The sequence below is a fragment of the Arachis hypogaea genome, chromosome 11 (assembly GCF_003086295.3).
Source record: "Arachis hypogaea cultivar Tifrunner chromosome 11, arahy.Tifrunner.gnm2.J5K5, whole genome shotgun sequence".
Lineage (NCBI taxonomy): Eukaryota > Viridiplantae > Streptophyta > Magnoliopsida > Fabales > Fabaceae > Arachis > Arachis hypogaea.
In genome coordinates, this window is record NC_092046.1 from 6,011,969 (window position 1) to 6,080,686 (window position 68,718).

Below are 68,718 nucleotides of genomic sequence, written 5' to 3' on the forward strand. Positions count from 1 at the left end.
TGAACGCCCAAAATGGCCACCAACCTGGCGCTGAACGCCCAGAGTTGTGTATAAAGGCATTTTTACATGCCTAATGGGTGCAGGGATGTAAATCCTTGAACACCTCAGGATCTGTGGACCCCACAGGATCCACTCAGGATCTGTGGACCCCACAGGATCCCCACCTACCTCCACTCACTTCTTCTCACCACTTTCTTTCACACAACCCCATAAACACTCTTCCCCAAAAACCCTTCACCAATCACCTCAAACTCTCTTCCCCATCACCTCTTCACCACTCACATCCATCCACTCTTCCCCATAAACCTACCTCATAAACTCCACCTACCTTCAAAAATTCAAAACCAATTTCCCACCCAAACCCACCCATATGGCCGAAACCTTTCCCCCCTCCCTTCCCTATATAAAGCCCTCCATTCTTCCTCAAATTCACACAACACACCCCTCTATACCCTTCTTGGCCAAAACACCTTCCCTTCTCCCTCTCCTCCATTTCTTCTTCCTCTTCATTTATTCTTTCTTTTATTGCTCGAGGGCGAGCAAAATTCTAAGTTTGGTGTGGTAAAAGCATAAGCTTTTTGTTTTTCCATTACCATTGATGGCACCTAAGACCGGAGAATCCTCTAGAAAGGGGAAAGGGAACACAAAAGCTTCCACATCCGAGTCATGGGAGATGGAAAGGTTCATCTCCAAAGCCCATCAAGACCACTTCTATGATGTTGTGGCCAAGAAGAAGGTGATCCCTGAGGTCCCTTTCAAACTCAAACGAAATGAGTATCCGGAGATCCGACATGAAATTCAAAGAAGAGGTTGGGAAGTTCTAACAAATCCCATTCAACAAGTCGGCATCCTAATGGTTCAAGAGTTCTATGCTAATGCATGGATCACCAAGAACCATGATCAAAGTAAGAACCCGGATCCAAAGAACTATGTTACAATGGTTCGGGAGAAATACTTAGATTTTAGTCCGGAGAGTGTGAGGTTGGCGTTTAACTTGCCCATGATGCAAGGAGATGAACGCCCCTACACTAGAAGGGTCAACTTTAATCAAAGGTTGGACCAAGTCCTTATGGACATATGCGTGGAAGGAGCTCAATGGAAGATTGACTCCAAAGGCAAGCCGGTTCAACTAAGGAGAGTGGACCTCAAGCCTGTAGCTAGAGGATGGTTGGAGTTCATTCAATGCTCAATCATTCCCACTAGCAACCGGTCTGAAGTTACTATAGACCGGGCCATCATGATCCATAGCATCATGATTGGAGAAGAGGTAGAAGTTCATGAGATTATACCTCAAGAACTCTACAAGGTGGCTGACAAGTCCTCCACTATGGTAAGGTTAGCCTTTCCTCACCTCATTTGCCACCTATGCAATTCAGCTGGGATTGACATAGAGGGAGATATCCTCATTAAAGAGGACAAGCCCATCACTAAGAAAAAGATGGAGCAAGCAAGAGAGCCCATTCATGGAGCTCAAGAGGCGTATGAAGCTCATCACTATGAGATCCCGGAGATGCCTCAAATGCACTTTCCTCCACAAAACTATTGGGAGCAAATCAACACCTCCCTAGGAGAATTGAGTTCCAATATGGGACAACTAAGGATGGAACATCAAGAGCACTCCAGCATGCTTCATGAAATAAGAGAAGATCAAAAAGCAATGAGGGAGGAGCAACAAAGACAAGGAAGAGACATAGAAGAGCTCAAGGACATCATTGGTTCCTCAAGAAGGAAACGCCACCATCACTAAGGTGGATTCATTCCTTTTTCTTATTTCTTCTGTTTTCGTTTTCTATGTTATGTGCTTATCTATGTTTGTGTCTTCATTACATGATCATTAGTAGTTAGTAACTTTGTCTTAAAGTTATAAATGTCCTATGAATCCATCACCTCTCTTAAATGAAAAATGTTTTAATTCAAAAGAACAAGAAGTACATGAGTTTCGAATTTATTCTTGAACTTAGCTTAATTATATTGATGTGGTGACAATGCTTCTTGTTTTCTGAATGTATGCTTGAACAGTGCATGTGTCTTTTGAAGTTGTTGTTTAAGAATGTTAAATATGTTGGCTCTTGAAAGAATGATGACTAGGAGACATGTTATTTGATAATCTGAAAAATCATAAAAATGATTCTTGAAGTAAGAAAAAGCAACAAAGAACAAAGCTTGCAGAAAAAAAAATAGGCGAAAAAAAAATTAATAGAAAGAAAAGCAAGCAGAAAAAGCCAAAAGCTCTTAAAACCAAGAGGCAAGAGCAAAAAGCCAATAACCCTTAAAACCAAAAGGCAAGGGCAATAAAAAGGATCCCAAGGCTTTGAGCATCAGTGGATAGGAGGGCCTAAAGGAATAAAATCCTGGTCTAAGCGGCTAAACCAAGCTGTCCCTAACCATGTGCTTGTGGCGTGTAGGTGTCAAGTGAAAACTTGAGACTGAGCGGTTAAAGTCAAGGTCCAAAGCAAAAAAAAGAGTGTGCTTAAGAACCCTGGACACCTCTAATTGGGGACTTTAGCAAAGCTGAGTCACAATCTGAAAAGGTTCACCCAATTATGTGTCTGTGGCATTTATGTATCCGGTGGTAATACTGGAAAACAAAGTGCTTAGGGCCACGGCCAAGACTCATAAAGAAGCTGTGTTCAAGAATCATCATACTGAACTAGGAGAGTCAATAACACTATTCGAAATCTGAAGTTCCTATAGATGCCAATCATTCTGAACCTCAATGGATAAAGTGAGATGCCAAAACTATTCAAGAGGCAAAAAGCTATAAGTCCCGCTCATATGATTGAAGCTCTATTTCATTGATAGTTTGGAATTTATAGTATATTCTCTTCTTTTTATCCTATTTGATTTTCAGTTGCTTGGGGACAAGCAACAATTTAAGTTTGGTGTTGTGATGAGCGGATAATTTATACGCTTTTTGACATTGTTTTTAGTATGTTTTTAGTAGGATCTAGTTACTTTTAGGGATGTTTTCATTAGTTTTTATGTTAAATTCACATTTCTGGACTTTACTATGAGTTTGTGTATTTTTCTGTGATTTCAGGTATTTTCTGGCTGAAATTGAGGGACTTGAGCAGAAATCAGATTCAGAGGTTGAAGAAGAACTGCTGATGCTGTTGGATTCTGACCTCTCTACACTCAAAGTGGATTTTCTGGAGCTACAGAACTCAAAATGGCGCGCTTCCAATTGCGTTAGAAATTAGACATCCAGGGCTTTCCAGCAATGTATAATAGTCCATACTTTGGCCAAGAATAGACAACGTAAACTGGCGTTCAACACCAGCTCTCTGCCTAAATCTGGCGTCCAGCGCCAGAAAAGGATCCAAAACCAGAGTTGAACGCCAGAAATGGATCAAAACCTGGCGTTCAACTCCACAAATGGCCTCTGCACGTGCAACACTCAAGCTCAGCCCAAACACACACCAAGTGGGCCCCGGAAGTGGATTTATGCATCAATTACTTACTCATGTAAACCCTAGTAGCTAGTTTATTATAAATAGGACCTTTTACTATTGTATTAGTCATCTTTGGATTATCTTTTGATCCTTGGATCATCTTGGAACGCATTGTTCTTAGACCATGGGGGCTGGCCCTCTCGGCCATGCCTGGACCTTTCACTTATGTATTTTCAACGGTAGAGTTTCTACACTCCATAGATTAAGGTGTGGAGCTCTGCTGTTCCTCAAAGATTAATGCAAAGTACTTCTGTTTTCTATTCAATTCATATTATTTCACTTCTAAGATATCCATTCGCAACCAAGAACGTGATGAAGGTGATGATTATGTGTGACGCTCATCACCATTCTTCCCTATGAACACGTGCCTGACAAACACTTCCGTTCTACATGAAATAAGCTAGAATGAATATCTCTTAGATCTCCTAACCAGAATCTTCATGGCGTAAGCTAGAATGATGGCGGCATTCAAGAGAATCCGGAAAGTCTAAACCTTGTCCGTGGTATTCCGAGTAGGATTCAATGATTGAATGACTGTGACGAGCTCCAAACTCGCGATTGCAGGGCGTTAGTGATAGACGCAAAAGGATAGTAAATCCTATTCCAGCATGATCGAGAACCGACAGATGAATAGCCGTGCCGTGACAGGGTGCATGAGCATATTATTCACTGAGAGGATAAGATGAAGCCATTGACAAGGGTGATGCCTCCAGACGATTAGCCGTGCCGTGACAGGACATTGGATCATTTTTCCGAGAGATGACCGAAAGTAGCCGTTGACAATGGTGATGTATCACATAAAGCCAGCCATGGAAAGGAGTAAGACTGACTGGATGAAGATAGCAGGAAAGCAGAGGTTCAGAGGAACGAAAGCATCTCCATTCACTTATCTGAAATTCCTACCAATGATTTACATAAGTATCTCTATCCCTATTCTATTATTTAGTATTCGAAAACATCATTATCAATTTATATCTGCCTGACTGAGATTTGCAAGGTGACCATAGCTTGCTTCATACCAACAATCTCCGTGGGATTCGACCCTTACTCACGTAAGGTATTACTTGGACGACCCAGTGCACTTGCTGGTTAGTTGTATCGAAGTTGTGAACCATGGTATTGGCACCATGCTCTTGGCGCCATTGCCAGGGAAAGAAAGAGCCATAAATTTTACATCATTAAAGTGTAATCACGATTACGCGTACCAAGTTGCTCACGTTGCCAGGGATTGTTCGAGCCTGGACATCACAATTTCGTGCACTAGAAAACTATGGTTGTCGCAGCAGAAGTACTTTGAGAAGATTTTAGAGATGTTTAACATGAGTAATTCCAAACCTGTTAGTACTCCACTTGCTAGTCATTTCAAGCTCAGTTTGCAGCAATGTCCTACAAGTGAGAAAGAGAAAGCAGAAATGAAGAAGATTCTATATGCATCTACAGTTGGCAGTTTGATGTATGCTATGGTTTGCACCAGGCCGGATATTGCTCATGCAGTTGGAGTTGTTAGTCGGTTTCTCTCTAATTCTGGCAAAGAACACTGGCAAGTAGTGAAGTGGATTCTCAGATACCTTAATGGTACTTCCAGAGTTTGTTTATGCTTTGGGAGTGGCCAACCTGTGTTGGATGGTTATACAGATGCGGATATGGCTGGGGATCTTGATTCAAGAAAGTCTACTTCTGGTCATATGATGACTTTTGCAGGGGGAGCTGTGCCGTGGCAATCTCGACTTCAAAAATGTGTTGCTTTGTCTACTACAGAGGCTGAATACATTGCTGTTGTTGAAGCTTCTAAGGAACTCTTATGGATGAAGAAATTTCTACAAGAGTTAGGCATCAATCAAGAGAAGTTTGTGTTATTCTGTGACAGTCAGAGTGCTATCCATCTCAGCAAGAATCCAACGTTTCATTCCAGATCGAAGCACATAGAGGTGAGGTATCATTGGATACGTCAAGCGCTTGAGATGAAGTCATATGCACTTGAGAAGATCCATACTGATGATAATGGTTCAAATATGATGACTAAGAGTTTACCTGCAGTGAAGTTTGATTCCTGCAAAGAAAAGGCGGGCTTAGTGGAACAGCTTATCCCCACTTGTGTTGGTGAGGGGGAGATTTGTTGGTGGGTCCCCAATCAAGTGGGGCCCACAAGCTTTAAAAAAAAAAAAGGAATAAAGTGGCTAATAGCCACGGAGAGAGAATGAGAGGCAAGTCCCTCATTTTGAAACAAAAAGCAAATACAGAGAGGAGAGAGTTTTTTATCGGCGCCGAAGAGGAGAAGAATTTGGGAGAAAAGAGCTTGGCCATCTTGATTACATTGACTTGGTAAACTTGCTCCATTTCTTATGAAATTTTAGTATGTTATTCCTGGTGTAGAGATGAACATTAGGATATAACTTGTTTGTTGTATTGCCTTCTCTTTTGCCTGATTTGAGATACCCACTTTTGTGGAGGATTTATGTTGATTCCATCAGTTTTGATGATGTATTTTGTTGATTGTTGAGATGCTCTAGTGTCACTAGGAAGACTGTTTATGTACCCATTATTCTGATAGTGGAAGATTTTTCTGGATTAGGTCCCGTGGATTTTTTGTTCCTCTTTTGGGGATTTTCCCACGTTAAAATTCTGGTGTCTGATTATTTAATTTCTGCCATTATATTTGCTGCTTGGAGTATCTTTGGTATTGCCTATTTAATCGCACAGATTGTGGAAAAATTATTTCTGATGCTTCCGCTGTTAAACAGGTTCTTATTTTAAACCTTTGTTGAGTTTTTCCCAACACTAACTTATTAGAATAATAACTAATTTAATTACTAACTATTAATTAAATACATGTGAGTCTAATAGTTAGAAGTAATATATTTATATCTATTTTGTATTTATCCTTTGCTTTTAATTCATTACACCTAGGTATTACAGTTTTGTAGATCAACCCCTTCCTCCCTTCTCAATTAAGCATCTTAGCTGTTTCGAATGTTAAAGAAAGAAAAGCCATACATTGTTTTTATTTAACTTACCTTTCGTAAGTATTTTTATATAATAATAGTAGTACTGTCTTTAGTCTCATTTTAATTGTGTGTGGATATATTACTTGTGTGTGAGTTAGTTTTTGGAGTTAAATAGTTAAATGCTATAATAAATGCTATGTTATTTGGTGAGTTAGATTTTAGAATTAATCTATAACTTGGGTACATAATTAACTCTCAAATTAATATGATCCTGTAATTAGAAACTAAACCAATTAGCAAAGAACTCAGGAAACTTCAAAGACAAAATAGAATCCTCTTTTAATCTTTTAATTGTTTATATGAATATGATTAATTGCGATTATCAAAAAATTGACTAATTATGTTTTTTAATCATAATAAATTTCTTACTATTTAGGTCACACAAAATAACAACTCTATCTAAACAAGGTGACATCATTATCACAACTCACAAGACTTTGCAAAAAATTTTCAACCTGAATTACTATGGAAGAATGTGATTTTTTTGAATGTTGTGGAAACATCAAGTTTGCTATAGAGATGGCTTCACACACTCAATGTGGCCTTCAACGTTTGGTGTAACAAGACTAATGTCCATTCTTAGCTGATAGCACTCAATGTTCACACGAACATTGAAAAGTCTCTTTTCTCACATGCATTCTACACTAGTACCTCATCCTCTCTTTTAGATTCTATTATAGAAGTTTTCTATTTTTGTTTACTGAGCATTACAAAAATTTGGGTACTAAATCTCTGATTTTCTCTACGCGTTTACCAGCTCTTTGGCTCTATATTTTAAATCCATGATCACGACTGAGTTATTGGTTAGTATATGGCTTTCATCAGTAATGAGTATACATATTAGGTAAGAAATTATATAATTTTTAACTTTTATGTTTATGTTTGGTTTTAAGATTTAAGAGATTATATAAGATTGGAGAAACATACATTATCCAACCTGACCAAATATTTATTTACCAATTTCTAAGCAGGAAATCATTGATTTAATATGGTTGGACTTGAGTGCTTTCTTTTAATTATGCATGATGAAACTTCTAAAATATTCTGAATCTGAATTTAATTTTGAGTTGTTGAATATGCTCTATGAATGACTTCATGAATATGTTGTATTAGTATTATGCTCAATAATATTTAATTTAGTTAAATGTAGAGACATGTATGAAACTATTTTTATGTTGTTTAATTTCTTGTGTTTTTATTATATGAACTATTTTATCTCATTATTTTATTCGACTTCTTTTTTTTCTCATTTTTTATATTATCTAGGACTTTATTTTGCACGCATTTAATTTACTATGAAATATAAATATAATATTTTCGGACCACCAATCCTTGCAGAGCTAGGAAAACAAAGTGAATATATAAACTTGAGTTTAGAAAATGGTTTGGACTAAATAAGTCTCAATTATGATGGGGATAAATTTTTAAAGACGGAGATGACAAATTAAAGTGGTATTGATCTACTAGAACCTGCTGCGTCTATAAACTGTTTGTGAATGTCAAAGATAGGTATATTCAAACTCTAACTTTTTTTTTTCAAACAACTAGAAAATAATATTAGTATCAAAGTTTGATGTCCAAATACTCTTCTAAAATAAAATATATATGTTACTTTTGAATTTTTTTAATCTCTTTTTAAACAACTTATGATATAGTATTACATGTACTTTAAACCAATTGATATCTTTTATCCACATGATTTGTTTTCATTGATTCTTAATAGCAAGTACTTTGTTCCTTATAAATCTTTACTCCCAATTAATTTCGTTAACACTTAGAACCAATCCACAGTATTTTTATTGTCTAATACTATGTTTAATTTATTACTGATATATGTATGCAATATAGATTAGTTACTAATATATAATTAGTAAGTTCAGGAAGTTAGAAACACCTTAGAACCAATCCACTGTGTTTTTATTGTCTATACTATGCTTCGATTAATCTTATGCATATTTGTTTTCAGTTTGAAATTCTGTATTCAATATGATTTTCACTTCTCTGCTAACTACCTAACTAGGCCTCTACAAAAGTTTCCAATTAATTTTATTATTTTCTAATAAAAATATGTTGAAATATAACTCAATTAACGGTATGTAAAACGCAGATATACTCTCAATAAGATAAAACAAAATAATTTCGCAAATAAGCATATAAAATTTTGTTTGACTATTGACACTTTGTTGCTTGTAATTTTTATACATTTATACATAATTAGGAACAATTTATATCTGAGATAAAATATATGTTACTGGTTGTGGCTGGCATTATGGGCCTTGAATAGGTTCTTGTTGTTATACACAATAATTAATAATATTATTTTTATTGGATTAATCATGCATGGACAGATTAACAAAATATATGTTTAATTTATTGTTAATCTCTTCTAGTTTGATGAAACTATGAACTATATTTTCTAATTTTGAGTTTCATTAAAGTCGCATTTATTTAATTTGTAAGTTTAGGATTTTAGAAACACCTTTGAAATAACCCACCGTACTTTTATTATCTAATACTATGTTTAATCTGGTACTGATATATGTATGTAATTTAGATTAGATTAGTATGCAATTTAGATTACTTACTTATATATATGTGTGCAATCAATTCCATATATATAAGTTTGTCATTTATGTTGTTTTGTTCTTTTTTTTTTAATTTTAGCTTAGTTTGACTTGACGTTTTGCTATGATTTCAGACACTTTTACTAGAGAAATCATCACTCATAAAATGATAGCAATTTAAATTTGGGCTTGAAAAAAAGTGAAAAGTCATTATGGAATTAGATGCAAATAGACAAAATTGAGATAATGGTTTGAACCTATTTGTGAGATTTTTTGGTCAAGTAGCTGGTTGAAATAGATTTTGTTTCATTTCAATCAAAAGATGGGATAAGATGCTAGAAGATAACACAAAAAGACAGTGAAAATTTATTGAAGTAGCTTTACTTTGATGTTTATTTTTATTGATTTGTTGTCATTTAATAATAGATTTTATCTATAAATCATTTCAAGAAAAATTGAGTTTGATTATGCTGGCGTCAACTGTTGAATGGACTGCTTTTGTGGATCATATATGAACCTTAAAATAAAGGTAATTACTTATTTTATACTTTTGTATTTTTTTATTGAATGTTGGCTTTGGTTATTCGTTAACATTTATTTACTGATAAAAGCTTTGAAAATCATAGAAACGATGTTTGCAAAACGCCAAAAATTGTGAGAAGCTTATAATTTCACATGCCGGTGGAAGTAAAAGCAATGCTAGAAGAGCAACTCAGATGGTAAATTTTTTTTTTATCTTTTTTGTGTTACATACTGTTATACTATTATTATAAAATTAGAGTTTATAATTAAATTTGTGATTACCTTTTAAATTTTTATTTATTGTATTAGGAGAAACAATTGGGAAGGCATGTATATCAAAGTGAGGTTATTGGATCAACTTTACTAAAGAAAGATGGAGTTATGTAAGCGGAGAAGGACAACGATTAGTCGTAAATGTCTGACAAATTTTTTATTCGGCTGTACATTTTTCTAAATGAATTCATTAAGTGAATACACTAGTCCAATGCGATGTGCATTTATTTGTAGGAAAAAATATCAGAGCCTTTATCTCAAATAATTTGAAAGAAATACTTAGCCACAAATAAAGCATGTCAAAAGCCAAATATTTTCATTTTTATTTTGCCATAGAAAAAACTGATGTTAAATAACTCGTTAACATTGGTCACGGAAAAAATTGTAGCTAAAAAATCCGGCCTGCCTCAATTTTGCCATAGGTAAAGCGTGACAAAAGCAAAAATTTCATTGTGCATCCTTTTATTTTGCCACGGAAAAGCGCGTGGCCAAACGTGCCAAAGATGTGGCTAACAAAATATTTTCACGGGTGTTAAAATTATGGCTAACGGAGTAAAAAACGTGGCTAATTAAAAACGTGTCGCCCTCCTTAGTCACGGATGCTCATTTGTTGCAAACACTACCATAAAAATGAAACTTAGCAACGGGAAGATACCCACGAACGAGTGGTAAATATCCTTACTGTGGTAACCACTTGCAATGACTTGGATTTCCGTGACCAAATTGTACGAAACTTTCCCACGTTCTTGTTTGCTCGTGGCCAACTTAAGCTGGGCTCTCTCAATTGCCACAGACCCAATGTGGCGAAATTGAACACTCTTTACCTCAAAATTCCATGCTTCTATCAACGAATTTGGTGTTTTTCTCCATCCCTTTCAAAAAAAATTATGTAGTTTCTACTTCTTCTAAATTTAAAATCTAATCTCAGATAAATTCAATCTCTGCAGGCTTATCCAGTTTGCCGATAGTTGGTTTCTTCTTCCTCCTTTATAGTGCTGCCACCTTCAATTGATAAGGGATGCTTATCTGATTTTAGATGCTCTTGATGATTTACGATTTTTATATTTCGTATGATTCTTAAACTCTGCTATATCTCTGAATCTTGTTTTCTTCTTCGGTAGCAGTTATGCTTTCTAACTAGTTAATTTTTCCTTTCTGATGTAGCAATAGTTTCTTAGTGTGATTGTGTTGTTGATCACCTATATAAACATCAGAGTGTAACCTAAGAGACCAAATAATATACATACAATTTCACTCATTATTTCCTTTCTTATTATGCACATTTTTTGCCCTGTTTTTTCCCTGTACCTTGCAGTTACAGTGCTTAATTCCATAATATGCATTAGTTCAGAGACTTTGATGATGAAAAAAGAATGATTCAATTGAGAATGAATATTAAAAATACGAAAAGAGTAAAAAAAGTACATACTTATATATAATAGAATAGCTCTAACTAATTCTAGAAACTACTAACTATGATTGTAACTAACTAATTGGAATAGTAACTAATTTAATTATTAACTATTAATTAAATACATGTGAGTCTAATAGTTAGAAGTAATATATTTATATTTATTTTGCATTTGTGCTTTGTTTTTAATCCATTACACCTAAGTGTTACAGCTTTGTAGATCAACCCTTCCTCTCTTTTCAAGCAAGCATCTTAGTTGTTTCCAATGTTAAAGAAAGAAAAGTCATACATTGTTCTTATTTAACTTACCTTTCATAAGAACTTTTATATAATAATAATAGCAGTGTCTTTAGTATCATTTTAATTGTGTATATATTACTTGTGTGTGAGAGTTAGCTTTTGGAGTTAAATAGCTAAATGCTATAGTAGACGCTATGTTATTTGGTAAGTTAGCTTTTGGAGTTAGATCTATAACTTGGTTACATAATTAACCCCCAAATTAATATGATCCTGTAATTAGAAACTAAACCAACTAACAAAGAACTTAGGAACTTCAAAGGCAAAATAGCATCTTCTTTTGATCTTTTATTAGTTTATATTAATCTAATTAATTGGCTTAATTATCAAAAAATTGACTAATTATACTTTTTAATCATAATGAATTTCTTACTATTTAGGTAAAAAAAAATGACAATTCTATCTGAGCAAGGTAACATATTATTCTTGAATGCTGTGGAAGCATCAAGTTTGCTATGGAGATGGCTTCATGCACTTAATGGTGGGTTTCGAACCCCTATCCTCAATGAAAAAGGTGCCATTCAGGCTATCATACTTCTTATTAATTTATTTGCAAATTATAATATATATATAGATATCTTTCATCAAATAATTTACTTCTATTTAATTTATTTTAATTTTAGTTATAAACTCACTTATTTTTAAATTAATTATATTTTTATTTAATAATAATTATAAACTCACTTATTTTTTTTATAATTATATAATATCTATTAATATTATTTTTTAATAAATATTTGTAGTATATAATAGTATAATAGATATAAATTAATTAATAAATTATTAAAATTTGAAAATAATAGTTATTTTAATATAAAAATAAAATAAAATATTTATGATAGAGTAAAATTAGCAAAATACTTATTGTTCCTGTTCCATATTATTTTAGAATAGCTAGATATTCTTAAAATGAATTTTAAATTTTTTACTATTTTTTATTTACATAGGACTGGGTTAACCGGTTCAACTGTGACCCACCAGTTGAACCAGTGACCCAGTAACCCAGTAGCCTGATCGGTTCGATCACCGGTTTAGTTCTGACAACTATGATCATGATTGAGCTATTGGTTAGTATATGGCTTTCATCGGCAATGAGTATACACATTAAGTAGGAAATATATAATTATACGATTTTTAGTTGAATCTAATCACTTTTTAATTGTTCACTATTTAGTTATTTTAGCATTTTTTTCTAGTTTATAGTCATGGATGCACTTAGGACAAATTACTATTATATATATTGTCTTTTGCATATATATTTTTGTTCTGCTTTTTTTAGTTTGATTGGTTGTTCTTTATTTTATTAAATTAAAGCAACACACTTGATGACAATGTAAAAGGAACTAAAGAATTGATGATGTATTAAAAATTTTGGCTTAAAAAAAACTGCAATGCGTCATTTGGCGGTGGTTACGAACCGCTGTTATAATAGAAATGTATTAGCTTGGCCATTGAGATTTTGTGACGGTTAATAACCACCACAAACAACAAGTAGGTCTGGTTTCGTTTTTGGCAGCGGTTAAAACTGACGTAAAATCAATTCGCGGCAAAATATTAATTAGCAATGGTTATTTCAGCGGTTACTAAAAACCGTCACTAATAGTTTTGCCGCTTCCTATTTTAAAGCGAATTGAAAACCGCTGCTATCCATTTTACGACGGTTAAAAACCATCGCTATCCAATTCTAAAACCGCTACTACCTGCTAGAAGTGGTGTAGTGGCATGGTTATATATGAAATCAATCAAGTTTGAATATCATAAATAATATAGGTGTTTATTTACTTGACACCAATAAAATTCAAGAACAAATAAGAAAATATTTCTATATATTTCCATGTCTGTGGATATATCTATTATGTATATATGTCGAAAACAATGTGCTACTATAGTCTATATATGTTAAAAGTCAACGATGTATCTCTTCACAAATACTTATTTTATTTCTTTATTTTGTAGATCCTTTAATATATTTTCATTTTCTTAATTTTGAAATTTATATATTTAAAATTTGTATTAATTGATTATTGAGTAATTTTATTCTTTCCCCTGATTTACCATTTCTCAAAAATCAAATTTGTGCAAGAACTAACGTGCTTCCAACAACTATCAATATTGACTTGATGAAATTCCTTGATTTCCTTAATTAGTATAGGAGTGTAAGGCGGAACAACATTTTTTCTCATTGTTTTATTATCTTTTATAGATTTCGTAAGTATAATATCAAAGAGAAATATTAAGTGATCAATATTTTAATTTTCTCTTGATTTGACTTGCATTTGAATGAGTACTTACCCATCCAACTCTCCAATTTTCATTCTAACTAGGGAATTGACTTTTGGTTGTGAGTTGTGAAGACGTTATTATTGAAGAATGAAGTTTTGAAAGAGGTCATGTTTATGAAGGGGCAGATAGGTAGGAAGAAAGGTGGAGGAAAAACAATAAGAGAGTGTAATATTGATTGAAAGAGAGGTGGTTGAGGAGGTTTTTTTTTTTTTAATTTATATAAAATCAACTTTTATACGGGCTATTTAGTCCATTTTTTAATTATAAAATGATTTTTTTAACCCTCACTCTTTGTAGGGTTTAAAGTTTAGTATGTGAGATTTAGGTTGACAATGAGAGGTGAAGTTGTGGTGTTGAGAGAAAAAAAATAAAAAGAAAAAGTGTGAACATAAAAATAAAAAGATACATTTAAAAAAAAATTGACAGAAATTAACAAAGTTAAATCTTTATACTACAGGAAATGTAATTAATACTGTTGAATTTATCGTTGGATTTAGCGATGGATATTACCGCCAATTTTTCTAACGGTTACGAGCTAAAATTTGTCCCTCAATTAAGTTATCGTCGGATTTAAAATTCCATAGCTAAATCCAACGGTAATAGAAGCATGAAAATTAATTTTATTAGCGTCAGATTTTTTGTCGAAATTTTTTAACGGTAACACGATTTAGTGAAATGCGACGTTTAGGCAACAATAGATACCTTACCGTCAGATTTTTCCACTTGTAAATCCAACGGTAAATTTGGAGTAAATTTCAAATGAAAAACCCTTCTCACGTCGTCGTCACTGCTGTTGGAGTCTTCGTTGAAAGCCTCTGCCGTCACTGTTGGTGTCCCCGTCGGAAGTCGTCATCGTGTCGCCGTCACTGCAACTGAGGTCCACCACGCCAAATGTAAGGTTGTTGTCTATTTTTCTTTTTAGTTGTTTATTATATTACTAAATCCTAACTCCACCACCATAAGTTTTATTGCAGCCTTCAATCACCACCACGCTTCCACCATTCTGCAGCTATCATTAAAGGTAATTTTTCTATAATTTTTGTATTTTTATAGATTTTTTTATTTGTTTAGGATTTTATTAAATTCTTGATTAAATTTTTTAATGAAGTGTGTGATTAGGGTTTATTTGTTGCATTAATTTAGTGTAATTAAAAATTAAATAATGTTAGGTTAGGTAAGGTGTAATTTAGGATTAGTTCTCGGTTGATGATTTTTTGGTTGATTGTTAATTTTTTGAGTTTATTGTTGTGTGAGTTAATTAGTGTTGATTGTTGTTAATTTTTTGAATTAATTTTAACTTGTTAATTTTTTGAAATAATTATTGACTTATTATTGATTGTTTTTAATTTTGTTATTTTATTGTTATTTGAGTTAATTATTTTCTGAGTTAATTAGTGTTGATTGTTGTTAATTCTTTAAGTTAATCTTAGTTTGTTAATTTTCTAAATTAATTATTGACTTATTGTTGATTGTTGTTAGTTTTCTAAGTTTATTATTTTCTAAGTTAATTAGTGTTGATTGTTATTAATTCCTTAAGTTAATCTTAGCTTATTAACTTTTTGAATAAATATCAACTTATTGTTGTTAATTTTTTAAGTTTATTGTTGTCTGAGTTAATTATTTTTAAAATTAATTTTTAAGTTAATTAGTGTTTATTGTTATTAATTTTTTGAGTTAAGTAGTGTTAATTGTTGTTAACTCTCTCGATTAATCTTAACTTGTTAATTTTCTAAATTAATTATTGAGTATTAATTTTCTAAGTTATTATTATCTGAGTTATATTTTTAGTTAATTAATGTTGATTATTGTTAATTTTTTGAATTAATCTTAGTTTATTAATTTTTTTGAGTTAATTATTGACTTATTATTAATTGTTGTTAATTATTAAATTTTGATTTTTTTTACACGAGTGATTTTTTTTTTCTTTGGTCATCATAAACTTTAATATTTGAATTTGATTGTGAACTTTTAACGAAAAATTATAAAAAAATTATTATAAAAAATTGTAAAATTTTAGTTTTTTTAGTTTAAAAATTATTAAATTTAAATATTTAAAATTATATATTAAATTTTTAAAATATTATTTTTAAAAAATTTATTATTAGATTTATTGTCGGCTAAATTTGTCAATAATTATTAAATTAATTATTAATAAATAATATATTATTGTCAGATTTATCGAAAAATGAATTCGATAATAATAAATTCTAAAATTTTGCTAACTAAAATTTTATATCTAACGCTAAATTTAACGACAAATAGATTATTATCAGCAGATTTTTTAGTAAATCTACTAATAAATTCGATGATTTTTTTTATAGTGTTCGTTAGAGTCTTTTGACAAAATTTTGTCTTAATTTTATGGTATTAGTTATACATATAAATACAGAAAAAAAAAAGAGATTATACATATAAATTCGCGCGTGAGGAAAAAATAGACTGCCGATAGTTATTATTATCTTTTATATATATATATATATATATATATATATAATGTTTTGTTTAGAATGGAAAAAAGAGAGGAACTCAAGTCAATTAATTTTCTCAACATTAAAATAAATAAAGAGATAGGATAGAATAGAATGGCTCATGAATCTATCATGATCGTATGAGTTCAATAAACTCACATAGGAATAGGATCATAGGAAAAGAAAAAATTAAGAAATAAATAAGGACTGAGAGTTTAGAGAGAAAAAGAAAAGATGGAAAAGAAATTAGGTGAATTGTATAAGAATTTTTTGTCTAAAATAAATTCTTAGCTTGTCCACTTATCTTTCAATTGTTTGCAGAAAAATAAATGAATAACAAAAAAGTAGTGCAAGAAAAATCCAAATAACATAAATATTTTAATTATTAAATCATTGATGTGAGGGTATAGTACAGCACGATCTTTATGTAGGAAAAAAAATCTAAACAAATAAAAAAAGAGATAAAAAGAATAGAGCTTTTTGGATGATTTGTCCTAGTTGGTAGAGTTAATATTAAAGAAAGGTTGAGTAGACTAGGAATTATTTTTAATAGTGATAATATATGTGTACTGTGTAAAAAGGAGGTAGAATTTGTACAACATTTATTTCTGGTTTGTGAGTATACATGGCAGGTCTGGTGTGCTTGGTTGAGGGCTTTGAATAGAGTTTGGACTATTCCTAGAACCATTAAAGAACTATTTGAGAGTTGGACTGGTATGCACAATCGAAAAGAAGAGCAGAAGACATGGCTGACAGGATTCTTTGCAGTGATTTGGAACATTTGGTTAGAACACAATGCCAGAATTTTCAATAATAAAGAAACAGGTGTTGATAACATATAGGGAAGGACGTTTTTGAGTTACAAAGAATGGACTGGTAGTGATCCTTTTGGTTGTTGATAGCAATGTCGGAGATGACAGAGGTTCATAACTTTTGTATGCAGGTTTAGTTCATGTCTGTGTGTATACGCTCCACTCTAATGTGTTGAGTTTTCTTTGCTTCAAAAAAAAAAAAAAAGGGTTAAATTCAAAGTCAAAATATTAGCCACCGGAATGAGTAGTCGAAGATTTATTTGAGAGTCCATTGTGTTGAGGCAAACATGATCCATTTAAATTACATGTGCCAGTTTCTTGAAAATTTGTTTCCTTAATATTGTTATTCATCTTATTTGCCAGATTCAGCTTCATGCATGGCGACACCTAAATTCAGCACAGACTTTGTTTTATGTTTATTCTTGTTATGTGTTCATGCAACATTAGTCTTTGCTTCAACCTCAAATGTATTATACTTTTCCCTATCTCTCTCCCATACTCTTTTTTCTTTTTTTTTTTTTAATAAACTATTTTTATAACCCATTTTCTCTTTCAAGTTTAGTTTTATTTTAAAAGTTGTTGAAATAGAGTTTTTATTTTACAAATTGAAAAAGTATAGGAACCAATTTTTAAGTAGTTAATAATAGTAATTTTTTTAATTATTTTTTTAATTTTTATTTTTGGAGAATTTGTAGTTTAGTATTAGAATTTAGAGTATATAATTTAAGATTTAGGATTTAAAGGTTTAAAATTAAAAAAATAATTGGTATTGGTCGAAAAATATTGACTTCTTGACTCTTACAAATTAGAAAATAAAATTTCACATTAATTTTTCTTGATTTCAGTGGCAAAATTCACAAGATTGGTTGAACCATGGTGGAGATTTGTTCAACAGAAGATATGGCTACAAAGAGTTTAAGATCAGTCCCAAAACAGCACCAAAGCTAAGTTTGAAGTGGAAATTCTATGCAGGCAAAGACATAACTGCAACACCAGCAATATATGAGGATACCCTTTATTTTCCAAGTTGGAATGGTAACATATATGCAGTGAATGAAACAAATGGATCCCTTATTTGGAAGCAGAACTTGCAAGAATTAACAGGTCTAAATGCACCTAGATTAACAACCAATGTGAATTGGACAGTGTCAAGATCAACTCCTACAATAGTTGGTGATCACGATTCATTGATGGTTGGAATTTATGGCCCTGCTGTAGTTATTGCTCTAAACAGAACAAATGGTAAGCTTTTGTGGTTAACCTATTTGGATCATCATCCTCTAGCACTTATCACCATGTCTGGAACATACTACAAAGGGTTAGTACATGAATAATATATGTTTGCTGCTATTGTATTTTTGGATTCCATCAATGATATTGTTTTAATAAGATTTTGTTTAATTATTCTTGAAGTTTTATAATTTTCCCCAATTTTCAATCAAGACCTTTATAATTTAAACATCTCTAATTTAATTCTTATACTGAATAAAGAGTTCTCAATAAGGTCCTTTTTATTGTGATTAAGTCCCCATCTTTGTACAATTTATTGTCTAATATAGAAATTTAATTACAAAAATTTTAAATTAAAAGTCTTGTTGAAATAAAATTGTTTATATCCTATAAGAATTATATTAGAAATATTTTAATTACAATAACCTAATTAAAAAAATTCTATTATAACATAAAAACCTAATCATAAAGTAAAGAGACATTAGAAATTGAACAAAACTACAAAGACATCAATAATAATTTGGCCTAAATTTTTTCTCCAAAGCCAACTTGTTCAGTTGTTGATAATATATATTGCATCAAGAGGTATACTCTATGATTGTTCAAAGAATATGATGAGCTACAAGCTTGGTCTAAGTTTAAAACTCAACATTATGCAAGTTCTTACCCAATCTAAGTTGCAAACCAGAATTGAACAAATGTGGCAATATTTTTATCTTACACTTTCAATTGAATTCTGAATTACTTATGGTGCATTGGTATCCATTAGAGGTTACTATGTTGGAACATCATCACTAGAAGAAGCTGAAACCATTGAACGATGCTGCATATTTCGAGGCAGCATGGCGAAACTTGATGCCTTATCCGGCGCCATCATATGGCAAACCTACACGTTACCGGATAACAATGGCACGGTTGGAGGGTATGCAGGAGCAGCCATATGGGGTAGCAGCCCCTCCATTGATGCTCAAAGAAACCATGTCTACATTGCCACTGGGAACCTCTACTCTGCGCCGCGACGAATACTTGAGTGTCAAGAAAGGCAGAGCAACAGAACAGTGCCTACTGAACCTGATGACTGTGTTGAGCCTGAAAACCACTCCAATTCAATCTTGGCCCTTGATTTGGACACCGGAAAGATTGAATGGTACCGGCAACTAGGAGGGTATGATGTTTGGTTTTATCAATGCAACAATGCTTCAATTCCCGGTTGTCCTCCTTCTGGTCCTACCCCTGATGCTGATTTTGGTGAGGCACCAATGATGTTGAGTGTATATGTCAATGGAACTAAGAAAGATATTGTTGCTGCTGTTCAGAAAAGTGGCTATGCATGGGCTTTGGATCGCAACAATGGCAACATTACTTGGTTCACGGTAAGACCTGAAAACGTTTTGAATCAAAGACTGGCTGAAGCTGAACTCAAGTGCGAGTCACACTAAAATGTTTTATGTCATAGATAAAGCAATTAGAATCATAAATGAAATCAATTATAACAGTAACTCATTACCTAATGAAGTCATAAATGAAAACCTCAATCACATTTCAAGATTACACAAAGTCAAATCCTATCATAAAAAATTTATTTATCATGTATCAATAACTGTGTTGTATCATAACAAATTCATGCTTTTCATAATTCTAACCGTAGATAAAAAATGTTAGGAAAAGTCTAGGGGACCAGCAATTTTTGTGTTTTCTGGCCAGCACTTAACCATCAAAACAAAAGTGAGTGATCTCCTACCATTAGATGTAATCTCAGACCATTAAAAACACTATTGATGGCCAATTGATGGTTACAAAACACCAAAATTACTGACCCCCTAGCATTCCTCAAAATGTTATATGCACACAAAAAATCAGTCACTGAATCAATCATTATATATTTGTATATAAAATATATTTAACTTGTTTTCAATATACACTGATGTGATGACTGATTTTTTGTTAGGTGGTATGGTTGAAGCTTACATGTAGAGCAGTAACTAATCAATGAATAAAACATTCACACTTTTGAGCTTTGCCCCTTTTGCAGGAAGCTGGACCAGGCGGAATAGTAGGAGGAGGAACATGGGGTGCGGCGACGGACGAAAGGAGAGTTTACACAAACATTGTAAATTCCGGGGCCAAAAACTTCACTCTTGCACCATCAAACAGAACCACAACTAGTGGTGGTTGGGTGGCAATGGATGCAAGTAATGGGAAAATTGTATGGTCCACTGCTAATCCTAGTAACAGCACTTCTAATGGACCTGTTAGTGTTGCAAATGATGTTGTCTTTGCTGGATCAATAGACCTATTGGGGTCAATATATGCAATGAATGCAAAAAATGGGAAGATTTTGTGGTCCTACAAAACTGGAGCAAGTGTCTATGGAGGCATGTCAATTAGCAACGGTTGCATATATGTTGGCAGTGGTTATAATGTTAGTTTGGGGTTTCCTGACTTGTCGGGTGGAACCTCGTTATCTGCATTTTGTGTCTAAGAACTTTACATCATATATTGTTAAGTACTCCACTCACTGTGAGTAATGTAAACTTTTTTCAATAAAATTATCAAGAAAAGTAAATTATACCATAGAATGTGAAGCTATATTGAATGATATTATCTTTAGAAATTTGTTCTATCAATTTTAATGGTGTTGGTTTTATCTAGCCGATGTCATCACTGTTAGAATTTGATGCATGGATTCAATAGTTTCTGGCTAAACAGTAAACACTTAATCCAAGAAATTGGATATTATCCATATCGGTTGAAACTCTGAATGCTTAAACAACTTGGGCTGATCTAATGATTAGTTCACTAGTTCGCTTAAGCAAGTATCAGAGTTCAAATCCCACATTGTAGATGTAGTAACCTATTTTCGATTTGCGACAGATTAGTCCTAGGCTTGCCGGACGGAGGGATATCGTGAATGCTTAACTTGGATCTATTCTTGTTATTGATCCTATTTTTCCCCCATTCACTCTGTTGTTGGTCTGCTGTTGCTTACTAATTGAACAACCTGCATTATTCTATGAGTAAGCATCTTTATGAATGTTTGTTGTATGTTGAAAGGAACTACTCATTGAAATTTTATGTTCACTTTATAGTATGCTGCATTTGATCATTTGTTATATGATAATAAATTAAAAGGAATATAGCTGAAGTTATTGACCTTCTGTTATATGTCACTTTCTGATAATAGATTACTTAAACAAGCCCCTGCATCTAGTTTGGCAACTCTATGTTTCCAGTACTATTTATAGGAGCCAGGAATTGAAGTCTTCTTTGTAGGCGTCTATTCTTTTTCCTTTGTTTATCTGTAATTATATAGAAGAAAATTAGAATACATTATTTCCTAATAAGTTTGTAGGCGAGCTTCCACTTTGAGGAGGATAGTGAAGGCATGATCAAGCAGATGATTCTAAAGAGAATAGGCAAAATTTGGAAGGATACAAGAGGAAAGTTGTTTCACCAATTTTATGATGGAACAAAGACTTTGGAACAGAATATTGCCCAATGCCCAGAAGGAATAGATCCAAGTAATTGGAAATGGTCCCTTGAATACCGCATGAGGGCTGATACACAGGTAAAAGTTATTGAATTGGTATCTAAGTAGATTTATCTATGGCATATTGAGTTGGATTAAATTGTTTTCTTAGTATACTTATATATGATGGCACAATTGGAGAAGTGCAGAAAAAATGCACTCACACAGGCGGTTCAAAAAGCTTAGCAAGGTGAAGAGAAGAAGAAGAGATAATCAGTCTCAAAGTTGTTTTAGGCTATTTCATTGTTTTCTTATTTTTCATTTGTTGGGTTTATAATTGTCTCAATGTCAATATACAGGAACGATTACAGGGGAGACGCATTAGTCGAGGAGAGATTTGGAATAAGGTGCATAAGAGAAAGGATGTCTCTTATATCCATAATAATGTGCAAACCACGCGTGTAAGTATTTTGTTAAAGCTATGTTTTCCTTTAGAATTTAAAATTTGCTACTGCTATATATTCTGCTTCTGCTGTAGAGAGAGTAACTACTAGTTGTTTCTTTAAAGACCAAGAAATTGCACCAGAACCAAGATGAAATACAAATTCTGAAGTACTTTTTTTTGTTTCTATATCTCCAGCCCAATCACTGTCAGTGTAACCGATAAGGTTTACTTCATTAGTATTTTCATAATAAATACCATCATTTAAAGTATCTTTGATATATCGAAGAATCCTTTTTGCCGCTTGCAAATGGTTGGTACAAGGTTCCTCCATGAATCTGCTAAACAAACCAACTCCAAACACAATATCTGGTCTAGTCACAGTCAAGTACCTTAGACTTCCAATCAAGCTTTTGTAATATGTAGGATTTACTGCTCTTCCTTTATCTTTTAGTAACTTGAACTTCTCTTCGACTAGAGTAGGAACTGGCTTTGAATGTTTCATTTGAAATTTCTTCAAAATATCATTTGCATATTTCTTTTGAGAAATGAAAATACCATCATCTCTTTAAACCACTTCAATGCCAAGAAAGTAAGACATCAAGCACATATATGTCATTTCAAAGTGCTTTATCATAGCCTCCCCGAATTCTGCAATTATCTTCAAATTGTTCCCAGTAAAGATCAAATTATCAACATAAAAACACACGATCAAGATATCTCTAGGTTCAACGAACTTGATATAAAGCTGATGAGCGGATATTTTATACGCTTTTTGGGGATAATTTCATATAGTTTTGAGTATGTTTTAGTTAGTTTTTAGTCTATTTCTATTAGTTTTTAGGAAAAATTCATATTTCTAGACTTTACTATGAGTTGTGTGTTTTTCTATAATTTCAGGTATTTTTCTGGCTGAAATTGAAGGAGCTGAACAAAAATCTGATTCAGGCTGAAAAAGGACTGCTGATGTTGTTGGATTCTGACCTCCCTGCACTCAAAGTGGATTTTCGGGAGCTACAGAACTCGAAATGGCGTGCTTCCAATTGAGTTGGAAAGTAGACATCCAGGGATTTCCAGCAATATATAATAGTCCATACTTTGCACAAGAATAGATGACGTAAACTGGCGTTCAACGCCAGTCCTCTGCCCAATTCTGGCGTCCAGCGCCAGAAAAGGATCAAAAACTGGAGTTGAACGCCCAAACTGGCACAAAAACTGGCGTTCAACTCCACAAATGGCCTCTGCACGTGGATTGCTTAAGTCTCAGCCCCAGCACACACCAAGTGGGCCCCAGCACACAGAAGTGGGCCCCAGAAGTGAATTTCTGCATCATCCATCATAGTTTATCCAATTTCTGTAAACTTAGGCTACTAGTTTAGTATTTAAACAACTTTTAGAGACTTATTTTGTATCTCATGACATTTCAGATCTAAACTTTGTATTCTCTGACGGCATGAGTCTCTAAACCCCATTGTTGGGGGTGAGGAGCTCTGCTGTGTCTCGATGAATTAATGCAAGTATTTCTGTTTTCCATTCAAACACGCTTGTTCCTATCTAAGATGTTCATTCGCGCTTAACTGTGATGAAGGTGATGATCCGTGACATTCATCACCTTCCTCAAACCATGAACGTGTGCCTGACAACCACCTCTGTTCTATATTCGATTGAATGAGTATCTCCGAGATCTCTTAATCAGAATCTCTGTGGTATAAGCTAGAACTGATGGCGGCATTCATGAGAATCCGGAAAGCCTAAACCTTGTCTATGGTATTCCGAGTAGGATTCAAGGATTGAATGACTGTGACGAGCTTCAAACTCCTGAAGGCTGGGCGTTAGTGACAGATGCAAAAGGATAGTAAATCCTATTCCAACCGGATCGAGAACCAACCGGTGATTAGCCGTGCTGTGACAGAGCGCGTGAGCGTAGTTTTCACTGGAAGGATGGATGGTAGCCATTGACAACGGTGATCCACCAACACACAGCTTGCCATAGGAGGACGTGCGTGCGTGAACAAGAAGACAGAGGAAAGCAGAGATTCAGAAGACAAAGCATCTCCAAAACTCCAACATATTCTCCATTACTGCACAACAAGTAACCTTTAATTTATGCTCTCTTGGTTATTCACAATTCAACTGATAAACATAATTGATTTCCTGACTAAGATTTACAAGATAACCATAGATTGCTTCAAACCAACAATCTCCGTGGGATTCGACCCTTACTCACGTGAGGTATTACTTGGACGACCCAGTGCACTTGCTGGTCAGTAGTACGAGTTGTGAGAAGTGTGATTCACAATTCGTGCACCAAAAGCGTATATTCAAATGGACATCTTTTGAAACCATTCTGAGTAAAATAAGAATCAATCTTCTTGTACCATGCTCTTGGTGCTTGTTTTAACCCGTACAAGGCTTTCTTCAACTTGTAAACTTTATCTTCTTTTCCAAGAACTTCATATCTTGCAGGTTGCTCAACACACACTTCTTCTAAAGTGCCATTTAGAAATACAGACTTAACATCCATTTAATGTATCTTCCACTTATTTTGAGCCGAGAGTGAAATAATCATACGAATAGTGTCTAATCTTGCAACAGGAGAAAATACTTCAAAATAATCGATACCTGGCTTTTGTTTGTATCCCTTAGCAACTAATCTTGCTTTGAAACGATCAACTTCACCACTGGGTTTGTACTTAGTCTTGTAAACCCACTTTACTCCAATCGGCTTCTTATCTGCTGGTAAATCTGTCAGCTCCCATGTGTCATTCTTTTCAATGGCATGAATCTCCTCGTCCATTGCTTTCTTACAATTGTTGTTTTTAGAGGCTTCTTTAAAGTTCAATAGCTCACAATCTGAAAATAGAGCAAAGTTTATGATTTCTTCATCGGACGGATCGTTGTCATTGCCAATTTCATAATCTGCTAATCTAGCAGGTAGTCTCCGCTCTCTTTGTGATCTTCTAGATGATTCTGATTGTTTGGTTGTGTCTGGTTGCCTTTCTTCTACCTCATCACATGTATTTGGAATTATAGTCAGCTGCTTTTCTGTCTTTGTGTTCCAGTCCCACATGTCTTTCTAGTCGAACGTCACGTCTCTGCTGATGATTACTTTCTTTGTTTCTGGATTGTACAACTTGTATTCTTTTGAGTCTGTGCTATAGCCAATAAAGATACACTTCTCACCTTTGTCATCTAACTTCTTCCTTAATTGATCTAGTACGTGGGCATAAGCAATACACCCAAAGACTCTGAAATGATGGATGGAAGCCACTTTCCACTCCAAGCTTCCCCTGGAATTTTATCACGAACACTCTTTGTTGGACACCTATTTAAAATATGAACTGCTGTTGCGACTCCTTCTGCCCAAAACTCTTTAGGCATTTGTTTTTACTTGAGCATGCATCTGACCATATCCATGATGGTTCTGTTCTTTCTTTCAGCAACTCCATTTTGTTGAGGAGTATATCTAGTTGTTAGTTGGTGTTGAATTTCGTGTTGCTTCAAGTATTCTGAACACGCAAGATATTCTGTTCCTCTGTCTGTTCTGAGAATTTTGATTTTATAGCCACTTTGTTTTTCGACAAACGCCTTGAATGTCTTAAAGACATCACATGCTTCTGATTTATGCTTCAGAAAGTATACCCATATATATCTACTAAAATCATCAATAAAAGTGATAAAGTAACTGCTACCACCATTACTTGGAACTTCTACAGAACAGAGATCTGAATGCACAATTTCAAGTAATCTTCTAGCTCTCCATGACTTTCCTATAGGGAATGGATCTCTGTGTTTCTTTCCCAGTTGACAAATCTCACAAACACAATTGGGAATATGAATACATGGTAGACCAGAAACAAGTCCTTTTCTTGACAGGTAGTTTAGGCCAGAAAAATGAAAATGCCCAAACCGCATGTGCCACAACCAGTTATCATCAAGTATCACAGAACTCATGCAAGAGGGATTAACATGTTGAATTTTAACGGAAACATTATGTTTGAAGTCATCTTTGCTTTATCTATGAACCTTCCGTTGTTGTTAAACACAGTACAATATCTACGATAAGTTATCATCTTATATTCCTTCTCATATAATTGCCCCATACTCAGTAAATTGTAATCAAGTTCAGGAGCATAGAAAACATCAGAAATATAACTCAGAGAACCATCCTTCAATCTAATTGGTATGTGTCCTTTTCCTTCAATAGGGATCTTTGTATTATTACCAAACTTCAATAATAATTTAACTGAATCATCTAGAGAAGAAAATAACTCCTTTCTACCAGACATATGATTATTACAGGCATTATCCAAGTACCATATATTTTCATCTTCAGCACATGAATTACTTGTAAAAAATAAAGTTTGAGTACCCGAATTATCATCAATATTTTGATGCTGATTTTCTGCAATGTGTGCTTGGTTGTTATTCATAATTTTGAATCTGTAATCTGCTACTTTGTGGCCATACTTTTCACAATGAAAGCAGTTGAAATTGGTTCTTTCTTGATGAAAATTGCCTCGACCTCTTCCTCGGTTGACAGGCCTAAAATTCGTTCCACCTCTTCCTTGGTTCGGTGGTGTAAAGTTATTGTAACTTCCTTGGTTGTAATTGCCACGACCTCTTCCTCTAAAACTTTCTCTACCTCTACTTTGAAAATTAAAACCACGACCTCGTCCTTCTTGTGTACGGCTTGATTATGCAATATTGTTTAAATTCACTCGGCTTTTTAGAGCTTCCTCGGTTGATTTTTCTGACTTTTCTAGTATTCTACTGATGTGGCTTTCCATGGTTCCTTGCAACTCTGCAATCGTCATAGTATTCATATCGTGGGAGTCTAGTATCGTAGTCACCACATGGTCATACTTCATTGGCATGGTGCGAAGAATTTTCTCCACCACTTTGCTATCGGGCATATCTTCTCCATAGATTCTCATCTTATTGACAAGATCTGTAACACGAGTAAAATATTGCTCAACAGTTTCTGAGCTAGACATCTCGTATCTTTCATATTCTCTTCTCAAAGACTGTAGCTTTGCTTTCTAAGCTTTATCTACGCCTTTGTATGATAGCTTCAACGTGTTTCATGCTTCTTTTGTACTTTTGGCATTTGCTATTTTGCCAAACACAGTATAATCTACATCTTGATGAATTTGAGATAGCGCTAATTGATCTCTCCTCTGTTGAGCAGCATCTGCTCCTCCTTGCAAACCCGATTCAATGAAATTCCATAGGTTCTGCACCTTCAAATAGGTAGACATGAAAGTCTCCCAATAACTATAATCGAGTTTTCCATCTAACTTGGGACCGGACCACACAATATTAAAAGTGTTTGCCATACTAACTCTATGAATAAACAACTATGTGAGAACTCTCTCACACCTCACAAACTCTCAAACACCAGGCGCTGGATTAACCAGCTCTGATACCAAATATAAGTATAATACCCACACTTAATTGGCCCTAGGATCACTCACTCATATAAATGACGCTATCATATTTTTCATCTCTCAAACTCACTAACATTCATAATAATAAGGAGAAAATTTTTTGAAACAAACACTAAGTATTTTGGTTCATGGAGAGATGGATAACAACATACATATGAAGCCTTTATATAGGAAAACCTTCATAATAAAATAATTCTTATAACTAAGCACTAGTTGTAATAATTCATGAAACATGTAGAAATTTTGACTAATCAATTCCTTATTCAATTTTGCTTCAAATTCTTAATCATCAATCTTGCAACTTCCAATTCATGATTCTTCATTCTTCTAATATGATGATGTATTCAATTTCAATTCAATTTGATTTTGAACTTCTTCAATATTTTAGTATATTGTAGTTGTACTACTTTCTTGAATATTTTTTATTTAATTTTTTAACAAAAAGTGCTACAATTGAACTCTTATATGTGACAGGAAACGATTATGAATATTGCGTGTTTAGATGATTCTTCTAGGGAACTACCACAAAATGATCCAATTATTCAAGCTCTTAAAAAAAAGAACACCCAGGTCAAGTTCATGGTGTGGGTTTCGAGCCATGTTCTACTCAACGCTCTGCTGGTCAAACTGCACAACAGTTGAGTCATGGAGCTCAAATAGAGCTGAATTAGAGTGTACTTGTTGAACTACAGGCAACGATGGCAGCAGAGAAGTTGAAACGGCAGGCCATGGAAAATATTTTGATAGCTGAGAGCTGTTAAATGATTTGAATGATTTGACTAAATTTTTATCTAACTACTCTCAGATATCAACTTCACGTAAAATTGACTATACCTAAGTTTTCACCGTTTTGAGATACCTTATTCAAGCAAGGAGATGAATTACCATTTGTTGTTGCCGCATGGTTGAAGTCCTTGGTATGCATCCTGAGTTTAAGAAATGTGCTTAGATTTCGTCTACAATTAATTTATTAATGTGTTGAATCAAATAGATATATGATTTATCATCAAAGCATGAATATATCTGTATCTATTTTTCAGACATCGGACAAGCGGAATGCACCGATTTCGTCACCTGTAAAGCCATCTTCTTCTGGTAGTTAAAGGAGTAGCGACAATTTTAGAATTGCTGCAATGAAACAAGACATACAATTCAAATTTGCAGCGGCTAAAGGAAAGTCACAAGTATGTGGCTATTGAAAGCGCCACTAAAGATATGCGTTGCAAGTGCCAATAAAGTGACCCTTGCTAATTGTTTGTCAAGTTAATTTACACGTAATTTTAATTTAACTTAATTTAGGCACATGCCCACAAAACGTGGTTGAAATTAGTTTCTGAAACTCTATATTTTTACATATTTTATTACTTATTTAATTGTATAATTTATTAATTTTATAGAATTGATCTTTATTTTTATGGGTTAATACTCAAAATCGTCCCTGAAAGATCACGCATTCTTCATTTTCGTCCCCGAATAATTTTTTTAATCAAATTAATCCTTGAAAGATTTAAAATCAATCGCGTTTGTCCTTCCGTCAATTAGTTAACGGTTTCCGTTAACGTTTTCCACATGTATCGTTAAATGACAAATCAACAATGATAAAACGACGTTGTCTTTTGGTATTAGAGCATATTGTGTCAAAACGGCGCCGTTTCTCTTTTCCTCTCTCTCAAAACGCATGAAACATCACAATAGTTAGAGAGAATGCAATGGAGCTCGGATCATTGGAAGGGATGAGGAAGCCATAATCGGTGATGCTATGCAGAATGTGACTGGGCTCATTCTTCGCAGTTTAGGATACCAATGCTAAGCCATAGTTGGAGTTGTGACCACTAAGGCACTAACCAATGACATTAACGACATGGCAAAATGGAGCAACAGTGACGCCAATTAGACAGAGAGACACAGAGACTCACTCAGTGATGCGACACAGAAACCCGACAGCCCAACCACATCACCAATCCATCAGCGACACCCACAAACAGCATGCCACACAAACAAACGGCAGTAATTTTGGTCGAATTTCAGAGTTCAGAGGTAGAGAAAAGTGAGATTAAGAGAAGTGAAAATGGAGTCATGGAGCTTGGAGATGGAGGTAACGTTGTGGATTGTAAATCGTAAAAGTGAGAAAGATTGAGAGGTTGGTGATTTATTGCTAGGGTTTTCATATATTCAACTCAAATTGGGCTTTGATTAGATCAAAATGCATTCTAGGTTAAGAAGATAACTTTTAAATTGGGTTCTTTCTAAAATGCAACCTCGCACCACAGACGCCATTTCGGCAATTTAGCGACTTTCTCCGGCAATTCTACTCAAAGCAGCTTCCTCCAACTCGAAGTGTAGAACCGCAACAGAAAGGAGAGGTAGAATTGTAAAATCATACCTTTTGATTAAAGCACTGTGTTCTTCTCTTTGATTAGCACTCTGTCGTCTTTTCTCTCTCTGTGTGTTTGATATTTTGTGTTTTGTGTGAAGAAGGAAGGAAGAGCGTCTGGATAATGACTGGAGAAAGCTTCAAATGGGGAGAGATGAGAGAAACGGTGTCGTTTTGATATGTGCTGTGTCACTTAACAATTTATGCAGAAAACGTTAACGGAAACTGTTAACTAATTGACGGAAGGACAAACGCGATTAATTTTAAATCTTTTAAGGACTAATTTGATTAAAAAAATCATTCGGGACGAAAATGAAGAATGCGTGATCTTTCAGGGACGATTTTGAGTATTAACCCTTATTTTTATATTGTATATACTTGTGTCCGTAAACTTCATTCATATAACAAAATGTTTTCGTCTTGTCTTATAAAAAAAAGCAGCTTAATGTGCAAGGCTCCCTTTGGTTGGGTCTGGGAAATGTACATATCTTGGGAAGTTCTGTGGTGCTTACACAAAAAGAATGCATGCGATGCTGTGCTTGGGTGTCGTAATGAGATGAAGACGCGTGTATGGGCCGAAGTAGTGGATTTGAACTCAACCAAAAAAGGGAGGGAGGAAATTGCATCGGACAAAATGAAAGCTAACCCAAAAGAAAAAAGAAAAGTGGTTCAAAAAATTGAGAGGAATAACAAGGACTTAAATCTCAATTTGGCCCTGAAATTTAGCCCGATACTTAGAATGACCCCCACAATTTCGTTGGCTCCAATTAGAATTTCTAAATTTGTAATTGTGGTTCTAACTTGCCTCTGCGATCATCTCCGTCACCAGAATGTTGATTTGATGCAATTGCATGACACGATGGACATTACTTAAACGACGGCGCATTAGTTTCGCGCCCAAACCCTTTGGAAACCACGTCGTTTCAGTTTTTTGTGGGTTAAAACTCTCTTTCTTTTTACTACGATAATCATAAATTGCCAAACAACAAGAAAACCCTTACACTATGTGGTTTCCAAATGGTTTGCGCGCGAAACCAATTCATCGTCATTTAAGTAGTGTCCATCATGTCATGCAATTGCGCTAGATCAGCATTTCGGTGACGGAAATGATAGGGGCAAATTGGAGCCACAATTATAAATTTAGGGATTCTAATTGGGGCCAACAAAATTGTGAGGGTCATTTTAAGTATCAGGTCAAATTTCAGGAGCCAAATTGAGATTTAACTCGAATAAAAGTTACAAGCTCCATCTCCTCTCTCAAAAAATCTTGAATATTCATGTTTGTGTTTTATTTCAAACAATTTTTAAAATAATATCCATTACCAAACTAGTTCAAAATTAGGGTCTAAAATCAATACATGTTTCGCCCTCAGATATCAAAATATAGATATAGAGAAAGATTTTTGAATTTACTTTAGAATATATATGTTCCGTACCAAAAATTCACTACTATAATTCGAACCACATGAGTACATGAATGTTTTAATTGAATAGTTTTAAAATATTTTATTTTCGTATAAAATTTGTTGTTGATTTTAAATTTAAATTATATCTTCTTATTTTAAATTATTTTTTACTTTTTGTTAAATATTTTTAATGATTGTATTATTATAATCTTAATGTTAACAAAAAATATAATAATATTTTATTTAAATTAATATAATTATTTTGTTAATTAAATTAAAATAATAATTAAATAATTCTTTAAAAAAATTAGAATTTAGAACATTCATTAGTATGTGTTTATAAATGCTACTCAAAATTATTCATAAATTACAACACAATTTAATCCCACCTATGATAATAAATTAAGGTATAAATGGAACTCAAATTGTTCATAATCTACACAATCATTCTTTGTTTTTTATCGGGACAATCATTCTATTTTAGTATTTTTTGTTGATCCAAGATAGATGTATCATAACGTGAAACTCATGCCAACAACAGCTCCATGCCTGTCAAAAATTTTTATTGACGGACTCAGCACCATAAACTTGATTCTTTGCGTATCTTATTCGCCCAAAAACAAGTCCAACCTCTCTTGCCCCACTTGAATACTATTCTTATCAGTCCAACCACCTCCAATAGGGGTGGCAAGCGGGGAAGCCCGCCCCGCCCCGCCCCGCCCCGCCAGAAGCCCGCCATTTGGCGGGCTGGCCCGCCATTTGGCGGGCTGGCCCGCCATTTGGCGGGCTGGCCCGCCCCGCCCCGCCTAGTGAGGCGGTCCCAGAATCCTAGCCCGCCCCGCCTAACGGCGGGCTGGCGGGCTAAGCCCGCCAAATATCCTCTTTTTTTTTTTTTACTTTTAACTATTAAATAATATATATAAAGATATAAAAAAATCTCTTTTGTTTTTTACTTTTAACTATTATAATTTCTAAAAGTATAAACAAATTATAATTTTTGTATTCACAAACATTAAAGTCTTTGTAATTATAAATATTGTTTCCAAAGCAAAATAAACATAATCCAAAACATAATTAACAATATTGTCTCTAAAACAAAACAAACATAATTTAAAACACCCAATTTTCATCTTCATTCTCTTGTAAGTTGGGTTGGGGATGTTGGGTTTTGGTAAAAAAATTATAAAAATAACCCTTGCTAAAAAAAGACTAAGCCCGGCGGGGAAGCCCGCCCCGCCCCGCCAAAGCCCGCCAAAACCAGCGGTTTAAGCGGTGCGGGTTAAGCGGGCTTTTGCTATTTGGCGGTCCCAATTTTCCAGCCCGGCCCGCCTTTTTTGGCGGGTTACGCGGGCCGGTCCGGCGGGTTTAGGCCCGTTTGCCACCCCTAACCTCCAAACATGCCCCATAAAGTTATTCTTAATAGTTAATAGAAATGTGAGAAATGTTGATCCAATAAAATATTACAAAATAGAACAAAATAATACATGCCTCTTTTAAATTAAACTCTTTTTCCACAAATTTTTTTTGGGTTAGTGGATTGGACAACCTTCAATTTTAAGTACTCCAATAGATTGGACAACTCTCAATTTTAGGTACACAACACACTCATACAGTGAATTGGATAACCCCCAATCTTAGGTACTCCAATAGATTGAACAACCCCCAATCTTAGGTACACAACACACCTACACACTCTTCACACATTTATCATATTTTTTCCCTCAAATGCATCCTCTAGAGTTTGAACTCTAGACCTTAGTGGTGGGGAGAGGGTGCCACATTAGCTAAGGCTCTTTTTCCACAACTTTAAATGAACATTGAATTTGCATGGGACAAACAACAACCACCACAACAATAATAATAAGGAGAATGCTAGGTAAATAATGACCATTTTGAACAATATGAACAACCACCAATTAAATAAAAATACACTATATTTCCAAATTAACTATCTAAATCTTAATATTAAAATAACTATCTGTACTGGATGCCTCCGGTACGGGTTGAGAGATGAATCGGAAACTTGCGGGTCGGGCGGATGTCGAATTGTTTGACTGGAGCAATGGGGACGCTCAAGTCAGAATGGATCTGAGATGTATAAGGTGTGAGGAGTGAATGACATACCTGAGGGGGCCAGGGGCTCCCCTTTATATATGTGATGGTGATTATCTTATCTTATCTTATTCGGTTAAGATAAGGGAAGTATTTGAATTTGATTGTCGGTTAGAAGTTCTAGTGGGCCGGTTGTGGACTTTCCAAAAGGGTGAAGCAGGTCGGACCTGGGTAACCGAGTTCGGAGACCGTTTCATGTGTGAGATCCGTGGGCCGGATCCGTAACACCATCCGTACACCTAGTGAAATGAATATCTGATATATTTATTGTTCACATTATTTAATATTTTCATTGTCTACCTATATTTTTTCTAATAATAAACTTGGAAACCGATAATAATTCTTTTATAATTTGCTTTAATGGCGTAGGAGAAGCCAGAAGGTCAAATTAAAATATATAAAATACTAAATGCCCCAATTCACTAATTAATATAATTTATTAAACAAAATTACTCTATTTTGAGTATTTTCACTCACCAATTAATTTACCCCACTAATTTCACTAATTAATCGAAAATAAGATAAAATTATATTAATAATATTGTTAGTACTTTCAATTAATAAATTATTTCAAAACCTAAAAATATACCTATTATAAAGAGAATTGTGTGGGTTAAAAAATTATTATTTGGCCATTCTAAAAAATGACTTTAGGAATTAGATTTTAATATAATTTTTTGCAAGTATTATTGGTAAAATAAGATCCTTTTGTCTTTAAAATTTAGTAATTTTATATCAATTGATTTATTTTAAAAAAAAAATTATTAAATGACTAATTTTTTAAAAACAAAAACAAAAAAAAATCTAGATATCAAATTTTGTTTCAATTTTTTTATATTTTTTAAATATTTATTTAAATATAATTACAAAATTCAAATTAAATAAATAATTTATGTGCTAAATATAAATTTTTTTGTTATATTTTCAAACCATTCTAAAACTATTTTGTCGAGTACTAAATTGACATTTAATTCTTTATCAAATTTTTTAATGCTTCTAACCCTATATTCATGTCACTTTGCATCACAATAGAAAAAAAAAGCAATCATGGATCCAAATCCACTATAATCAAAGGGTATTTTAGTCTTTTAAATATTAAATTAAAATTTTATTTTTTAATATATTTAAACAACATTAATCACAAAATTAGTATTGTCCATGAGCTGTAACTCATGGTATTTGTCTTTCTTCTTGGTATAGAGGCCTTAAATTTAAACTTCTTCTAGTATAACAAAAAGAAAAAGTGACAAAAGGATATTTTTGTTTTTTTAATTAATATTTAAATGAATATTATAGAATTTAGAAGTAGCCTTCTAAAAAGGTAATTTTTTGTATTTTTTAAAATTAAATTCAAAATTTTTAATATTTAAAACAATTAAATAGCTCTAATTTTAAAAGGATATTTTTATCTTTTAAAATTAGTTGAAAAAATATTTTAGTTCTTTTAAAATTAAACTAAATTTTTAATTCAAACTAAATACCCTTAATCTTAAAAGGTATTTTAGTCTTTTATTTATATGATTACTTCTAATTTTAAAAGAGTTATCTAATGAGATATTTCATATTATTTTTAGTAAATAATTACACAAGTATAAAAGTATGTATTGAAATTTCTTAAATAAATATTTATTTTAGATCAAATTAAATTTAAAAGGGACATTAATTTTTTTTAAAACTATATTTCACTTTATAAGTTTATTTTTATCAAAAGTGGGAATGACCCAATTATAATTTGTCTTTTAAATTTGGTCTATATTATCTCTTCACATTTAATATTTTATAGAATTTATATACAAACTAATTATTTTACTAAAAAATTATTGGAATATCAAATGCTCCAAACTAGTCATAGAACATTTTAGATGTGTCCATAAAATAATTCATCCCTTAGGTTAATTTGAATAGTTTAAACATACAATTTTCAATTAGAATACCAATTCCATATTTTCTAACAACAGTGAACACGTGCAGTAGTTATTTGCAACATGCCCCAAGAAACTAAAAAGTACAAACCCTATTTAATTAACTTGTGTTCCAAGCAACTATACAAAACATAAACCCTTCGCTTCAGTTCATAGGGTTTTTCCCTTCTTAATCAACAATCCTCCGCTATGATTGCATTCTATTAACTACCATATTTTTTGTTCCAAAGTCTTTAACTTTTGTTCCTGCGAATTCTTATTCTACAATGCCCACTAAATCTTCAGATACTGCCAGCAAAAGGGTACCCCAAAAAAGAGTTTTTTCCTCTTCAACATTATTCAGCCATGTTCATCTATTCAACAACAACAGCAACAACGGTAACAGCAATGTTCTTGTTTCTCGTGCCAACAAGAGAGCTAAGGTAGAAAAGAGTGAAGAAGGTTCAAGGATGAAGAAGGCTGCAAAAATAATTGATTTTGAGGAGAAGAAACGAAGTTCTTCTGGTATGGATCGATTCAAGAAGATGCAATGTTCAGTAACGCTGAGAAGGTTATTGGTTCATCCAGATGGAGTGTATTTCAAGAAAGGAAAGGCTTCGCGGATTTGTGATGATTCAAAGCCTTCGATGGATTTGGAGAGTATTCAATCGAAGCTACGGAACGATTTGTACAAGAAAACTGATCAATTTGCTTCTGATATCAGAACGGTGTTTCGCAATGCCATGTCCTGGTACCCTTCGAGGCATGAAGTTCATCGAACCGCCGCGAAGTTAAGCGATCTTTTCGAGACAAAGTGGAAGGATTTGAAGGGAAGATGGCTAGCTGAGAAGGAAAACAAGTTAGAGAATGAAGAAAAAAAGCCAAATTCAAAGCCTTTAAAATTGAATGCAGGGGAGAAAAGGAAACAACTTTCTGATTCAGATTTGTCAACTGCTGTTGCCGAAGCTAAATTAATATTGGAGAAGAAGAAAACCGATGAAGCTACACAACAAAACAGAGTTTTTTTGCAAAGGAAGAAACAGAGGGAGATGATGCAGAAAATGGAGAGAACAGTTTTCTTTGATGATGCTTTCAAGTCCTTTCAGGATTTGGAAAACTTGTGTGGCCATTCACTGACACATTATTGCACAAAGGAAAATCCACTGTTGAAGAACCTCACAGGTTTGGTTCTTAAGGAAAAAGATCTTTAAGAGAACAACTTTCTTAGTGAGGATTTGGAAGAAAGACAAGTTTTTTGATATTGTTCAATTTCGAGTAGAATTTGATTGTAGTTAATTTTGAAGTAACTTGAAACAATTGTAAGTATTATGTTAGCATCAATGACATTGTTTATATGTTTATATTCATTAATGTTTTTTTGGTATTGTTATATTCATTAATCTTACTCTTATCAGTGCTGATTTCATAGGTCAAAAATTTGTTCATTTATGTCCAATTCTATATGCTAGTTGGGCATGTTCAATATTTTTGCATGTGTTGGACTCACCAAAAATAAAACCTGTCACATATAATCATTATAGAGCAGGTCCATAAAAAGAAAAAGAAAAAGAAATCATTATATTATAGAGATAATATTTACATGAATCAACATTTCAGTTGTGCAGAGTCTATTACAGGATTGCTATATTGTAGTATTGCATGATATTTAGGGTGTTGTTACCATTAGTATTAAGTTACATTAACTTATGGTTCTGTCAAAATTATATAGCATGTACTCCACATAAAAAAAAAAAACCATATTGCTTGTTAATTAGATGTTTTGATTCTGTTTTATTAGGTAAATTAGTTATAGTTTTGTTACTATCAGAAAAAACGCATCTTAGTAATGGAAAGATACCCACAGTCTCAGGTGATAAGAATCGGATTGGACCAGTCAATTCAACCAAAAAATCAGTGAATTGGACCCTCAATCGGTCCGGTCCAATAATATGACCGTTTAAGGATTAGAACTGTTGAGAACTGGTCAAAACCAGTAGAAAACCGATTCAATTATTTGGAAGCAGAACTTGCAAGAATTAACAGGTCTAAATGCACCTAGATTAGCAACCAATGTGAATTGGACAGTGTCAAGATCAACTCCTACAATAGTTGGTGATCACGATTCATTGATGGTTGGAATTTATGGCCCTGCTGTAGTTATTGGTCTAAACAGAACAAATGGTAAGCTTTTGTGGTTAACCTATTTGGATCATCATCCTCTAGCACTTATCACCATGTCTGGAACATACTACAAAGGGTTAGTACATGAATAATATATGTTTGCTGCTATCGTATTTTTGGATTCCATCAATGATATTGTTTTAATAAGATTTTGTTTAATTATTCTTGAAGTTTTATAATTTTCCCCAATTTTCAATCAAGACCTTTATAATTTAAACATCTCTGGTTTAATTTTTATACTGAATAAAGAGTTTTCAACAAGGTCCTTTTTATTGTGATTAAGTCCCCATCTTTGTACAATTTATTGTCTAATATAGGAATTTAATTACAAAAATTTTAAATTAAAAGTCTAGTTGAAATAAAATTTTTATATCCTATAAGAATTAGATTAAAAATATTTTAATTACAATAACCTAATTAAAAAAATTTTATTATAACATAAAAACCTAATCATAACATTTTAAAGTAAAGAGACATTAGAAATTGAACAAAACTACAGAGACATCTATAATAATTTAGCCTAAACTTTTTCTCCAAAGCCAACTTGTTCAGTTGTTGATAATATATATTGCATCAAGAGTTATACTCCATGATTGTTCAAAGAATTAGATGAACTACAAGTTTGGTCTAAGTTTAAAACTCAATATTATGCAAGTTCTTAATCTAAGTTGGAAATCAGAAATGAACAAATGTGAGAACTATTTTTATCTTACACTTTCAAATGAATTCTGAATTACTTATGGTGCGTTCATATCCATTAGAGGTTACTATGTTGGAACAGCATCAGAAGAAGAACGTGAAACCATTGAAAGATGCTGCATATTTCGAGGTAGCATGGCGAAACTTGATGCTGTATCCGGCGCCATCATATGGCAAACCTACATGTTACCAGATAACAACGGCATGGTAGGAGGGTATGCAGGAGCAGCCATATGGGGTAGCAGCCCCTCCATTGATGCTCAAAGAAAACATGTCTACATTGCCACCGGGAACCTCTACTCTGCGCCGCGACGAATACTTGAGTGTCAAGAAAGGCAGAGCAACAGAACAGTGCCTACTGAACCTGATGAGTGTGTTGAGCCTGAAAACCACTCCGATTCAATCTTGGCCCTTGATTTGGACACTGGAAAGATCGAATGGTACCGGCAACTAGGAGGGGAGGGTATGATGTGTGGTTTTATCAATGCAACAATGCTTCAATTCCTGGTTGTCCTCCTTCTGGTCCTACTCCTGATGCTGATTTTGGTGAAGCACCAATGATGTTGAGTGTATGTGTCAATGGAACTAAGAAAGATCTTGTTGCTGCTGTTCAGAAAAGTGGCTATGCATGGGCTTTGGATCGCAACAATGGCAACATTACTTGGTTTACGGTAAGACCTGAAAACGTTTTGAATCAAACACTGGCTGAAACTAAAATGTTTATGACATAGATAAAGCAATTAGAATCATAAATGAAATCAATTATAACAGTAACTCATTACCTAAAATGTTCATGCTTTTCATAATTCTAACCGTAGATAAAAAATGTTATATAAACAAAATAATCAGTCACTAAATCAATCATTATATATTTGTGTATAAAATACATTTAACTTGTTTTCAATGTACATTTTATATTTCAAACTTATATTTTATACAGACACTGATGTGATGACTGATCTTTTGTTTATACGCAGTATAGTTGAAGCTTACGTATAGAACAGTAACTAATCAATGCATAAAACATTCACACTTTTGAGTTTTGAGCTTTGCCCCTTTTGCAGGAAGCTGGACCAGGGGGAGTAGCAGGAGGAGGAACATGGGGTGCGGCGACGGACGAAAGGAGAGTTTACACAAACATTGCAAATTCCGGGGCCAAAAACTTCACTCTTGCACCATCAAACAGAACCACAACTAGTGGTGGTTGGGTGGCAATGGATGCAAGTAATGGGAAAATTGTATGGTCCACTGCTAATCCTAGCAACAGCACTTCTAATGGACCTGTTAGTGTTGCAAATGATGTTGTCTTTGCTGGATCAGTAGACCTATTGGGATCAATATATGCAATGAATGCAAAAAATGGGAAGATTTTGTGGTCCTACGAAACTGGAGCAAGTGTCTATGGAGGCATGTCAATTAGCAACGGTTGCATATATGTTGGCAGTGGTTATAATGTTAGTTTGTACTTGCCTAGCCTCTCGGGTGGAACCTCGCTATTTGCATTCTGCGTCTAAGAACTTTGCATCATATATTATTAGATAGATATTAAAGACTAAAAAGTCATCAGATTAGTAATTAATATTTAGAAGTGTAGACTAAATATATTATTGAATTACTAGAATAAAAGCCTAAGTTGGTAGTTAAAATTGTTGGCCAAAAATAATAAATTCTGTTTGTTCTTAAACTTTTTTTCATATTATTATGTAATTCATTCACCGTGAGTAATGTAAAGCTCTATTAATAAATTTATCAAGAAAAATAAATTATACCATAGAATGTGAAGCTATATTGAATAATATTATCTTTTGAAATTTGTTCTATCAATTTTAATTGTGTTGGTTTTATTTGGACAATGTCACTTAATCCAAGAAGTTGGATATTATTCATATCAATAGAACTTCTGAATCCTTAACTTGGCAGGGCTAGAACCTTTATCAGAAGTAGGGGAGAATGGATCCTCTTAATTGTTGAAAAAAATTGAAGAAGTAAAGTGTGGGATTTTTTATTTCATTATTGATGGAGAGAGTGAGATTTACGAGAATATTAGAGAAAATGGTGTTTAACAAGGGTCTGGGGGCGCGTTATTTGGGAAACACAATACGCAAAGTGCGTATTCCCCTACAATACGCAAAACCCGTATTGCGTGTATGGTCGACACGCGTCAAAGAACTGCAAGCCCGTGAATAAGGTGATGTTTGACTGTCTCTCTCTCGTCAATGTACACAAGCTTCCCCAATTCGCAAACATTTTAAGAGACAACCACAGTTTCAAACGTTCCTTTCCTTCTACTCTTTAATACTTCTTCAGCTCTATCTGTCCATGCTTCCTCCTGCAGAGATTTGGTCTTCATTTGCCAAATTTATTGTTTCTTCAAGTTTTAACAAGTAAGTTATTTAAATATTATTAATATAATTAGTAGATTAACTGTGTGTTTTTTTTATTTGAAATAGAGATAATGTGATAATAATATATATAGTTATTATTTAAATTAAATAGTATTTATTTATTAGTAGTTAAAAAAATATATAAATAAAAATTATACCTTTATTATATATTTAGATGAATGATGATGATGTTAATTAGTAATTAATACTAATTAAATATATTTTAAATTTAAATATAATATTTTAGTTAGTCTATTTAAATCAAAAAATAAAATATAATTGTGAATTTAATTTATATGTTAGAAAGTTTAAATTTAAATAAATATTTAAATATGTTTCAGTTTTAATTTTATATTAATATTTGAATTTAAATATATTTTGAATTTATGTATATAAGTAAATCTGACGTTACTATATTTTAGCTTTGTTTATAAAATTAAATTTAAATTTAAACATATGTAAATATATATTTATAATTTAAATTTAAATATATTTTAAATTTAAATATGTATTTAAATTTGACTTTAAGTTTACGTTGGTTTTGATTATAAATTTAAATTTGAATTTGAATATATTTAAAATTTAAATCTATATTTAAATCTACCTTAAAATCTGACTTTAAATATATTTTGGTTTTAATTAAATATTTAAATTTAAATTTGAATAAAATTTAAAAGTATGAAAATACATATTTATAATTTAAAATTATATATTTTTTGAAATAAAATACAGTCCAAAAAATGTCGTTAATTACATTTTGGTTGGTTTTCGGCATTTATTTAAAATTGAGTAAATATATATTAATAATTTAAATTTAGATATAAATTAAACATGTTTCGAATTTAACTATATATCTAACTTTGAATTTGAATATATTTATAGTCATAATATATATTTAAAATTAAAAATATTTTTAATTGTTAATTTAATATGTATTTAAATATATATTTAAGTTTGATTTAAAATATTTTTTAATTTAAATATATTTTAAATATGTTACAGATATTTGATATTTTTTATAAGAGGTAACTACCAAATCGGTACCCGAAAGATTCTGACGCTGACAAAATGGTACCTGACTTTTACTATTGACAAAATAGTCCCTAAAAAATTTTAAAATTTGACAAGCGTGTCCTCGAACTCGCCGGAGCAAATCTCCGGCAAGCACAATGCTAATGTGGCCGCCGTGACTTGGCAAACCACCCCAAACCCTAATCCCTCCTCCCCATTGCAGCCCCCTTCCGTCTCCCTCCTCAATGCACACTTCCCCCTCCCTCTCCATCGCAACCCCTTACCCAATGCATACTCCCTCCCCATCGCAGCCCCCTTCCCTCTCCCTCCCATTACAGCTCCCCTCTCCAACGCACACTACCTTCTTCCCTCTCCCTCCCCAATTGCAGCAGCAGAAGCCTCAATAACAGCAGAAACACACCATCAGAACCCAAAACAGAACCAATAGAAGAACCTGCACATTCAAAACCTAACCTTGCTTGTTCCTCCTTCTCTCTTTTCCCTCATTCCTTCCTTCTCTTATCGGAGAACCATAACAATAACAATATCCATTCACACACACAGACATTTACACAAACACATAACCTACATATATAAATATAAAGAGAGAAAGAGAGAAAGAGAGAAAGGCTGAGGGGTTGAGGAGATGCAGCTATTCCAGGCCTTGTTGTCGCTCCGATGGTGGTGGCAATGGTCCTTGATAGTGCTCTTGCCGTTGAAGTTGTTATTGCTATTGAGGTTGTTGCTGCGATAGGAAGGAGAGAAAAGTGTGCGTTGGGGTTGCTGCTGTTGTTGTTGCTTGTTGTTGTTGTTGCTGTTGATGTTGAGGTGGTTGTTGCTGCGAGTGGTAGTGGAGGGAGGGAGGGGGGAATGTGCATTGGGGAGGGGGTGCGATGGGGAGGGAGAGGGAAGGGGGCTGCGATGGGAAGGAGTGTGCATTGGGTAGGGGGAGGGTTGCGATGGAGAGGGAGAGGGAGGGGGAGTGTGCGTTGGGGAGGGAGAGGGGAGGGGGGTTGCGATGGGGAGGGAGAGGGAGGAATTAGAGTTTGGGGGTGGTTTGCCAGGTTACGGTGGCCACTTTAGCATTGTGCTTGACGGAGATTTGTTCCGGCGAGCTCGTGGACATGCTTGTCAAATTTTAAAATTTTTTAGATACTATTTTGTCAATAGTAAAAATTAGGTACCATTTTGTCAGCGTCAGAATCTTTCGGGTACTGATTTGGTAGTTAAATAAGAGTTAATTTTTTAAATTCAAATTTAATTTAAATATGAATATTTAAATTCAGACTAATAAAGTTTATATAATATATTTTTTTCAGGAAAAAATAAACATAGAATATGGTTCGTGACATTACGCGTCCTGAAGATCATATTGTTGAATATCTGGATCGTCCACCATATGTAATTATTTTTTATCTTTGTTCATTTATTATTATTATTGTTATTATTATTGTTCTTATTGTTGTTGTTGTTGTTTTTGTTTTTGATACTCATTATATTTCTTATTTTGTTTCGGAATTCAAGAGATTTGGGATCAAGATATCTCCACCAAGATGTGTATGATCCCCGAGTTGAAATCGAGTTACGGGATAGTGAATTTTATCACATATCTCATATACTAGGAAAACTGACTTTGCACAATGCACTTATCAATGCCTTGATTGAAAGATGGCGCCCGGAAACTCACACATTCCACCTTCCATACGGTGAATGCACGATTACCTTGGAAGATGTTGCAATGATTTTTGGACTCCCCACGGATGGTTTACCAGTGTCAGGATTCACAGATAGCAGTAGTAGTAGCCTCGAAAATGAATTCATGATACAATTTGCGACAGTACCTACTGCAGCTGATCACAAAGGAAGCGGTGTCAAACTTGCATGGCTCCGCACCCTAAAGCGGCGCATGCAGTTGGATACCGCCTTGGGCAGGCAAATGTACGTTAAGATTCATATATTATTGTTGTTCGGCACAAATTTATTTTGTGACAAGTCCGGAATGACAATCCACTGGAAGTTCTTGCCTCTGCTCCGTAATTTTGCTGAGATTAGGGACTTTAGTTGGGGTTCAGCTTGCCTGGCACATTTATATAGGACACTATGTCGGGCATCACGTTATAATTGTAAAGATGTGGATGGTCCATTGGCGCTGCTTTGTGTATGGGCTTGGGAACGGTTACCGTTCCTAGCACCTGTGAGATCGCAACCAAGCTTTCCGCTTGCGTGCAGGTAAGGTTACTAATGTTAATATAACATGTTACTATGAATTATTTAGTATGCATTGTTCAAATATATGATTTAAATGTATGGGTTTAGTATAATATAGTTTCATTTTATTTTAGCTGGATTGCTTGGAGCTCGCAATTTCATGGCTATAAAAAGTGGACCATCTCGCATATTAGGCAGTTAATAGATGATATTCCTGCAGATGGGGTAAGTTTTTTTTATTACATTTGTTAGTTTTATTATTATTGTGCATTGTTTTGTAGTTATGTTTATACGTTTGTTTTGTTATGCGATTGCAGTTTGTGTGGAACCCGTACAGCCATGAACGTATGGGAAACATTGTAGTTCCTAATGAAATCTTGCAACATCGCTTAATGTGGAGTGCAACTGTGCCACTGATATCATTTGAGTGCATTGAATGGCATGCATCAGATAGGGTCAAAAGACAATTTGGTTTACAGCAGGAAGTTCCTAGTCAACCGATGATGCTTGCAGAAGCTCACAACATGGTCCTGACTGGACCAAAGAACAAAGATTGGAGAGATGAGCATTATGCATACATTATGATGTGGACAAACCGTTTGACCTCTGTTCTGGTTGGTGATCCCGTAGTGCACTATGAAGCATCTGAAGCGTATATGCAATGGTATAATGACGAATATGGAGCTCACCTGCGTTTAACTGGTTATGTTCCACAGCCACAGCCACACCCACAGCCACAGCCAGAGCCACAGCCTCAGCCACAGCCAGAGCCACAACCACAGCCACAGCCACAACCTATGATGCACCCATACCAGTACCCGTACACACAACCGTACACTGAGCCTGGAGTCTCATTCTTTAGTCAGTTATTCGAAGACTCACATTCATTACAGATGCCGCCATATCAAGCATATTATCGACCCGCCATGTCACAGCAGAGGGACACAGCTGAGCAATCTTCAAATCGTCAATTGTATCGGTGGGCACCTAAAACAGACACGTCGCAATGGGTAAATGAGTTGTTGGACCCTCAACTGCAAGTGCAACAATTTCAGCCGCAACCTCCTGAAATTAACGAGCAGGCTCCGCAGTGTAGTAGACAATCGCCTCAAATTGTTTGTGGTCGGTCATCTGTTGATTCGCAAGTACGACGTCGTAGCCCCTCTCCACGCTCTGGAGCTAGAAGGTCTATTGACTCGATTCAGAGTGATTCGATCCAGAGTGTCGCCAGAGGGATTGGGTTTAGTAATGCTGTTGATTTTCCTCAGGTGCAGGCACCCATGGCTGAGGATGATAATGTTGGCGAGGATGATAGTGATAGTGACAGCGATGGTGATGACGATGCAGGTAATAATATACTATTGTATTCATTACTATGGACTAAATGCTCCTAAATGCAGCTGTACGATTGGCTTGCAGCTCCTAAATGCTCTGATGCAAGGATAAAAGCTCCAAAATACCCGCGTCAGTATCCTTACATCATGGACTACCTCATCCCCTTGGTATGCTGGTGCAGTTTCAATCTCGACTGCTGCTGATGGATCTTTTTGTACCATTGCTTCAAACCACGACGGCAAAGCTTCATAAGAAGCTTCCCAACCACCAAAAAGGTTTGCAATTGCCTTTTGCTTCGCGAGCCATGCTTTGCGGTAACTCGTCGTATAATTGAATTTTGACTGCACTTCAGCAATTATTGATTTCACTTTCAAAGATGGATCAGCTTCAACCAATGGCTTTATCACCTCTGCAATCATGTCTGAATTTAGCTTGGCATGATCTTGAGAAATTCTAGTTCTAGTGCATGTGTGACTACCATTGTATCGCCTTATAACCCAACAAAACTTTCTCTTAATAAGACTAGCTCTAATAAGCCAATCGCAACTTGTTCCGTATTGTACACACTTAGCATAAAAAGTCGTTGGCTCAGATTCACACACCCGGTAATCCACTCCCCTGCGAATGGTATAATCTTTAATTGCTGCAATAACAGTCTCTCTAGAGCTGAATTCCATGCCAACAACAAATTCACCGTCCGAAACAACAACAGGATCTACAGCAATAACAACAACAAATAATTCTAACTATTGCTTTACAATTCAATAATAATAATAATAATAATAATAATAATAATAATAATAATAATAATAATAATAATAATAATAATAATAACTGCTTACTTGAATTGATATATTCAGGAAATTCTGGTGCATTCATAGCGTCTACATCCAAGGCATGCATGAAAGAAGGCTCTCTAGATGGATATTGGCTCGCCAGTGCATTTGCCACATCTGCTACGTTAGACTCAACTATTATATCATCTTCACCCACTTCTTCAGTTGGACCAACAATTTGGTAAGTGCCCTCAAATTCCTCTTCGCTTTCACTGTTATAAACAGTCCAGTCGATGTTAGCCTCCGGTAAATCAACCTCAACTAATTCTTCAAACTCAACATACAATTCGAGAATAGACACTTGTGCCCGTGTTTGTTGGTAGATCGAAAACATTCCTTGCATACTTCCTTCGTCAACCACATTCATCATTTGAAACTGAACGAAACCACCGAACACTAAAACAGGCTGTCTATAAAAAATATTAACGACTCTCTTTAATACTTGATTATCACCACATTGACAAAGTATACTCTTAAATTCCTCGTATGTTATTGCAAAAGGAATAACAATATCACGTGGATTCTCACAAACAAAACTCACACCCTCATATGTTTGGGGAAAGATTTGACCATTATAATACATTTTCAAACTAATACCTCTCTCCATTTTTATACTCTTACATTCTCAAAAAATAAAACACTCTCACACTCAATCAACCTAATACCGTTCCTCCTTTTATAGTACTTCAATTATAATTTTTTATTTACGAAAATACAATACGCAATTTGCGGATTAACAATACGCAATTTGTGTTTTTGCAATTCGCAGTCTGTGGATTGACAATACGCAGACTGTGTATTGTCCCTTTAATATTAAAAAACACAATACACAGACTGTGTATTGTCCCTTAAATATTATAAAATTACAATCCGCTCTTTGCGTATTGTCCTCATGGCTGTGGCAGGCAGATTCTGCTCCTGACAATTCGCAGAGTGCGAATTGTCCCGCCGCCAATAATTTTGCAAAACACCCTCACTTCCAATATTGAGGCATTACACCAGGTTTTTTACAATAACTAAAAAAATGAGCCTAAAGTGTGATCTATAATTTTTCAATATACTCTTTCATATTTTTTTTTGGTCCCACTTATAACAATTAATGGTGGGAGATCACACTTTATTCCCTCAATTGTTAAAAAAATTGAGAGGATCCATTTCCGAAGTAGGGGTGGCAATATGTACCCTACCCGCGGGTACCCAATCCGATCCCATCCGATCGGGTAGGCTTGCCAACCCGATCCGCAGTGGGTAGGGTAGGGTAGGGTGCGGGTAGGGTTCTCGTGCGGGACGGGTAGGGTGCGAGTTGAGCCTCAACCCTACCCGACCAACCTGCACTCTATATATGTTTATGTTATATACTTATATAAAAATATGTTTTAAGTAGATGTTGAATCAAAGACCTCTCACTAAATGTAAAAGATCTTTAACCACTAAAAAAATCATTAATTGATAATTTAATTTTTTTTTACATAAAAATAAGTTCTATTTAAATTATCATCAAGTTATATAATAATATTGTATATTTTTTGTAACCCGCGGATAAGATCGGGTATCCGCGGGTTAAGAGCGGATATGGTTAGGATTGGAATATTCTCAACCCGCGGGTAAGGTTAAGGTTGGATCCAAACCCTACTCTACCCTAGCCATTGTCACCCCTAATCATAAGCCTAAATTTTATATTAAAACCATGTTTTCACTAAAATTATTTGTGAAATAAAAAATATTACATAAGTAAATAATTTTGAATAACTATATACGTACAAACTATACAGGAGCCAGGAATTGAAGTCTTCTTTGTATACTTTTTTTTTTTTTGGTGACTCTTCTTTGTATACTGCTATTATATTCTTTCTCCTTTGTTTATCCGCAATTATCTAGCAAAAAATCAGAATGCATTATTTTCTAATAAGCTCGGCCTCTGATGAGTGGCACTGTTCTTAATTTTATCTTTCAGTTATGAATTAATATTCTAATTGTTTATATAATTTAAAAAAGGGTAAAGTATATTTTTGTTCCTGAAATTTGACAAAAGTTTTAAAAATAACCCTAAGTTTTATTTTGTTTCAATTTTGTCCCTAAAATTTTCGATTTGCATCAAATATATTTTTTATGGCTAAATTTTTAAAAAATTTAAAACCAATCTAACAATAATACATGAAAATTATGCTTAATTTGCTTGTGGTGAGGGTTATTCCTATAAAATTGTTATTGAATCGGTCTTAAATTTTTTAAAAAATTGACCGTTAGGAATGTATTTGATACAAATTGAAAACTTTTAGAATAAAATTAAAATAAATTAAAATTTAAGAATATTTTTAAAATTTTTGTCAAATTTTAGAACAAAAAGTATACTTTATCTTTAAAAAAATTATTTGTTTTGATTCTCAGTTATGATCATGGCTGAGTATTCTATGTACAATACATCCTAAGTGTACGAAATGTGCTTATGTTTCTTCTACAATTTATTAGTGTGTTGACTCAAGTAAGTATATGATTTATCATCAAAGCATGAATGTATCTATCCATATATTTATAATATATTAAAGGTGAATGTTATGGTGTCTAAAATATTGTGCCTAATTTACTAAAAAAGATAAAAAAATAATATTTAATAAACTTTAAATATTTTATTTTATTTTATACATTTTATTTTTTACTTATAAAAGTAAGTTAGGCAATTTAAGCACCATAATAAAAGACACCATAGAATCTACATGTTTTAAAATAGAGTTTGAAAAAAGTGTTCCAATATATTTTTAGTCTTCTAATTTTTTAATATTATGTCATGTCACTATAAATGGCTAATTGATACAATTTATTTATTAGTTATCTAATTAATTTATTTTTTAATTTTTTGTGTGTGTCTAATTAAATTATTTTGAAATTTTTTATTTCTAGTTCTCATGTGCTTCATTAATTATTATTAGGTTTAATTACTCTATTGGTCCCTATAGTTTCACGAAATTTTCAATTAGGTCCCTATACTTTTTTTCCTTTTAATTTGGTCCCTATACGTTAATTTTTTTTCAATTTAGTCCCTATTAACGTTAAACGTCAAAAAAATGTTAATGAATTGTGAAATTACTTTTATACCCTTAGGGACCTAATTGAAAAGAAAAAATATATAGGGACTTAATTAAAAATTTCGGTGAAACTATAAATATTCAATGAAAGATATTCCTATAATCCCTATTCAATGATTCTAAGACATGAAAAATATTCTTATAATCTATTTTATTTTGTCACTATCATTCTTTTGCTTATTTATATATAAATTGTACCAAAAATACTTTCTCTTTTTTTTTATGACTTTAAAAATACCTTATCTTAAGAACCTAAAAAAAAGAATGGATAAAATAAAACAGAAATAGTAGTAATAAGTATATATAAAATTCAGTTTCCATCATTCAAGTATTCATTATGATCATGTAACATTTTATATTTGTGTGGATTCATAGAATATAGCTTGTGTCTTTATCATATCATGGTACACTATAGAACACACTCTAGCTCTCTTTTCTTTCCTTTCCTTTCCAAAAGCAGTAAAAGAATACTCATTCTGATCCAAAAGATCAATGAGAATACATCAACATCTAGAGTCATAATGAATTAACAAATACAGAAAGACAATTTAGTAAACTATATCGTAGAATTCGACAACCATAAAGAATTGTTGTGAAAAAAGGAGTGAGGGATCAGCAACTATGATTTGATGTTATTGGCTATCTACTAAGAAACTAAGCTTTGACATGAGCTGTAACATATATTTTAGCACTATACAATGTTCTTTTTCCTCTTCTTGGAAGAGCAAAATGACATTTCAAGAGGATCAACAATCATCTTTGGCATTGAAAATAGGTTCAGTTCTTTGGTCCACTTGGATCATAGAAAGAATGATGACCCGTAGATTAAGGTCTCTTCTATACTATACGATGACAACAATGCTGTTTAGAGTTAATGATTAATGATGGAAAAGGATGACCAACATAAACATATCTGCAAGAGAGAAAACATTTGGAAAAAATAATTCAGGTATAACTGAATATCAAATAAACTATAGATAGAGCTTCTGAAAAAGATGGTGTGACACAAACTGACAAACGTGAAAGAAGTGTCATACAACATACTAATACAAAGAAGAGACAACATGTATATTCTAATTTTAATTCAACAAACATAGAAACAGATTCTTATTGAATACTAAGAGTTGCCTGAAGGAAAAGGAATAGGGACCTAACTTTTCTATCTTGTCACCATATTTCCTGTCATGATACACTTGCCAAACACAAACTTAATGTTCTTTGAGTTCAAAATTAACCAAGAAAACAGGGAGTTGTTTCTTCCAATTGGAAAGTATATCGACTTGGGGTCCTCTAAAGATATGCACAAGGTCACATTGCACCATCAATCAAAGCAGAAAACATCAAACCAAAACAAAACCAAATTACATATATACGAATAAATAAAGTGATAGAATCATTACAGCAGGTCCATGAACAGAATCCAAAGCAATGAACTGATCAACATCAGAATCAGTCCAAGGATGGAGTGGCTTATCACGTTGGATAGCATTGGAATAGTTGCTAAGGAAGGAGAACCTCTCCGACCAAAATTCCTTGTAGCTATCCCAGAAAGATGTCATATAACACCATCAGCGCTGAGCAGAGCAGACGGACGATCAGCGCATAGCAGTGCAGCGTAGACCAAGGACGATGGACAATGACGACGACCGACACTCACGCCACCAAGGACGACGACGACAACACCAACAAAGGGAGGAAAAACGCCACTGACTTCAGAGAACAATCGCCACTAGGGTTTTTACTTTTGGGACAAAATGTCAAGGGTGATTTTGGTATTTTAAAAAAATGGATGTGGTTTAATTAGCTGTTCTAATTTAATTAAGAGAATATTCTATTTTTGAACATAATATTCCGTTGTATCAAACGATTTTGTCACGGCAGAGATTAAATTAAAAAAAAAATTAACGTATAGGGACCCAATTAAAAGGAAAAAAAGTATACGGACCTAATTGAAAATTTTGTGAAACTATAGAGACCAACAGAGTAATTAAACCTTATTATTATAGCTTAAGATTTTTTTTTTCACTCTCATGATATTTATTTTTTTTAGGTTATTCTATAATTTTAATATTTTCTTACTCTTTACTCTATATAAAATAATATATACCTTTAATATTAATATTATTTCTCTTTATCAATAAACTATAATTCAAATGGCATAATCTCCCCTCCTCACCTAAAAATTTCGAATCTGAGTCTCACTTCTAACTTTGAAAAAAAAATTTATTTCTCTTTATTAGTTATAAACATAATTCATTTTCTTTTATACTCACTCTTTCTTATAATTACATAGAATTGCAACATATAATTCATTCTCTTTTATACTCACTCTTTCATATGATTATTATATAGAATTGTAACTTAGGATTCTTCTTCATTTTCTTTCTCACTCTTATGTCATTTATTTTTCTTTAAGTTACTCTATATTTTTTATATTCTCTTACTCTTTATTTTTATATAAGATACTATATAATTTTAATGTTAATATTATTTTTCTTTAATAGGTATAATAAATTGAGTAATAAAACATAATTTATCCTTTTTTTTTTCATACTTACCCTTTCTTATATTTTTTATATAAACCAACATTCGCTTCACACTTTTTCTTTATCTCCTCTTTTCACATAATATCATACCTCTTATTATTTTTCTTCCATTCTTACTAATATTTTGTACAAATATTTAAAGAATTTAGTTAATGCCCACAACTCTTTCTTTAGTTTGCTAAACATATGTATCACATAATAAAATTCTAACACTAGACCTTTATAATATTTTAACTTTTTTTTTTAATTTTTGATAGAATTTTATTCATTTGTTATATCATCTACTATATATCATTTTTTTTCAACAATTTATATTTTTTAATATCATTTAGTTGTAATATGTTAAAAATGTATGGTACTAACTATTATCCTAAGTCATAAAAAATAAAATTAAAAAATTAAATATTAATTTCAATTAATATCATATCCTTTACAATATTTTTTTTGTTTTTTTAGTCTAATTATATTCATTAATTATATTATTCAACTTTTTTTTCTTTCAACTATTTATATTTTTTAATATTATTTAGTTGTAATATTATTAAAAATACATAGTATTATCATGAGTCATGAAGAATAAAATTAAAAAATTGAATGTTAATTTCGATTATTAAAACATTATCTTTAAAATTGTATTTCATCTAATAGTTTTATATTTGTACTATAATATTTAAATATATTCTAAAAAAATAAATAAATAAAAATGACTACTTAAAAGAATAAAAATAAAAATAAAAATACAAAATCAAACAAATAAATTTGAATTGAGTATTTTCATAATTTTACTTAAAATTAAATTTATATATAAAATTTTAATTATAAAATTATTAAATTTTAAATTAATTTATATATTTTATACAATATATATCTATTTTATTTTCGCACAATGTACAACTCTAAATCTAGCGTATATTATTCTTTTAAACACACTTTAACGGCACTCAAGTATTAGAGGTCAAACATAAAATCTGAAACAATTATACCACGGAAAAGTCTAGGGGCCAGCAGTTTTATTGAATTTTAGCCAGCATGTAACCAGCAGAGAAAGGTGAGTCATTGGATGAAATCTCACACTAATCTCACACCATTAGATCATCATTGATAGCTATTTGATGGCTACCAATCACAAAAGTTGCTGGCCCCTAGCATTGCTCTTATACCACCCGTTTGTATATCTAATTACTAATACATTTCAAAGAGTCACAAATCTTGGATCATAATAGAAACAGGAGAGCAGAACAAGGGCGAAACACCCTCTAATCACTAGTAGGTAGTAATATCTTTGTCTCACGTGAGACTACTAACATCAGTTCGCAAGAGGATTGAGCACCTGCCCAATAAAGAGGACAGTTCCACTCAGATCTTCTCTGATGAGGAACAAGAATGGGTGATCAGCTACAAAGTCTATCTTGGTTGTAAATCGGACACTACCAGTCAATTTCATGGTCACGGCACTGGCTGCTGCAGCTTCAGTTCCTTCCTCATTTACTTCAACAAATGACTTGTGATATATGCTGGAAACATACAGATCCTGACTCACAAAAGAATCCACCATTTCTGTCAAATCTCCACCTTTGAAAGGCAACACCACTCCTAGCTCCTTCAATACATTCGAAGCTTCTAACCCAAAAGAAATCTTGAATTTTGGGATCCTGAAGTCACCTACTGAAACTTGTTGATAAGGAAGCTTGTGTTCCAAGAAACCGCGTTCAGAACTCACCTTCTCAAGCAAAGCCGACACCCCATCTATTGCATCAGGAAGGACCACGTACATGGAGAAAAGGCGCTTATCTTCTCCCTTCTTGTAAGGAAGGCGAAGCACTTTGAAACCATCAAAAGCACTAATTACCTGTTTCTTCTTGCTGACCATGAAGGGGGCTTTAACCGAGCTTCCATCAAGAAGGTGAAAGTCGTGGTCCTTTGACATTTGTGCATCAAACTTCTCAGCCCATGCACCTTTGAAGTATATTGCATTTGCAAAGATGAGCCTGGTTGAGCCGTCAACTGAGTCAGCTGGAAGGACCTCCTTAATGAGGCCATTTGTCTCCTTTTCAGCCCAAGAATTAACTTCCTTGCTCACTTCAACAGCCTTTAAACCCACAATCAAACTTGAGATCAATTCATCAAATGCCAACAGAGCAAGTTAAAGCTTTTCGCTAATCTTAATATGTTTAGGAAAAGTCTAGGGGGATAGCAACTCTGTTAAATTCTGGCCGACAAAGAAAAGTGAGTCATTGGATGAAATCTCACACCATTAAAACCATCGTTGATGGCGTTAATGGCTATTTGATGGCTACAAATTACAAAAGTTGATGCCCCTTAGCATTCCTCGTATGTTTATATAGAGAATGATCAAATATGTTTATACTAGACAATAATTGATCCTCTTGCTGCTCAAAAAGCAAGATTTAAACCTTGAGTCAATTCCTAATGTCCTATGTTCAAAAGCTATAAATTTCAGAATAACAGTACAAAATAGTGAGTTAGAGATTACCGATTAACTTAGTCAGTTATGTATATTATATTATTCGGGTGGAAAAACATTTGTGCTAAATTAGGTCATGAACTCGTTCGGGGGAAAAATGCGCAAGTCTGTGAAGCTAAAATGCTAAATTAAAGCAGTAATTATTACAGTGAAGTATGAAAGATGGAGATTTGAACCTTTGTCTGGAAATCAACGGAAGCCAAAACAGCCTTATAATGGTTGTTGACGAGTTGTTTGAAGGAAGGGTTGAGAGAAAGGGAGTGATCAACCCAAGCACCATTGGCGAATGAGAGGCGAGGGCCGCCGGCGGGAGTGGCGTCGGCGAGGACGATGGTGACAAGCTGAGAGCAGGAGGAGTTGAGATTGTCAGTGGACTTCGATCGGAGAAAGGAGAGAATCTGATCGCGTGTGGGACCCTTGGAACCAGCAGCGATGATGCTGAGCACGACGTGGAGCGATAAGGGCGAAAACACTATGTTGTTGTTGCCGGAGTGGTTGGATAGTAAGTGGTTGGCGATGCTAAACGCGACGTCGTTTTGGTTGGTGATGGATTCGCGAAGGTCCATTGTTGTGTTGTCGAGACTGTGAGAGTGAGATGTGGGAAGAAGATGAAAAAGAATGTTCTTGTATGCTAACCGCCCCCAAATAAAGAATCGAGCTTGTCTCTTTATTTCTAGGGGAGGTATATTTCGACAAAGAAAAAGGATTAGAAAGGTGAATCTGCAAAACGTATTCTAACGTTTAAATAGAGAAAGTTTAGGCATCACTTTTATTACAATTTATTTAGCATTTAGAATTTATTTAGATACCATTTTTAAAAAGATTTTTTTTTTAATAATTTTTTAAAAGATCTTTTATAAAAATAAAGATGATTTTATATTTGAATATTTTATATAAAAAAATATTTTTATTTATAGACTTGTTTGAGCACTATTTTTTTTAAAAAAAAATTTTTTAAAAAAAAATTTTTTTAAATAATATATTTTTAAAAGATCTTCTACAAAAATAAAAGTGATTTTATGTTTAAATATTTCATATAAAAAAATTTTTTATTTATCAATTATGTTTGGGTAAAATAAAATAAAAGTATTTTTTATTTATTTATTATGTGAAAAATATCTTTTAAAAAATGTAAATTGTAACTTTTTAAAAAAAAAATTTTTTTTAGTGTTTTTATTTTTACTATTAGAATTTTGCTAAACATACTAAAAAATAAAAAAAAATATTTTTTCGTTGAAAAATATTTTTTTATCGATTTAATGGCACCTAAACAAGCACTATATTTGAGTAAAATAAGATAAATTTTTTTTCATTTATTATATAAAAAAATATCTTTTTTTAAGAAAAAAAAGAATCTTTTAAAAAATTATAAATTGTAGCTTCTAAAAAAAATATGTTTTTGATATTTCTAGTGATTTTATTTTTATTATTAGAAATTTATTAAATATACTAAAAAAATATCTTTTTTTATTAATTTAGTGGCGCCCAAACAAGCACTTAATCAACAAAAAAAATGAATAATCTCATACTATTAAATATAATCTCACACAATTAAAAATATTAATAATAATTAATTAATTATTATAAATCACAAAACATACTAACTCCATAGCACTTCTTGTTTAAATAAGTACAAAAAGTATATCAGTACAATAAATTAAAACTTTTTTGTTTAAAAATAAAGGATAATTTATATAAAATTAAATTATAAATTATATTGATGTTACGACGATTTGATAATTAAGTTGATTATGATAATTATTAAATTTGTCAGTTATAAATTTAGAATTAGAGTAAATAAAATTAAATTATTATTCATTATGTACATAAAGACTAAATTATTTTTAAGATGCAAGATCAAGCTGAGTTATAGTTTAAGACTTTAAGTAATGGATCATGAAAAATGATATTCCTTTAGAGAATTAGAAATGACTTTGACATTTTATAACTATTTACGGTCTTTCTATCTACTTACTTGGCTACAGGAATACATCTTTTCAATTTTTTTTTAATTCTATCTACTTACTTGGCTACAGGAATATATTTTTAGAGAATAAAATGTAATTTTTAATTCTTTAATGTTTATATTTTTACCTATAAAATATATGATAAAAAATCATACTTTATTTCCTTAAGTAAAATTAAAAATGAAGAAGATTCATTTTCACGTAGCTGCCTGTTATGGAAATGTAGTTGTACAATGCTTAAGAATTAAGCAAAATTACAAAAGCTAAACCTGTCAATGAATCCGTTAAATGACTAATTCAACAGTTTAATTATTCAACTAAAGTTAAATTATAGTTGAATCGGTTTGATTAAAAATAAAATAAAATTATGAGCTAATAGTCAAATTAATTTTTAAAAGATGAATCAATTGTCATTTTTATCTCTGAATAATTTTTTTAATCAAATTAGTCCAAAAAAATTTAAAATCAATCACATTTATCCCTTGCTCAATGAGTTAACAATCTCCGTCAATAATTATATACGTGAAGTGAAACGTTACATGACAAATCATTGGATCAAAACGATGTCGTTTGACTCATCTCCTTGACTCCTTCCATTTACGTTTGTTCTTCTTTTACACTCTCTTTCACACTCAAGACGACGCCTTACACAAAACCAGAAGCCAGAACTCATTCAACATTATACCATAAACATATGCTAAATAAACAATACAAGATCAACAAAAAGACGAAGAGAAAATATGTTCTATACTTCTATAGGAGAAACATTTTAAAGAATCAATCAATCAGAATTAACAAGTCATCTATCTATTCTTTGTATGAACAAAAATATGTCATGAGCATAGTTATCACAATAATAGCAAGCAAGTTAAACAAAATGAATCAAAAGAAATTACTCAACAGTGCAGAAAAATATTTCTCAATAAAAAAGCAAAATAGTCAAAAGCAATATTATTGATTACAAAAAAGGAATATGACTACATGCAAAATTGAAATCCACCCCCGTCATTCTCAAAAATAGGTATAATGGTCAAACAACAAAGAGTTCAAAAAACATATCATACTCATTTTTATCAACTTGTAACAAATTAACCCAACAACAAAGAGAATCAATTAAAACTCTAACATTAGCACCGATACAAAAACCCTTTCCCGAATCCACCATGATTCAATATTGAAACTGAGGATACCAACTAATGTCATAAATTTTTTTTTTTGGAAGAAAATGGTGATTATCTCTTGTGTGTGTGTCGGTGACAATACGTTCCCATGGGGGTGCAATGGTGACCTCTCAGGCTCTCACTCTCACTCACAAAAAATGCAATCGCACTACTCACAATGTCGTTGATGATAGCACCATTTTCTTTCTTTTTTTTTTTTACCAGAGCTCTGTCGCTTTCTTCGTGCTTTAAGAGGCATCATTTTGACTGAAAGAAGAATAAATGAAAGTTGCAAATCAATGAAGATGATCCAAAAGATGTCATTTTGAGCCAATACCTCCTAACAATTAAAGTGGGAGTAAATAGCCAAAATCGTTCTTGAAAGATACTCCGATCTCTATTTTGGTCCTCAAAAGATAAAGTTAATCGAAATCGTTCCTGAAAGATACACAATTAGTCACTTTAGTCCTTCCGTCAGTTGGATGATGACGTGGAGACTAGTGCCACGTGTCACAAGATGATTGGTTGACGTATCAGCTCAATGACACCTGGCATCCCACGTGTCAGGTCAATGACACGTGTAAGACCCATAATTTTCAAAAAAATATTATCATAAGTTAATTTCAATTTATTTATTCATTAAAGACTTTATTTTCAGAAAATATTTTATTAAAAGTAATTAAATCAAATTTTGACAATTAAATTAAAAATTTTACTTAATATTATAATTATTGAATAATTTTCTATATTTAAATTAGGCAGCTTAATAGTTGTAAAAGAATAAGGATTTTATACCATTTAGTTAAATAATAGAGATTCTATAATTTAATACTTTAATTTTATAAACAAAGAAAATTAATTATATTAAATTTAATTTTAAATTAAAATATTTAATTAAAAATTAATTAATAAATTAATAATTAAATAACATTTTCAAATAATTTTAAAGGATTAAATTAGATTTTTAATTAATATTCTATACCCCTAATTTTATTAAAATTACCTAAACTACCCTAATCCTAACTTTAATTAAATCAAATCCAAATCCTCCTAACTTAACCCTACCGTCATTCACTTTCTTATTTTTTAACCTAACCTACGGAAGAAAGGGAAATAAGGAAAGAAAGGGAAAATAAGGAAAACGGAAGGAGGGGAAAGAAAGGGGAAATAAGGAAAGAAAGGGAAAATAAGGAAGGTAGGGGGGAGCTTGAGAAGTGGGGAACTGAGAAAGGAAGAAAGGGAAAGCGAGTGACGAGAGAAAGAGAAGCGGAGAGGGAGAAGAAGAAGAAGAAAAGTGAGTTGAGAGGAAGAAGCCGCCGCCACTGTGGTCCGCGTTCACGTCGTCGTCGTAGCGCCGCCATCCTTGCGCCAGTCGTTGCCGCTGTCGATGATGAAGCCCGTCGCCGCCATTCGCGCCTCTATCGCCGCCAGAACTACACGCCATCGCTGGAGCCTGAACGCCGCTGCAACCACCGCGTGTTATCATCTTCAGATCCGCCGCCGTTTGAGTCCCGAACAGGGGAACACGCGCGAAGGAAACTGTCGCGGAGCTGTTGTTGCCGCCGCGTTGATGGGCTCGCCATCGTTCTGCTCGCGTGGTTGCTGCGTTGCCGGAGCTCCTCGTCGCTGCTGCTAGCGCCAGAAACCGCCTTTCAAGCCTGTATCTGTTGGTAAGCCCTAACCCTGCTTTAGCTTCTTCATCCGTTAAGTTTACCTTTATCGTGAGAGTTGTTGCTGCTGTTGGGTTCGCCGCAGGGAGGAGTCCGAGCAAGAAAAGGAAGAAGGTGGCGATGGATACCTCCGATGCTGCTGCTGTTACTATCGGTGTTCCGGAGCTTGCAGTTACTGTCATTTTTGGGTGATGAACCTGGTTGTGTCCTGGCTGCTGATTGATTGTAGTGAGAGACGTTGTAGCCACTACTTTTCATCTTGGTAAGTTCATGGGTAAGATCGCTTTGATTCTTCTTTGTGCCATTTTATTTACACAGCTAGTTCTGATCTGTTTAATTTACCAGAGTCACTATTGTCATATCTCAGCGCTGTCGTCCTTGTTTGGAACTACTGAATGTTGTTGTCTCCGGTAGCACTATTCTTCCCATTTTAATTTCAACTCCTTTAATTCTAAAATTTATAATGTTTCTGCCTTTATCCTACTGCTATTTGGTTTCCTTGTCCCACCCTTACTCTAATTACAGAAATATGTTTCCATTCTAGCCACTGTCGATTTATCTATTATAAAGTCATAATTGATAATGGAGCTGCTAAGATCGCTGCTGCTGCCATGAACTGGGGATAAATGGGTTTATTGAGTTAAATTGTGCGATTGAGACATCGAGGTAGGGATTTTCTTAAAATTTATTTTATCTTACAGAGTTGTTATAAATAGATATTAATGTGAGAAACATATGTCTGTGATTATGATTGTCTTATAAATGTGGTTGTTTACTGAACTGAATGGCTGATTGCTTGATTGCTTGGGTAGTTTGTGATTGCTGAAAGAAAATTAGTTTAAAAGGTTATTTATTTGATTATTATGAAAAGTGGCTTTCTTGGTTTTGAAGCTGTGTTTGAGAATATAAACGAATCGGCTTTGGAAATGATTTGAAATGAAAATGAATTAATTTTGGAAATGGTTTAATTTTGAGTTAGTCTGAATTTATAAATGATTTAGTATTTGAGCTAGTTTGATTTTAAAAAGAGATTCATTATTGCCATTGATTCGCTTTGAAAATAATTTGATATTGGAATTGGTTGAATTTTGGAAGATGATTGAGATTTGGAAATGGTTGAGAAAAGGTTTGAGAAATATTTGGATGAGACCCGAAAAGGTGGCAGAATCTAAGTTTTAGAGGAGATGCTGCCGAAATTTTATAAAATTAGAAGTTTCATTTGAAGTAGTTATTTTAAAAGGTTTAATTTTAAGCATTATATGATTTAAGATTACTTCAATTATCAAAGGAGGAGTTATGTTTTGGATTGGGAATTGTTAGTGAACTGAATGGAAAGAAGGACGATGAGGATTTTCTTTAAAACATGATTTTGAATGAATTTGGAAATGAGATATGGATTGATGAATGATGATGATGTTGAGAATGACTTAAACATTGATGAATGTTGAATGAATTATTTATATGGCTTATGAAATTGAATTATCTGAGATACGAGGTTCCCTGGATAAAGTACCATGGCTTGCCACCACGTGTACCAGGTTGAAAACTCGATGCTCTGTTGACCCTACGACGTAAGTGTGACCGGGCACTATATCAATTCCCGGGAATGTTACCCCCATTGAGCAATATTGATTATTTGAGAAAAAGCTATGCATAGACTCTTGAGGATGCACGTCGGGGGACAGTTTAAGGACAATTCAGACTTGTCGGGTTGGCTGGATAACCGACAGATGAGCCTCATCAACCATAGGACAGACATGCATCATATGCATTTGTATGCTTTGCTTGGGTTTGAACTTGTTTTAGTTTGCTTAATTTCTAAACTGTCCTTAACTGCTATTTGAACTATTTGCTGTAACTACTACCTACTTGTGTTTTTCTTGTCTGTCTTGCCTGTGTTTGTCCTGGCGTGCTAGATTTGAGAATGAATTTTGGTACTAAATTAATGATTGTGTTGTTTGATTGCGTGGTTGGTTTTTGATTGAGATTTTCTTATAAGAAAGGAAAGGTTTCGAATTTATGAAAGATTAAACATTGTTTCTTAAAGTTTTGAATGATCACCTATTGGCTTTTTAAAATATTCATAAAGCAATGATAATCACTGAGCTTGAAAACAGTTTTCTTATTAAATATCTTCTTGTGACAACTTTGAAACTCTGTGGTGAGACCATGTGGTTAAGTTCTCACCCCCTACAGCTGTACCTTTTCAGGAACCGGATGAAGCATTATGAAGAGTTATACTGCGTTTGGTTTATATGTTGTATTAATTAGATTATTTTCTTTTCTCGTCTTTGTTATTACATGTTTGTAAGAGGGATAGGTGTTGTATGTTTTATATGTATATTATATTATGAATTGTTATGTAAGGAGTCTTGTATATGATTCTATGCCTGCTTGTATTTTTCTTAAGATAAAGTATTTATTTCCGGTTTTCAAAGAAATCAGCGATACAGTGTCGAGTCACAGGCTCCTATTTTAGTATTTAGTATGTAAAGTAGTCGTAATACTTCTTGCTATTAGAGTAGTGTAGCCGGAAGCGTGACTTCTGATAGTGAGGGTGTTACAACACGTGACATGCCACGTGGCACTTGACATGTAAAAAAGTTATTTATAATCAAAATAGTCCTTAAAAGTTCAGACGTAAGTCATTTTCATCCCTGAAATTTTAAAAATTAATCAAATTAGTCCTTATATAATTTTTTTTATTTTTTCTTGATAATATTAAATTTAAAATATTTTTTGATACTACTAATTTTAATAAAAGTATAATTGACAATAAAAAATTAGTAATTGTATCTTTTTACTGAGCTGACACGGCAACCAATCATCTTGTGACGTGTGGCATTAGCCCTTACGTCATCATATGCCACGTGGCACTTAACGTGACACATCATCATCCAACTGACGGAAGGACTAACGTGACCAATCGTGTATCTTTCGGGGACGATTTCGATTAACTTTATCTTTCAAGGACTAAAATGGAGATCGGCGTCGTTTTAAGGTGTGATGATTCGTCACTTAACATTCTATGTTGTTAAACGTTAACGAAAACTGTTAGTATATCTACAGAAAGACAAACATGATTGATTTTAAAATTTTTAAGGACTAATTTGATTAAAAAAATCATTCGGAGATGAATTTGAGGAACGACCCATCTTTCAGGGACTCAACTCCGAAACTTAACAACAAAATAATAATTAACTCAACAAAAACAACATCAACAATTCTCCCTTGTTAACAACAATCAACAGTAAAAAAAGGAGATGCTCCCGTAAAGACGCATAAAATGTCTTTTTATAAAGACGCTTCTGTGTCGCATTATTATTGAACGTATTAATGAACTGATTATTTTTGAATTTCTTAACAAATTAGAATAAAACCGATTTTTTTTATAATAATAACAACAAATCTAATTTTTTTTAGGAATTTAATTGTATTTTTAAATTTTTAGAGATTTAAATGTTCGCAAAATAAAAAGTTATGGATATATTTGTCTTTTTATAAAAAAATTTAAAGATATTCGGTTTAGATTGTGTAATTCGATCAGATCAAATTGGATCTAATAATTATAATGCAGACAATTAGATTTATTATTGTTGCTATAATAAACCGATTTTGTTCTGGTTTATTAAAAAATAAATTATTAACCGATTTAATAAAAAATGTCTAATAATAACATGACACATGTAAATGTCTTTAAAAAAAATATTTTTAGTATCTTTATTAAAGTGGTCTCCTTAAAAAATTAATTCAAAAAATAACAATTAACTTAAAAAACAAAAATAACTAAAAATACGTTCTAGAGTATATAGCGCATAGGTGAGGTTGAGAGAGCACGACGGACACGCGAGACAAAGCACGGTAGAATAAGAGCAGAGGAGACACTACAACAATTCCTTAAGATAGCGACGGTTAGAGGTAGGGGCTGCAATCAGGCCGACATTTAGCGGCGGTTTGAAATTTTTTTCAAACCGCCGCTATATGTCCGCCGGGTGATTTATTGTTTTACATTTTACGGCTGTTTTGTTTAAATCGCCGCAAAATGTGTATTACTACATATTGCATTGTTCTCTTTAGAATAACCATCTGGGTATAATCTAGTTGAGTAAAGACTACTATCTGAAGCCACATATGTTTAAATCATTGTTACTTAAACTCAACACTTTTTCTACATTCATTTTACGTAAAAAAATTCACAAGTTATTTGTAAGCTATATATGTTAACTTATGTGAACAAAGTTACCAATAAGATTTTCTTGATTACGTTATTGGTATTTAAAATTGCATTCAATCATGGATGTAAAAGAAGAAAATATAATCAAACTCTGAATTTATAAAGTTAAAATAAAGTTCTACAGAGCATAAATCAAAGTAGTTACTCCTCTTTGAAGTTAATGACACACTAAACCTAAATCAAGAAACTCTAAAAGTAACTAAACATGTACAACTGCGACCCAAATCATTAAACTAAGGAAATCAGCGTAACTGTTATAATAAAAGATCAAAATTTCTCTCCAACGTCGTATTGACCTGGCAAAAAATACTCTGCTATGAATCTATGGGCTTCACATTTTAGAGGATCTGATATTTCATCTCCATACCATGGCATTTTATTCAGATCAAAGCACCTTTTCTTAACATGTATATCATCTTGTTTATCTTTTCGGTCATCTACAGTTTCATCCTCTTCATCCAGAACCTTATTCAGATCAAACTGCATGGATCTATCGATTGCGACAGAGGATACATCATCTAAATTGTCTTCTAAATAAGACTCTTCTCCATCTAGACTGTCAGGAACTATTTCTCCAGAATATTCAGGTAAGACTGAAAATATCAACATGCACACAACAGAATGAGTATATATAGAAGAAATTGAAAACTTTGGAGTCTTTAAATACTGACTTAGAAAAAAAACCAATCTACAAGATGCTAAGACAATTTTAAAACTAAACACAAATTTTCGACACTTACCATCACCCTTGTTAGTAGTTTGGAGAATTTTCTTATACAGAAGCTCTGTAGCAATTGTTGTGCTTGCAGAGGATGACGAAAAGTCCTCATTTTTCATCGATCATGTTCCACTGTCATGTTATTTTCACTATTGTTTTCAAAACGTAACACTAGTGAAATTATATTGCGTAATACATAGCAAGATTATAAAAAATGCATCCCTAAGAAAAACAACAACTGTAGAAGGAATAAATATTTAACGTAGACTAACTTTTCCGTATTAAAATCATTGAAAGAACAAAAAAGTCTGCTTTTACTCATGAGAATTCCCAATAACATAAATATTTAACTGCAAAAAAAAACTACACAAGTAAAAGGTAACCAAAGAAAACAACGTACAACGCTGAGTTTATTTAACTTAGTTTATGACAAAAAGATCACATTTAAATTACATTAAAATGCTTCATACAATGCATTACGCGACATCATCGAAATTCTCTGAGGCGTTTTCTATGAGGTCTTCTATATCTTCCTCCCTTGTCAACAGTAAATCTCTAATGTCACCTTCCGCTGACATGTTCAACCCTGGCTGTGGAGAAAAACCAACTTCAGCTTCTTCATTCTCTTCTCCCATGTCATACAAATCCCTTGGTTTCACATGAACCACAACACTCCATTCTTTAGCTACTTCATCATCCACATAGTATACAAGCTGAGCTTCTGATTCCAATATGTACGGTTCATCTTCTTCACGATTTCCAGTGTGTATTGGATGAGAGAAATTAACGCTGGTTAGCCCCAAATGGTCTTGTTTGATGCCTCTACTGGTAGTGGTATCAGTCCAAACACATTTGAATAATACCACTGTGAAGGAACAACTGTAATTCAATTCAATTATGTCTACAATTTTTCCGTAATACGGAACACCACCAACAACCACTCTATTATCACGCATGCTTGCATAACTTCTTGTATTAGATGATACATATACTCCACTATTTTGTGTTTTCATCCCGTTTTCCTTTGTGATAGTTCGAAACTTGTACCCGTTAACATTGTGCGCCCCAAAATGTCTGGCCTGAATCATGGGACCGCACGCAAGCAACTTCAGGTCTTTCGATTGAAGCGTACTTTCCATAAGAACCTGGAACCACATAACATTCATGCTTTATATTAAAATCGGTTTTCATATAGTACTAATTCCAGGCTAAAAAAATATTGGTCAGGTTAGTATTCTGTCAACCTCATGCTTAAACTACCGAGAAAATTCTGCATGGACGACACTATCTATCTTAGCTTGCGACCTTGTCTGATGATGCAACCTTCGCTTTGTCTTTTCCCTAAATGTACTTTATTGGAGAGAAGAAAATTAGTCCAACTAGTCACTAGGAGAAAATAGTTATATTGGTGTTTTAGAAATAAATGCGTATACTTACTCAAAGAACGGAACCACGGCATCGCAGTTAACTAGCACATGACGATGAGCTTGATGTTTTTCCATTGGAGTGAGTTCGAAATACGAAACTGCCCCTAATGCCTTGCCAATAGCTGGGAACATACTCTCCCCTAAATTATGAAGAACGTCAACATGCTCATCATCAACTCGCCCTGGTCGGTTGATTCTAGTCTCAATATTATCCAAATACCTAGAACAAAAAGTCAGGATTTCCTCAGATAAATAGCCTTCTGCAATTGAGCCTTCTGGTTGTGCCCTATTACGAACATATTGCTTCAGACGTCCTAAATACCTTTTATATAAATACAATAAAACGCTCAGTATATACATAATTAATTGAACTGAATGTACTAAAGGGGTTTATCAGCAAGCTAACCTTTCTATTGGATACATCCACCTATAATGTACTGGTCCACCAAGAGTAACCTCATCTACGAGATGCACGGTGAGATGAACCATGACGGTGAAGAAGGATGGAGGAAAAATCATTTCCATCTGACACAAGATTTGCACAACATGATTCTCCCTAAATTTTCAATCACATTGGACACCGGACTCGGAAGTGCATTCTTCACTAAAATTGGGAGTAATTATTCCATCAGAATATGACAGTCATGACTTTTCAACCCAAATAACTTGCGTTGTCGCAAATCAACACAACGAGTAACATTGCTAGAGTAACCATCTGGAAAGACCACATTTTGCAAAGTCTTCAGGAATACATCCCTATGTGAATTCGACATCGCAAATATCACAGAAGAATATTTACCACCTTCCCCCGGCCATAATTCAGGCCTTATTCCCATGCATTGTAAATTTCTGCGAGCTTTAAGATTGTCTTTTGATTTGCCGCTATCGTTTAAGATAGTGAAGACTACATTGTCACACACGTTTTTTTCTATATGCATCACATCGAGGTTATGACACAACATTTGATCCTCCCAGTACGGGAGGTCAAAGAAAACACTCTTCTTCTTCCAATGCGAGTCATCTTCATCCGTATCCTGGCCATTGCGTCTTTTTTTGGATGTCACACTTGAACTCTTCCTAAATGAAATGTGCACATTAGACTGTTGCCTCAATACATCTGTTCCGGATAACTTTTTTGGCGGATCTCTACCTTCGACCTGCCCGTCAAATCTATTTTGGTCTAGTCTGTATTTGTGTCCCTGATTCAAAAAGCGTCGATGGCCCATGAAACACCATTTTTTACTGTCTTTCAGCCGATGTGGACTAGCATCCAAGTTACACGTAGGATAGGCTAACCCACTGTGCATATTCCAGCCGGATAGGTTTCCCAATCCTGGAAAGTCACTGATAGTCCACATCAGTGCCACACACATCTTGAAAGTGTTTCCCTCTTTGGCATCATAGGTTTCAACGCCATCCCATAATTACTTTAACTCATCTATTAAAGGCTGTAAATAAACATCTATGTTGTTACCTGGTATTTTTGGCCCAAGAATAAGCGTGGATAGAATGAAAGATGTCTGCTTCATGCAAAACCAGGGTGGTAGATTATACGGAATAAGAATAACAGGCCAGATGGAGTACTTTGTGTGGATCCGCCGAAAAATTAGTATACTTTGCATCAAACTTTTTCTATGCTTCAGCATCCCTTGGATGCCTAAGGAAACCATCGTTATTAGACACCTGTTTATGCCATAACATATCACTCGATGTCTTGCTGCACATGAATAACCACTGCAGTCGTGGTATGAGGGGAAAGTAACGAAGGGTCTTGGCTGCTATAGGTTTTCCATTTCTCTTCACTAGTACGTTGAGCCTAAGAATAGAGCCCTTTTTAGTCTTCTGCTTCCATCTTGAACACCCACATTTCTTGCACCTAGTCAGGTTCGCATCATCACCTCGGTACAGCATACAATCATTTGGACAAGCATCTATCTTGGCGTATTCAATACCCAGCTTTCTTTTTGTCTTCCTGACTTCATACACTGTCTTTGGAAGTTTTGCTTGTTCGAATGCGTCCCGTAGTAAGTCAAGAATCATTGTCATTGCCTTGTCACTCACACTGCACATACACTTGATATAATAAAGCTTCACTAAAAACGATAATTTGGAGTACTTTGAGCATCCGGGATATAACTCCTGTTCTCCATCTGACAGTAGATCGTTAAAATCCCGCGTGACTTGGACCTTCATACAGGCTCGGTAACACGTCTTTATCATCTTCTGCATGTTCGATTGTTGTGATGTCCTCACTCCCATGTTGTATCGTGAAATTGAATGTCTCGTTGACCATTTAATGCATTTGATTTACTTGGGATATCAGATTGTCATCTACTCGTCCCAATCCAGGCCTCTCTTCAACCGACTTCTCACCATGACGCACCCAAATAGTATATCCAGAGGAAAATAGTCGTAACAACAGATAGTCGTATGCATCCCCTCTTGTTTGTATAAATTGAAACCCGCATTTAGGACATGGACACTTTATCATGCCATCGGAGGATGCATTCACAAACGCAAAGTCTAAAAAATGGTTCAGTCCTTGCCTATATTCCACACTACTCCGTGATTTTGAAATCCAGGTTTTATCAATATCTAGTATAGTATCAAAATATATCGAACCAATTAATAGTGACGTAAGAAAACATGAGAAAACAAACTGGTAAAATTTTGCATCCATCAGAATTATAACCATATAGTTTTAGCTAGCAACTTAGGTTTAGCGAATTACAGTTGATATAAAATTTAAAATGGTTTCCAAAATATAAAAAATATGTTTCCTTCGCTTACTGTCATACGGAAAATTGTGACGAATAATACTCTCATAAAATAGCACCACATATAGTTTTATTAACATTTTTATGGTTTTGGTATTGTTATTATTTAAAGTTTGTCAATGTACTTTAAAGTGAACAATGTGTAACTAATGTCTTTATTAAATATGTTATTACTTCTACTTGTTTTAACTAAATTATTGTTTAGGTGTCATGCAACTTGGTTAAAATTGTTTTGGTTTTATGTTAACTACTATTGAAAAAATTAAATATTAAAATCCAAAAATAATGATTTCAATTTTTACCTTAAAAGAAATTATAAATTCAAATAAGTAAATTATTTTCTATTCTCAGCCACTTTTTAATTTGGAATAAAAGGTCCTTACAGTTTTATTTTGGATTTATCGATCATTAGTTGATTATCAACCATTATATATTTTCTTGTTAAATACCATTTTTAATTATACTTTAACATATGATAAATTTTTGTGATTTCCTCCTTTTGAACTAATTAATAAAATGAAGCGTT

The 68,718-nt window shown here is 33.4% G+C and overlaps 6 protein-coding genes and 1 long non-coding RNA gene across 7 annotated transcripts; 3 read left to right on the forward strand and 4 right to left on the reverse strand.

Moving 5' to 3' along the window:
- The first annotated feature begins 17,366 nt into the window (after nucleotides 1–17,366).
- LOC112720046 (uncharacterized) lies at nucleotides 17,367–20,931 on the forward strand. The gene is made up of 4 exons (XM_025770852.3): nucleotides 17,367–17,554; nucleotides 17,933–18,405; nucleotides 19,087–19,690; nucleotides 20,350–20,931. The coding sequence occupies exons 1-4, from the start codon at nucleotides 17,465–17,467 to the stop codon at nucleotides 20,797–20,799; spliced, it is 1,617 nt and encodes a 538-aa protein (XP_025626637.1). The 5' UTR covers nucleotides 17,367–17,464; the 3' UTR covers nucleotides 20,800–20,931.
- Nucleotides 20,932–21,520: 589 nt separating this feature from the next.
- LOC114924712 (uncharacterized) lies at nucleotides 21,521–23,681 on the forward strand. Its single transcript, XM_072208028.1, has 3 exons — nucleotides 21,521–21,885; nucleotides 22,146–22,247; nucleotides 23,129–23,681. Exons 1-3 carry the CDS (start codon nucleotides 21,703–21,705, stop codon nucleotides 23,273–23,275), a joined length of 432 nt encoding a protein of 143 aa, XP_072064129.1. The 5' UTR covers nucleotides 21,521–21,702; the 3' UTR covers nucleotides 23,276–23,681.
- A 2,497-nt stretch (nucleotides 23,682–26,178) lies between these two features.
- Nucleotides 26,179–27,225, reverse strand: LOC140175998 (uncharacterized). Its single transcript, XM_072205839.1, has 2 exons — nucleotides 27,003–27,225; nucleotides 26,179–26,558 (listed from the first exon to the last, which is right to left on the reverse strand). Exons 1-2 carry the CDS (start codon nucleotides 27,223–27,225, stop codon nucleotides 26,179–26,181), a joined length of 603 nt encoding a protein of 200 aa, XP_072061940.1.
- Nucleotides 27,226–38,832: 11,607 nt separating this feature from the next.
- Nucleotides 38,833–39,865, forward strand: LOC112720878 (uncharacterized). Its single transcript, XM_029290005.2, has 2 exons — nucleotides 38,833–39,022; nucleotides 39,416–39,865. The coding sequence occupies exons 1-2, from the start codon at nucleotides 38,909–38,911 to the stop codon at nucleotides 39,863–39,865; spliced, it is 564 nt and encodes a 187-aa protein (XP_029145838.1). The 5' UTR covers nucleotides 38,833–38,908.
- A 5,511-nt stretch (nucleotides 39,866–45,376) lies between these two features.
- LOC112720879 (uncharacterized) lies at nucleotides 45,377–46,732 on the reverse strand. The gene is made up of 3 exons (XM_025771966.1): nucleotides 46,132–46,732; nucleotides 45,445–46,004; nucleotides 45,377–45,385 (listed from the first exon to the last, which is right to left on the reverse strand). Exons 1-3 carry the CDS (start codon nucleotides 46,730–46,732, stop codon nucleotides 45,377–45,379), a joined length of 1,170 nt encoding a protein of 389 aa, XP_025627751.1.
- Nucleotides 46,733–49,543: 2,811 nt separating this feature from the next.
- LOC112720047 (uncharacterized) lies at nucleotides 49,544–50,969 on the reverse strand. The gene is made up of 2 exons (XR_003162021.3): nucleotides 50,609–50,969; nucleotides 49,544–50,121 (listed from the first exon to the last, which is right to left on the reverse strand). It is a non-coding gene; the product is annotated as an uncharacterized lncRNA (long non-coding RNA).
- A 1,762-nt stretch (nucleotides 50,970–52,731) lies between these two features.
- On the reverse strand, nucleotides 52,732–54,950 carry LOC112720048 (serpin-ZX). The gene is made up of 2 exons (XM_025770853.3): nucleotides 54,416–54,950; nucleotides 52,732–53,843 (listed from the first exon to the last, which is right to left on the reverse strand). Exons 1-2 carry the CDS (start codon nucleotides 54,803–54,805, stop codon nucleotides 53,061–53,063), a joined length of 1,173 nt encoding a protein of 390 aa, XP_025626638.1. The 5' UTR covers nucleotides 54,806–54,950; the 3' UTR covers nucleotides 52,732–53,060.
- Between the last annotated feature and the right edge of the window lie 13,768 nt (nucleotides 54,951–68,718).

What these genes read in the sequence shown, in the direction of transcription:
- LOC112720879 (XM_025771966.1), bottom strand. Translation starts at nt 46,732, where the DNA reads ATGGAGAGAGGTATTAGTTTGAAAATGTATTATAATGGTCAAATCTTT. An exon ending in TCCTGAATATATCAATTCAA is followed by an intron (nt 46,005 to 46,131) that starts GTAAGCAGTTAT and finishes TTATTGCTGTAG; the next exon opens with ATCCTGTTGTTGTTTCGGAC.
- LOC112720046 (XM_025770852.3), top strand. Translation starts at nt 17,465, where the DNA reads ATGGCGACACCTAAATTCAGCACAGACTTTGTTTTATGTTTATTCTTG. An exon ending in TCTGGAACATACTACAAAGG is followed by an intron (nt 18,406 to 19,086) that starts GTTAGTACATGA and finishes GGTATCCATTAG; the next exon opens with AGGTTACTATGTTGGAACAT. An exon ending in GCAACATTACTTGGTTCACG is followed by an intron (nt 19,691 to 20,349) that starts GTAAGACCTGAA and finishes CCCCTTTTGCAG; the next exon opens with GAAGCTGGACCAGGCGGAAT.
- LOC114924712 (XM_072208028.1), top strand. Translation starts at nt 21,703, where the DNA reads ATGATCAAGCAGATGATTCTAAAGAGAATAGGCAAAATTTGGAAGGAT. An exon ending in GCATGAGGGCTGATACACAG is followed by an intron (nt 21,886 to 22,145) that starts GTAAAAGTTATT and finishes GTCAATATACAG; the next exon opens with GAACGATTACAGGGGAGACG. An exon ending in ATAATGTGCAAACCACGCGT is followed by an intron (nt 22,248 to 23,128) that starts GTAAGTATTTTG and finishes CTATAATTTCAG; the next exon opens with GTATTTTTCTGGCTGAAATT.
- LOC140175998 (XM_072205839.1), bottom strand. Translation starts at nt 27,225, where the DNA reads ATGTCTAGCTCAGAAACTGTTGAGCAATATTTTACTCGTGTTACAGAT. An exon ending in AACCATGGAAAGCCACATCA is followed by an intron (nt 26,559 to 27,002) that starts GTAGAATACTAG and finishes CATGTGCTGAAG; the next exon opens with ATGAAAATATATGGTACTTG.
- LOC112720878 (XM_029290005.2), top strand. Translation starts at nt 38,909, where the DNA reads ATGATGTTGAGTGTATGTGTCAATGGAACTAAGAAAGATCTTGTTGCT. An exon ending in GCAACATTACTTGGTTTACG is followed by an intron (nt 39,023 to 39,415) that starts GTAAGACCTGAA and finishes CCCCTTTTGCAG; the next exon opens with GAAGCTGGACCAGGGGGAGT.
- LOC112720048 (XM_025770853.3), bottom strand. Translation starts at nt 54,805, where the DNA reads ATGGACCTTCGCGAATCCATCACCAACCAAAACGACGTCGCGTTTAGC. An exon ending in CCGTTGATTTCCAGACAAAG is followed by an intron (nt 53,844 to 54,415) that starts GTTCAAATCTCC and finishes GTGGGTTTAAAG; the next exon opens with GCTGTTGAAGTGAGCAAGGA.